Source organism: Thunnus maccoyii, chromosome 1 (genome assembly GCF_910596095.1).
Source record: "Thunnus maccoyii chromosome 1, fThuMac1.1, whole genome shotgun sequence".
NCBI lineage: Eukaryota > Metazoa > Chordata > Actinopteri > Scombriformes > Scombridae > Thunnus > Thunnus maccoyii.
Window position 1 is genome coordinate 5,244,375 of NC_056533.1, and position 71,422 is coordinate 5,315,796.

The following is a 71,422-nucleotide window of genomic DNA, read 5'->3' on the forward strand; positions in this document are numbered from 1 at the left end:
ACTACAAGTTGTGACTTTCTGTTGAGTGTGGTGATGACAACACTCTAGGAAGTCACCGCACCCCGCCAAGAGATAGTTCTGCATATAACACTTTGTAAAACCATTTTTTTGTACGGATTAGACAAATGAGATATAATGTGTTCCCTAAGTCGTGATCTTTAGAGCTGCTGGAAGGCTTTTTTTTCTTCATCTTTGGACAGAATCAATCTATTTTTTTCCAGTTTTTTTGCTAAGCTAAGCTAATCGACTCCTGGCAGGAGATTCATATGAAATGGACAGATATGAGAGTGGTATCGATCTTCTCATCTAACTCTCAGCAAGAAAACAAATAAGAAAATGTCTCAAAGTGACAAACTTTTCTTAAGAGCTTTTGTTCAGCAATAGTAATCGCAATAAATAAGAATATAAGAACAAATGTAAGTGAATACTAAAAGAATACATCTGTAAATGGTGTTAAAGTGGTTGGCCGACTCATGAGCTCATCAAGTATCTTAAAGTGGAGCTGAGAAGCTTTACTCTGAGGTCTCATTTTACTAAGTTGATACCATCTTTTAAAAATGGTTATAGGCCTTCACTATGCCCATAACGATTTCTCCTTATATATGGGCTCATATCTTGTTGGATATGAGGTTTCACATCATTTAAATGCAGTGGACTCAGACTTTTGGGTGTCTTAAGGTTTATCTATTTACTGTCATCAGGCATGTGAAATCCCAGCAATGATACAGAAGAGCAACCAGCCCAGAGTCACTGAGTCCCTTCTGTTGTTCAGCAGCTTATTGTCAAGATCACAAATGGGATGGAGGTGTGGTGCAGGATTTGGAAGCACTGATCTTCTTACTAATCTGTATTGTATACAGGACCATGGAGACACTGAAACAGGGTGATACTGTAGGTGCCAGCTGGGATTAGTTTAAAACTCTAATCAATATTTTATTTTAGTGAAGGATCAAAGGTGTAATGTGAAGGTGTTGCTCATAGTGATGAACCCACAGAGCATTACCATCTAATAGTTTCCCTCAGTGCTACGGGGCTTTTTAGTGTCTTTCAGCTTGTTGTCTTGGTTTTACGCCTGGAACTGTTTTGATTGAGTCTCACTGCTCTCATCAGTGTCCAGATGCAGCCATGCAAAAATACTGTACAATACCTGTTGCTAGCTAACTAGCTTTTTTTTGGCATTTCATATAGTATCTTTTGGACATTTTTATACCTTTATTACAGAGCGAACAGTAGAAAGATGGGGAATGATATAAAACAAAGCCCCTAAACAGATTTGGACCAGATGAATTGCAATTCATGGTTAGCGCCTCAACTTGTAAGCCACCAAGGTACTAGCTGGTGAACATAGTGAAGTATTTAGCAGCTAAAGAGCCAGACATTTCCTTCAGGAGTTGGTGGCGACCATAACAGAGCTCAAAGGTCACTAGGTCAGAGATAGGACTATGAATGATAATATTGCTCTATTTTCTATGTGTGTAAGCAATTGTTAACTGCTAAAAGTTCACCATATCAACTTCATGATAATATGTCAGTGTTGTGTTTACAGCTTGTTTCTGATGTCCCCAGTTGGCCGTAAGATCTCTTGGTCTGGTTCTTGGAACCTAGTTCTTGTTTTTATCCAGTACACTTACAGTATAGTTTGGCATTATGTTGCACTAATGTTACAGAAAACACACGGCAAGTATGCTCAGTGGGACCACAAGTTTGCACCAGAATCTAAATGGGGCCACAGAAAAACAAGCTTTCATTGGCTTTGAAACAAGTCCAGGCTAAGCCAACTATCAGACTCATTGGTTCAGTTTTAACTTAATCTACAAATAACTGTTTGATAGTTACAAAGACTAACTACTGAAACTCATTCCTGTGGGCTCATTGGATTCTGATTTAACAGTGTCCATGCTAGATACAATGTTATGCTAAACTAAACTGTAGATATTTTGGCCAAAACTGACATTAAGACCCAGTTTACATCCATGGTACAATATCCACTATACTCAACACTAACTTCAACTTTAGACTTTGTCATAGTGCTGTTGTTATTGTGCCTTCTAACAAGACAAGTGCTCCGTCTCCCTCCTCTGTGACACAGGGTTATGCTGCATTATTAGAAAAAATATAAAAGGCTGGATATGTTGTTGCTAAGTAAATGTAATGTCATTTAAACATCCATATCCCAAAAAATGTTTTTATGAATAAAAAAAATCTGCCAGACATTGCTTGGTTTGTGACAGAAAAAGACGCATAATCATACATTATGATCATACAATATGCTCAATAAACTCACATCACATAATCCCCTCATTCTACTTCAAAACTGGTTTACAGTTGACTGCTGGTATCTCTAATATAAGTCTTTCTGCTCGCTGGCTTGAAACTGTGAAACTGTTCCAGATCTGTTTTTTTTTTTTGCTTTTTCGGCTGCTGAGTCTAAGATAGTCCTACCAATCTGTTTCCGTTTCTAGAGTTTCACCAGGTGTGTTTTAGAGAAGCTACACCACAGAGAGAGTGAGTGGTGGCAGCTGACATTTTAGTCACAACTTCACAGTTTGAAGTCTATTTTAGTGTTTAAAACTGAAGCAACAAATCTGTTTTGAGCAAACTGAGATGTTTTGGCTTTCTTACTTGTGTGGGGAAAAACTAGTATTTTTAATTACTTTCCTATTGTGGAGTACTATTCAGTTCTCACCAAGGCTTCATAAGCGCTTATGTCACCAAGCAAAGTGTTAACTGACAAAAATACAGGTTCTACCACTTGTACTTACAGAAATGAAACTGTTTTATGTCCATATGTGTATGTGGATACAGTTCCTCAGATAGACACTGGACCAGTTTGTCCTGCCCCACTACTGCAGTAGCCTCCATCCCACAGTGTCATTTTACATGTTTCATCTCTCTCTGAGAGGCTGAAACAATATGTTAGGGCTTTTCATCCTCACAGCTAAATGGACATCCACTGCTAGATTAATGAAATCTGATCTTTTATGCAGAATTCATACTGGTCTGTACATTCCTGTGCATTGTGCATCGATTAGTAACTAGTCTGTTAGTCTGTCACAGATATAAATTTATTTAGTTAATGAACTGAAATAATAAAGGCTTTAGAACTACATTTTAGCTCCTGGCCCTTCCAGATTATGTAATAATGTAGGTGTCACATTAAGGTCCTTGTCATCTCATCTTATATTTATGCACAAAGAATTAAAAAACAATTGACCAATATAATCAACAGTGAACCCAGAGACTTCAGGCCTCCTGAGGTTTAGTAGTCCAATTATTACCACACAAATGTCAGGTTGAAGTTTAGAAAACCTGATTCTACATTTGTCATTCTTTTATTCTTGTATGTTCAAATATTTGGAAGCACAGTCAGATACGCTGGACAGCCTCCCTCACTGAAAACAGGCTCCAGAGAGCATGGATACACCTGAAGTTCATTTAATTAGCATTCAATAAATACAGCTGGCATCAGGATTTGACAGTGCTGCAGTCAAAACACTCATTGTAGCAGCAGGTGTACGTAACTGAATACTAAATAAAGCTGTAATTGTTAAAATAATACTTCATGGTTTGATGACTTGTACATCACTGAACAAGAGACGTAACACAGAGAGAGAGAGATGTGGTTGGACCAGTAATTATAGGTTATATGTTGTTAACAGGACCAAATTCAGCCCTGATTACTGCAGAAATCAGTCATCTTCATCAAGTAAATAATCTTAGTGAAATGTTGAGTAAAGATTTCAGATAACTGTCTAGTTGTTTATCAGGTTTAACAGAGCAGTTTATGTTAGTTATGTTAGTTCATTTTCTTTTCAATTCAAATTTTTCTTTTTTAATACCTGTGATTATTTTGATTCCGTTTCTCTTGAAAGTCAAACCAGCCTCTGAAAAGGAGCTTTAATTTTGCCCATAACATCGTCGACGATCTAGTTGACATCTCCATATCCTTTTAATTCTGTCTCGCTCATCTCATGAAAAATGGATGAACAATGTGCACATTAAACAACAGCAGATCTAGTAAATTTTACATAGAGTGGCAAGAGGCTTTGGCGAGGTTACTGCCTCCATATTGAGACAACAATAAAAAAAATCTGTGGTAAATTGAGAACAGTATGGAAGCTCATTTTTGCAATGAAAAGAAAAAAAATGTACACAAGTCAACATTACACAACGATATTATGAGTGACTGTGTCATAATTTTTGACTCATTAAGCCAACTTAAGATATGAAGTCAACATTCTGAGATGAGTCAAAAGTTTGACTCACTAAATCAAAATTATAAGGTAAAAAAATCAAGTTTATTAGATCCTAAATTGAAATGATAAAATATCAGATTTTCAGAGTCAAAATGTTCTTATTGTCTTAGTTTTGATTAGGCATGAGTATTTTTTATTTTAATCATGCATAACTTTTCATGTATTTTTTCCCGGCCATAATAGGCTTCCATAAAATGGACAACAGAATATTTGAATAAAAGTCCCTGCATAACAGTTTTACTACAAGGACTTAAGAAAACCTAATATGATATCACATATTCATGTCATTTGAACTGAAAAGGCCAAATAGATGTCATTATTCAAATCATTATTCATCTCTGAGAACAGAATGTGTAATCTATGCTCAAAAACTAGTGAGTCAACCTCTGAGCTTAGATTATTTTGTTACGTAATGAATATACAGATTCATGATAATTTGCCTATATTATACAGCCCTACGTGAAACGTTGAATCTTCTCCAACTCTTGCTACAAATTTGTGAGCATTAAGCCACAGATATATTCCTGAGCAGACGCGTACACAGACCACCACCATGGATGCATAGTAGCTCTGTTTATACTACTTTCTGAAGTCGGCTTGGAGGATGTGTTCCACATATGCACAGTAGATCAGCATCTACAAGAAGACAGCGTAGTGACCACATGGACAGTCACAACAAATTGAAGGTACCCGGATATCCACACAGAGCCTACGTGTACACCCTCTGATGACATAATTTACATCATGCGGACCTTCACATACTCGCAGAGGTGGAGAGTATAATTTTGGCTTTGGTCAAAATGTGCCCTTACAGTCCTGAGAACTTTAAATAATTAAATAATCAGTCAGAAGCTGAGCAGTGTCAAATGTTTTATTTGATCTGTCATTCCTAAACAGAGGTATACCAAAACCACCCTGATACAGAGTGCGGAAATAAGGAGACTCTACTCTTGTCCAGAATAGATGACTCCCCAGGCACCATAAGTTACATAGTTAAAAAAAAACATAGAAAAATTGATGTTGACATCCATCTGATGTACAAAACATTATTTGTGCGATGGTCACAATCCATTCATTATTGGGTAATGCAGGTAAATTCCTACAGTGACTGTCAGTGATTGGTTTCTTTTAAGTGATGATAGCAAACAGCTTATTGTGATAAAGTCATGACATCATCTGTAATCTAACACCTATTATTCATAGTTTTTCCAATTAAATACAAAAATAAACCTTCACATTGTAAAGGAGTCCTGTGGTGTTTGTCAGGCTGGACTCCTGAATTATGTGTCACCATAATTCAGTCTTGATAACGCACCTCTGCTTTCAGTTCCTTTGTGACAAAGTTAAGCAGTGTGGCAACGACCTGCTGCTGGAGACTGGCGTTGCCCATCACCAGGGCAATGAGCTGGGCTGCATCCATCCAGTTCAGGTTGCCTAGGACAGCCATAATATCACTGCAGAGCTTCTGTTGCTCGGCAGGTGGCAGCTCCATCAGGATCTGAGGCAGAGGCCTGAACTGGCCGCTTGTCAGCCAGCTCCCCAAGAGACCACCTACCGCTCCACCTGGAGGAGATGCAAAGAGGGAGGGACAAAGGCTCAGTTAGAGGTTCGGTAGATATCAAATGGAAGCATGTACAAAAAAACTCAAATAATGCAGGATTTCACATGATAATAGTCTGGTGATCATCTATATTTTTCTTATTAGCAACAAATCCTGTGAAAATACCTAAAACAATGAAATGAATTACATACACTGTATGTTTTGATTGAATCCTATACACACGTCCTGCTGCTGAAGCATACATTTAACATCTAGCATTAGAGGTTACTCCTGTTTGAGTAATGTCTGCTAAAAACTACAGCGCCCAGCGGTTAAAGCTTAAAATGAAAGTGTGTGATATGTTTTTAAAATATTTTTCAGAGCTCATAAACCCCAACCAGCACAAGCCTAGTTTCCTATTTAAGACCATTGATCGATTAGTCAACCCTGGTTCTTCTGGTGTCCCTATCACTTCAAATGCAGACTGTAAAACCTTTTTCATAGATAAGATTGAGGACATTCGATTGAAGATTCACTCCTCCACTTCTGTGTCTGACTTCGCTTGTCCTCAGCTGGATATTTTGTGTTTTTAAGGAAAGCACTATCCAAGAATAAACTGAAACTATTGCACTGGACATAAAACCTAACAAAAATCTTATTAGAAGTTCTAGATATTGTAGCCCCATGCCTGCTTTCAATCATCAAGAGTACTCTATCTTCTGGATGTGTTCAGGATTATATTAAGACCACTAGTGCCCAGCCACATCTCAAAAAACTCAAACTGTTGGTGGCTTTGTTTCCTCTCAAGCATCGTCTATGTATGGGGTGCCACAGGGCTCCATTCTAAGACCAATTTTATTTTCTCTTTATTTACTTCCTTTGGGCCACATTATCAAACAGCATGATATTTCATTTCATTGCTATGCAGATGATACTCAGCTGTATTTGTCCTGCAAACTATCTGAATCAGCTAAGTTATCTTCCCTGCATAATTGTCTAGCTGCAGTTAAGGATTGGATGGCAGGAAATTTTCTTCAGCTTAATTGCTTCAAAACAGAAATCCTTATTATAGGCCCTAAGCACACTCATGGACATGTTCTACCTCCTCTTGGCTCTCTAGCTCAGCATGAGGTACCCACTGTTAAAAACTTTGGAGTTATTGTAGATCAGAACCTCACTCTCGAGTCCCATGTTAAAAGGTGAGCTCAGTCATGTTTTTTTCCATTTGATTTATTATTTACATTGGATTGAATTCATTCCAATCCCAAAAGGGCCTGTGTAGTAACATTTAATGCATCCTCCTGACACCCAGCAGTTTTACTTGTCAGGCTCAGTACTTCCTTCTGGCTTTCCTTGGAATAAGTCATCTGGTAATATGCAATACTACAGGTGTCTTTTTGTGGTTGGTAATCTTGGTCTTCCCATATGGAAGTTTTTATTAGACTTTAATAGTTGTAATCCACAGAGGACAATCCACAAGTGAGTGCCATGAGCCACAAATATTTCACTATCCACAAACATGTATTTTTTGAAAATGTGTGTTGTGTTCAGTCATATCCACAAAAATAAAGAGCAATTTGCAAATATGCATAACTTACTCTGTAAACATTTACGTATTTGTGGATCCATTTGTACATGTGAAACAGGTTTTACACTTTTGTTGATCACTTCCTGTCTGTCTGTAGGCAATGTGGCATTTGTCACACACACCCCTGAGTCCCGCTCTTTTTCTCCAGTTTCATCACAGGCTGATGTTTCCAGCGCGAGCCTCCCCATATTGTCCTCTGGCATCCATATCCACTGCACTTACATCAGATCCAGTGTTTGTCTCATATCCTGGATCTCCAACACCACCCAGAAATCCTATTTCAGTGCCTGTAATCCCTCCCATTCCTGTTGTGGCCAGCCAAAGACTAAACACCTTCAATTCGTACTGCAACTCTTTCAAACTTGATATCAATTTCCTGTCCAGCAAGAACTATAAACATGGCTCTGTTCAATGTTACATCTCTAGCAAACAAATCATTTTTAATTACTGATCTTATAGTTAATTATAAGCTTGATTTTATGCACCTAACTGAAACCTGACTGGACATGAATCACACTGCCACCCTGAGACATGTCCACCAGATAACAGCTTTTATCAGTCAGTGAGACAGGAAAAAAGAGGGGGTGGAATTGCTACATCTATTTAGCTGTACAAAGGTCGACCTGTGTAAGTTCTCCCTATCCTTTGAATGACTTGCCCTTGTCCTTAAAGCTGAAGCAGCTGTACTCATTACAATATACAGGCCCCTGAGACACATTTCTCCCAGAATTCTCCGAGCTGACTGCTCTTATCATCATCAAATATGATAATAAATAAATTATAATAATTTTGAGTGGTCATTCACATTAATAACAGTGCTGACTCCAAGGCTATAGAATTCATGAATCTACTTGAAAGCCTAGAACTTACTCAACATATAACTGAACCCACTCATCAACAGGGCAATGTCCTAGATCCCGTAGTGTCAAAAGGGTTAACCAGTGTCTCATATTCCTGTCTCTGGTCACTATTGTGTTTTTATGGTGCAAAAGCGGTTCTTAGATGCTGGTGATGCTGCAAGTGAGTTCCCTTTTTTGATCCATGTAGTGTGAGCTGCTTGCTTGACAAAATGGTTGCTGCCCTATACCAAGAAATTAAAAATGCCCTAAAGGTGGTACCACTCATGGTCAAAAGGAAGTCATGTGAAAAAACATCACTATCCGTGAGTTGAAGCCTCTGCCTCTGACCTTCTTACCCAAACCTCTTCCCCTAAGTGTGAGAAATTTGCAATTTTCTGAACAATAAAATCACAACCATCAGAGCTGAAATTGTTAGAACTCCTGGTGACCTCTGCAGACAACCTTGTGAAAGGCAGGCAACAGTGAGAAGATTCTCTAGCCTCTCAAACTCACAACTTTGCAGGATTGTAGCTACAAGCAAATCTTCCATTTGATGCTTTGACCCTGTTCCTTCTGCACTCATTAAGAAGGTCTTCAATACCATTTCAAACACGGTCATAAACTTTATTAATACATCCCTTAAAACAGGAGTTTTTCCTGAAACAGAAACCTAACTAAGATTGTGGAGTTCTAAGCAATTAATGACTGATATCAAACCTCCTGTTTCTAATCAAGATACTTGAAAAAGTTGGTTTTCAACCAAATAAACAACTTTCTAAATGAGAACAATCTTCTGGAGAAATTTCAGTTGGGTTTCAGAGCTAATCATAGCACAGAAACTGCTCTCACTAAGACAGTTAGTGATCTGAGACTTAGCACTGAAGCTAAAAAGGTACTGTATCTGTTCTGGTTCTTCTTGATTTAAGTGTAGCATTCGATACTATTGACCATGAAATCCTCATAAATCACTTCGAGAGCTGGGTTGGCCTCTCAGACTGTGTTCCGGACATACATTACAGGAAGGAAATTTTTCATTAGTCTTGGAGAACATGTGTCAGAGACACATTACATAAATTCTGGTGTTGCACAAGGGACCTCTGCTATTCTACTATATATGCTTCTGCTAGGTGAGTCATTAGTGAACATGATGATGATACATAATTGTACATATCATAGAATATTTACATATGCTTTAAACTCCCTGATGCCTGTCTGTCTGCAATCAATAGATGGATGAGTAATGTTTTAAAATCAAATGAGGAGAAGACAGAATTCTTATTAATTGGCCCCAAAGCAAAAAGGGATGAGCTCTTTAAAAGACTTGGCAACCTGATTGCCTTGACCATACTAGAGGTAAGAGGTTAAGAATCGATTTTAAAGTCATTCAACTTGTTTATAAAGCTCTCAATGGCTTATGGCTGACCTACATCACAGACTCCCTGTTACCCATAACCCTACCCAAAAGAAAATTGGAGATGCAGCTTTCTTCAATTGTGCTCCAAAATTATGGAACACCTTACGTAAAAGACATTAGAGAGGCATTAGAGACTCGGTTGAAACCTTTTAACAGGTGGTGGGGGGGGGGGGTTACTAACATTGTGGCTAACCCTCTTCACTTCTCCAGCATTTGTACATGTGAGACAGGTTTTGCACATTTGTGGATTGCTTCCTGTCAGTTTGTGGGCCATGTGACATTTGTGACCTCCCTCCTATTTGTTTGTGGATTTTCGTCCAATTCGTACCGGTGTCATGGCTTGGAACTTTACTGTTTTGACTCAAAATTTTTAGTGAAAAAGCTCTTGATAAACCAGCAGTACACTACGTGGCCAGAACCAAACTGCAGAAATCAAAGTTAGCAACTAGCTAGTGAAAATAGTGGATAATTAAGCAGCTAAAGAGCCAGATATTTCCCTCAGGAGTTGATGGAGACCAAAACAGAGCTAAAAGGAGAGGGAATATTGAACTTACATTTGTCAAGTAGACAGAGACACAACTCCAAATGAATGCCAGTGTTATTCTGTGTCTGCTGGATGTGTGAATAGGCAACTGTTAGCTTTGTTTGTTTTTCGAGCACTTATTCTTACCAACAGCGATTCCTGGAGGTCCACCGAGCAGCCCTCCTAGAAAGGCAGTTCCTCCTGCCACCATCGCTCCTTTGGTGGAGTTTTTCACCGCGACTTTGATCTGATCATGAGCTGATAATTCACAGCACAGTCGCATGATATCATCAATCCGTGGAGCCATCTCTGCGTTAAGGCACTGGTGAGAGACAGACATGTCGTGATTAGTATGAGACAGAATACAAAGTACAGTTTCAGTACATTGGTTTGACTTTAGATTCTTTGTGTCATCAGGTTTTGCAGATAAAGTTGTTATTTTAGTAGTAGTAGCAGTAATGTATCCCAATGTGACTTTAGTATTGACTACAGTGAAAAAGGCGGTTCACCTGCTCTTACATAGATGGTTTAGAGTCCACGCTCTACATGTTTTATTCCATTCTGACCTCAGGAAACATCTCTGGAGGACACTGAATACTGGCAGCATTTGCATATATTTAGCAACTTTGCTTATGGAGTAGCTTACTTATATTTTGATGATTGATTGATGTACTATTGTGGAGCAAATTCCCAAACAAATTTGTAACTACAACTAATTATTAAACTGACCCGGGTACTTTGGGGTCCCATGGGTAATTTTTTATAATAATAATAATAATAATAATAATAATAATAATAAATTTTATTTATATAGGCCTAGCACTTTTCTTAACAATGTTACAAAGTGTTTTACAAAGGAAAATAAAACCAACAAGGCAGATAAAATAAGCAAAGAGGAACAAAGAGGTAAAGGCAGAAGTACATAGTAACAGTAGAAGATGCACAATAATAGTAATAATAGGACAATAGAATGCACAGGAGTAAAATAATGATAAAAAATAAGATAAAATAACATCAATTAATAGGTGTAAAAACAGTAATTAAAACATATCAAACATTTCCAAAAGCTTTCACAAAGAAAAAAGTTTTAAGACGAGTTTTAAAAGAAGCTAGAGACTTAGTGTGTCTGAGTTCAGTGGGTAAGAGGTCCTAGAGAGTGGGGGCTCTGACAGCAAAAGCCTACTGTAAGAGAAATATTGTGGAATGTTCAAACATTTCAGACAGAACCATGTCCCTCAGGTACAATTCACTTTTAGATGAATATTGACAGCAAAAACGTACAGTGTCCTGCAAATGCTATTGCTCAAAGTCAGCACAGACACTTCTACAGTTAATAAATCAATGTGTCAATGAGGTGAAACACCTCATTTAAAGAATGTGGGAAGGTGGCAAAGCAGAGCAAACAACACACCTTGTGAAACATAACTGTCAGAAGCGTTTGGTTTCACTTTTACTTCTACTTTAAAGTTCAACACAGCAAACAGCTGTCTGAAAATATAAATAAACCGATTAAATATATCTGCCCCCGATCTATCTTCATGTTTTCCTCCAAATCAAACATGTGAACAAGTGTTTGATTTGAATACAAACTACTGGACTGCTGTGCTCCATAAACTGAGTAGGAATAAGAGCTACGATGAGTTTGTAGTGTTTTTTCGGTACGAGTTGACACTGGAAACGATATATTTAATCAGCGATGAGGAGGTCAAAATTTACACCATGCTACGATTCGTTTCTATTTTAATACTGAACAAAATATGACTCCAGCTAAGTTGCAGAACACCCCAGGAGTTAGTTCCCTCGTCTCTTTAAGCTTAAACTAGTGATGAGAGACAGATGGCAGCAGCCTTTCCTCCGCCATTATTACGAGGTTAATAAGAGTCAAATAAGTAAAATATTCTTACCCGCAGTCCTGTCCTCAATGTACGGGATGATAGTTTCTGTTCTGATCATGCACCCGGCTTTCCTCAAACTTATGATCTTCGCACTGTATGATGGGATTTTCAGTCGACTTCCTGCTCTAGAAACTATATCAGAGAGTACATAACAGATGACCAAGACAAGATAAGTCCCCTCTACAACATAGAGCACATTAGATAAACGGTTCCCAACGGAAGAGGATTAGGGCCACATGTGAAAAAATTATTTGAGTTCTGAGTTTAAAGTCAGAATCCTGACACTATTCTCAGAACTCAAATATATTTTTCACGTGGTCCTAATGCTCGTCTGTAGTTCCGACCATTTTGGCACGTGACATCTTAAAATAAAGCAGTCTGCCTTGTTATTTACACATCCAGTCCAGCTTAGACCCCTCATCACGTTACGTTGTCTACCAGTTAAGTTACCGATTATTGTCTTGATTCATCGGTTAATCATTTTGTCCATAATATATCAGAAAATAGTGACAAATATCTGTTAAAGTTCCCCACAGTCGAAGGTTTTGTCTGACTAACAGCCCAAAACCCAAAGATATTCAGTTTATCATCATGTTCAATCAAATCACAATTTTGTGGTATGTGCTATCATCTCGCGACCCTTTGATTAATCCAGCGACCCCCAGGTTGGGAAACACTGAATTAGATCAATGTTATAAAGCTATTATAATTCATACAAAACAATTAATCATAAAATATAAATTTTGAGTTTTTTCACAATATTGTACTTTCTTCTTTATTGAAGGGAAAATCCTCCCTAACTTACTGTGAACAGTAATATAAACAAAAGACGACTGTTTCCATGGGCCAGAATTAGGAGAAAAGTCATCAGTCAATCAGTTGAGATGGTCACTGTGAACTAGTGAGTAACCATGGGTTCATATATTTTGAGATAGTAAATGAAAATCAAAGCCAAAATGAGAGATAAAAACAGGTACGGGTGCTGGCATAGTTTCCTATATCAGCAGCACAGACTGTCTTTCTGTTGGTTAATGTAAAGAGAGTTTTATTTTCAAGGTGGTATTTCCCTTTGACAAACTATTAAGCTGTTAAGCTGTCAAAGTGGCCTAAGCTAAGTTAATACACGATGATCATAGTTGACCGTTTGGGACAAGTCAAAGTTAACGGCTGGTGTTTGGAGTAGGAGGTGAATTATCTTAAACTGAAGAACTCTTCGATAAAAAAAAATATCAAAAACTCAAAAGTATGGTTATATAGCGTGTCCGCACTTTATCCTGTTTCTATGTGCTTATTCATTTAGATTAGTATAAAATAAGAAGTTCGTTTTTTTAATGTGTAAACTAGTTTGTTCATGCACTCTGTTCCTTCCCCTCATGTGAGCATTTGTTGTCTGGCTATTGGGCGGTGCCGTACATTATTGGTCATTTTTACAGCGGTGAGGCTTAGAAAGTTTAAGGTTAAGTTAAGTTTAAGTAAATCCACACTGAAGAAGTAACTTTTTGTACATTAAATGGTTTGTAAACGAGTCATGACTTGAGAAGAGTCCGTCATGTTCCAATTAATGTGGACAAATATGGAAAACAACCCCCGATATTTCACATCAACATGTTGAATACTTCCAGGGGTTGTTGACGTATGTCGTAGTCAGTGACGCATATAGATGGGGGGCAATTAAGTCCCGCCCACTCCGGAGGGGAAAACAATTCATCCCTCTCCATTAACTTTGGTTTGCCTGAAAGTGCCTCCTTGTCACTTCTGTCTGCTAGCAAACTACAGAAAAATGCATAAAGGATGCTATGTGTTGGGATGCGCTACTAACAGGGTGAAGAACCCAGAACTAAGTTTTTATAAGCTGCCGAACTGAACAGTTGATGCTTTATGAAGACAAGGTGGATAACATTACAAGGCTGCACGGACAGCCTGCAGCTCAACAACCTCCGTAAAAATGACACATATACCTGCTCACGCTGCTAGTCACAGAGAATACACATTTAAGTAAAAACAGAACAGCTGTTTAATTGAAATGTATGCGGTGTTTGTAATAAACGTTTAAATCACAGAATAGCTAACCTGCATTCGGCTGAAAAGCCCGCAGGGAAAACGATTGCATGTCTCTGTGTGTAATTTCCTGCCTATGTTTACAAACTGTAGTCGCCATATCAGCTGTGAAAAGTGTAATGCCAGCCTGTTATCTTCAGCATATGCTATTAACTACCTTTTCCTCTGTGGTAGACAGGGTACTAAAATAATCCTTTGACATGCTGAAATCTAATGTTATGGCGCCGGTTGTTTTTACCTCAGGTGGGCGTGGTTTCACCTTATGACGCGTTGCGCACAGTGGGTGGAGTTTGATGACGTTCCAGGACACAAGGAGGACTCTCGCAGATAAACAACTTTGAGATCAAAACAATCTCTGAAGAACAGCAACATAGCAGGATCCTTTCCACACAACGGCCACACCCGAAGAAAAAACATATCTTTATTTTGTCAGGTGAGTCAATGTCTAAATCTCTGCATCAATGAACAATAATCACCGTCTATAAGCCTTGAATTCCTTTTGTCTTTTGTTCTCTTACTACCATCCTCTTGGCTATGTGATGTCTGATCATCGAGTTTCCTTTTGCTCGACTGTTATTTGAACAGAATATTAACTTTGCAGCTGTGATTATAAGAAATAACGCATAACGCAATAATCGCTCAGCACACAGTCAGCTGTTGTTGTTTTCCAAGTATCATGTGATAATAGGCCGTTGATGTTATGATATGCTATCCTCGGGGTTTCTTGCATTAAGGCAATGTCCTGCAGTATGTGTGATTGCAGGGAGGGGCTGCTGACATTAGATTCCGGCCAGACACTGACAAGTGGGCAAGAAGGCATCCAGACACTGGGGAAAAACATGGGTCTATTTATGGATGTATTTTTGTCTTGAACTACAACAGAAATGTAATAATATACAGTATGTAATAATGTAGTAACTATTACTACTACTAATAATTATCTTGGAATATATTTGCAATGGTCTTACTGTATTTTGGGGTAGATATATTGCAGAGCTAAGAGAAAAATAGGCATGTTTATCATGAATACCATAAAAAAATGTTATGATAACATAAGGATTTGAAAGCCTGAGTAAACATTATACTTGTGTTAAATCTCCACATAAAAAAGTCTTCAGGAAAAAGCGTAAGTCTTACGCTTACTTAAGTGTAAGTACAGAAATATTACCAGCAAAGTGTAAAGTATCAAAGGTGAAAGTATTTGTTATGCAGACAAACAGCCACTGTGATTGTTATATTGTTAAATATCATATTATTAGATTGTTGTTGATGACGCATTAAGCTGGAGATGATTTTAACCACATTAAACTTAAGTCTGATAAATGTAACCGTGGAAAAAGGATAAGTACTCCTTACGTTAACCAAAAAGTACATTCCAACACAGATGTGTTACAGTGAGATTAGTGTCTCATGTCTACTTTCACTTACTTTGACAGTAAGATTTAGTGTTAGTTGTACACTGAAATAATGTATTAAAATAGTAAGTAAGAGAGTTAAATATATTTACCCAAGAAAAGGATAGAAACCTGCACCACAGACTAAGAAAAACAAACAAGCAGTGATGGTATAAATTGAAATTAATACCAAGAGTAAAGACTACAGGGTCGTCAGCTTTGGACAAAAGGTCAGTCAGCTGTTAGTCTGGGGCAACACATCAGACTGACTTTCCTCTTTCATGGAAGGAATCTCAACCAGTATCAGGGATGATATGATACTGCTGCAATCAGTGTAATTTCAGCCTCTTGTATCATTGTGTTCCCTAAGCGGTGTCTGTTCTAAACTTACCACGTCACTGTGACATAACAACTCGGCCTGCTTGGGTTTCTGAGATGGCGTAATGGAAGCAGTTGTTGATACAGATAAGGCATCAGGTCTTGTAGGGTGTTTACTGGGATGGCCTCAAGGTGGAGCCATTTGTACTGTTTTAAAACACAAGTGCTATAAAAACTCAAGCACACTCAGGTGACACATAATTTCTCTTTTAAATATGGAATCATGGACGCAAAACTTCCCAACTACCTCAATGTGTTTTTGTGCATTCTTTCAATTCACCTGCTTGTTGTTATTATTTTACAGACGGCAATAGAGGCATAAAGATGATCGGGAAGATTCTTTCTCATCTGCTTGGGAATGCCAGCGACGACTTTGAGGTGGCAGAAGATACTTTTGAGGAGCTGATGGAGTTCGAGGAGGGAGAATGGGTCATTGTTAATCTCCCAGGTTAGAGATAAACCTCGTTCACATCTGTGTGGTCTAAAGGTCCTCGCCTCAGTGAGGGTGCAGCTGATACATGGTTGTTCTTCTTGCAGAGAACGGGCCACTGTCGGCCCCTGAGGTGGACCCCCTTGAGAACCTGCTGATCGAGCACCCCAGTATGTCTGTCTACCAGATCAGACGCAGAATGAGTGGAGAAGAGGAAGGGGAGGAGGAGGAGGAGGAGGGCTCTGATGAAGATGAAGAGGACTCCTCCAGGTTGTTTTCCATTGCTCTGACCAGCCCACACACACACATTTGTCTCAAAAGCCCAAAATGAATATCCATGTCATCCTTTTCCAAAACAAGAGAGTTATATTGGCTACGTCCAGATTCCAAAAGTCCAATATTTACCTCATTACCTTTCTCTTGGTAATAACACAATAATTAACCCCTGCTAGCTACTGTTTCTCAGTCTGCTGGTACAGACTGTTGCTGAGTTTTATCAGCTCAGTGTTCAGTGTGACAACTGATGAGGTAGAATTGTTAACCTGATAGATCACCTGTTATCATCAGTCAACCCATACAGGGAAGACACAAATAAAGATAAACTTTATGAGACAATAAACCCACAAGCTCATCAATGCCATGATTTTATGTGAAGTGAGCTACATATAGTACATATGCAAGTGCCTGTAAACGAATTGTCAACATTCAACTGTTTATATTAATAATTAAGTTACACCTAAACAATTACTGGTAAATAATACTAATGTTAAAAATAATACAAAGTCTGTCGGTGATGAAGGTTACATGGCTTTCAGCTGCAGCATATCAATGTCTATCACAGAACCAGCTCCTTTTGTCTGCCAGAGGGCAAAAGGCCGCCTGGAACAACAACTTTTATAACGAGGGAGAGAGGAAAATATTTCATAACTCACCTCCTCCTGTAATGTTAATCATGTCAGAATGGGGCTTCAGATTGTATTTCTAAGTTGAAAAAGTCACAAATGCGAGCTGTTGTGTTTTCAAACATTTTGGAAATAGGGCTTGAAATTTTTATTGACTTATATTAGAAGCTAAGAAGTACAGAGAAGCGCTGGAAAAACACAGGACTTGAGTAACTCCAGCACTCAAGCTGTAATTACATTTCCAATAGCATCTGCTTTGTTCTGCAGGCTGACTGCACATAGTAGAACAAATACTGGTTGCCAATGCTGATAAAATGAACAGATGATGAGGTAATTATTTTTTATAAGATCAGTGTTATGTTACAAAATCAATGGCCCAAATGACTGTGTAAAGTAAAAGATGTGGCCTGTAGTGACAAACCCTCAACAAATTATCAGCTCTCTATGGAGCTTTTTAGCTCCTTTCAGCTTATTGTTTTGGTTTTATGGCCTGTGACTTTACAAACCTACTGTACACTAGCACTAAATAGCAGCCAGACAAAGCTAATAACTAGCTGGTGAACATACACTAGCACTAAATAGCAGCCAGACAAAGCTAATAACTAGCTGGTGAACATACACTAGCACTAAATAGCAGCCAGACAAAGCTAATAACTAGCTGGTGAACATACACTAGCACTAAATAGCAGCCAGACAAAGTTAACAACTAGCTGGTGAACATAGCCAGATATTTTTCTTGGGAGTTGTTGAGGAGCAAAGCAGAGCTGACATGAGAGTGCAGATTGGACTTGACTTCATCTGGTGGACAGAAACATGACTCCAGATTAATGCTAACATAGCTCTGTATCTGCTGGATGTGTAAATAAGCAAATCTTTGCTAACATGCCATATGAATTTAAAAATATGATAATACAGTATGTCAGTGTTGTATTTAGAGGCTGCCTTTGCTGCCCCCAAGAGGCCAAAATGAGTTAAAAGCAGGTCAGCCAGGGTTTCTAAGGTCAGGAATAAAGTTTCATGCTTAGCTAATGAAACAGTTTTGGGTCAGTTATTTTGAGTTATACTTGGAATGGCTTACATGTAGTTGAGCAATCAAAATAGATGGATGTGGACACACAAATATCAAGACTATTTTAATCCTAATACTGATATTAACTGTACTCTCAGGATTTATTCTAACCTCTTGAGAAATGAGAACTCTCAAAACCCTTGAAAAAATGCAATCACTTGTGTGCAGTAATACTGTCTCTCTCATATTGTATTTCTTCGTTCTAATATTTCATCAACACATATTATAACACTTCCTCTGTGTTTATTCAGGCCAGTGGCAGTGCGGCGACACATCTCCTGGCGCCTGGCTGCCTGGGGAATCCCTCTGCCCTGCAACATCCAGCTGCTGGCTGTCCAGAGGGCAAAGACCCAGGCTGAGCGTAAGAAGCTGAGCCGCAGCGCCCTCCACAGGCAGAACCTGGCTAAGATGCGATTCTCCCCGGCAGAGAGACGCTACGGCCACTTCAAGCAGCCCTGCCAGCGCCTTTACAACTACTGAGCAGGAGTGATGAACCTGCTAGTGAGGGTGCTTGTCAGGTTGCATCCACCACAGCTCAGTGTGCAGCACAGTGCCTTGACTCTGAATCACTCAGGTTTTCCAACATTTTTTCACCTCACACACGTAATTCTGCAAATGAGCAAACATCAGCCAAATGAACCATAGCAACACATGCTTTCATTAGGATACAGGCAACCTGCACTGCAACCCTCACGTGTGAAACCACTGATCTCCTGACATGATGAATGACAACGTGGCCCCTCAGGTTGGAAAGCACAGTTACTATCAAATAAAGCCTTTGTACATATATCAAATGAGAGCAGTTGAGTTGTTTGACTTGTTTAGCCTGATTAGATATAAGTAGGGGTAGGGCTTATAGAAAGTTGCAAGTGTGTGAAAGATATTGTAAAGGTGTTGTTACCGTTACAGTGTGTGACACTGATCCAAATTTGAGAACTAGAAAACGTCATACCTGTAGAATACTTTGTTCTAAATGATGATGCAGTTGGCACATTTTGATTGATTATTCCTTGTGTTCAGTATGTGATATATGACGTGCCTTAGCTTTAGATGTTCTTGTGAGAAGTGTATTGCAAGTTAAAAGCTGATTTCATATCATGTTGACCTGTACAGTACTCATGCCTTGTGAAAACATAACCATACTCTGTGAATTTCATAAGAAAAAATGTTGCTTCAAATGCACAGGGAATGATTACGAAACCACTGTTCATGTTTTGTATTGAGACTACTTTTCAGTGGATACTCACTTTTTTTTTTATGTTACACAAATTGTTCATGTTAGACTCATGAGTGTAAATACAGTTGATGAATATGTTTTTTTCTATTTGTTTGTATTTATAAAATGTACAAAAAAATTGCAAATAAATCTTGTTTTCTTAAGGTGGTGGCTGAATGTGTTTAATGTGTACAGTGAATAAAACATGTTTGTTTTTTTTTTCTTCAGGGTTCAGTCCCACAGGAAACGCCTTTAATTGATCTCATTTTCGAAGTTCACGCATCTTTGCCATGAACTTCTTCACTCGCTCGGGGTCGACTGCGTTGGCCCAGTGGCCTTCTTTCTTGAAATGAGACCCGATGATCATTCCATTTGCATCAAGGAAATGTTCAATGTTGTCGTGGGTCACTCCAGAGCCTATCAGCACTGGGATTTTCACAGATTGGGAAACATCTGCAAAGGCAAAGAAACAAAGTCCACCACAGGTTTTAAAAATACACACGGTATATGATATGACACAAATCTGTGTAAGACAAATTTGAACAAAATGAAACAATATCAAACTAATGTAAGTGGCTGAAACACAAGGTGTTTAAGGCAAATCTGGACCTGTTTATGAATAATCACCCATACTGTCTGTTGTAATGCTGAGAAGGTGACTAAACCAAGAGAGGCTGTGATACACCCAGTGAACTTTATAGAGGCTAACCTCCACACAGGCATGTGAGCTTTAACCAGTGCCTGCATGTTTGTGTCGACAAGAGTGCACGTGTGTGTGTGAGAGAGAAAGGGGTGTGAGAAAATGTGTGTGTGTTTGTTCACGTGTGCCAGGACCCTCGCGTGCATGGAACTAAGGCTGAGTGCCTGTTTAGCTCCAAGTGTTTACAGTCTTGTCTGTCGTGTTGGAGACTCGGCTTAAAATAGCAACCCGGTGTTGCTGTGAGCAGGATATGGTCCAGATTTCAGCCCCACTGACCCTCCGCAGAGACACGGACCTGGTGGTATTTTCTTCTCAAACCCTAGTGCCTTTCCTCACAGCCTCCATGGCCACTGACTTAGCAGAACATTTTCTTCTTTCTTTTTTACAAATTCCTAAGTAAAAGTAGTTATACCACACTGTAACATAAAAAACTCCATTACAAGCAGATGTTTTGGTAAAGTACAATACTGCTTGGTAGTTTATTCTATAACACTGCATCATATTTTTTAAGATGATCATGTTTACATTTCATTTAAAATCTGATTCTGCAAAATAACTAGTAACCATAGCTATCAAATCAATGTAGTGCAGTTAATTAAGTACAATATTTCCACTAAATGTACGGCGGTGGAAGAAGTACTCAGATATTTTACTTGATTAAATGTAGCAATACAACTATTTAAAAATAGTTGTAAAAAAAAATGTTTTGCATTAAAAACCTACACATAAAGTACCTATAGTGAAATTGCTCCTTTCAGTGTTATACACTATATTACTTTATTATTATTACTTATTCATTAACTATTTTAAAAACTGTTGAGTAGTTCATTTTAACAAAGCATCAAATTTTATAAGCTAAATCATATGTGTTGTATGTTAAATTGCAAAGTAACTGCAGTAGTAACTATAGCTGTCAAATATGTGTAGTTGAGTAAAAAGAATATTTCCCTCTGAAATGTAGTAAAGTGGGAGTTTAAAGTAGCGGTAAGTATATCATAATTGTACTTAAACTTCCATTAACTGATTTTTTGGTCACTTGACGGCAGCAAAAAAGAAGCTGTAAACAAAACACTGACGTATAGAGTTGATATGGCAAATGTGTTAGCAAACATTAGCTTATTTACACATCTAGCAGACACAGAGCAACATTAGCATTCATTTGGAAGTGTGGTTCCGTTCACTGGGTGAATGTATGTCCAATACTCACTCACTTTTTAGAGAAATATCTGGCTCTGTAGTGGCTAAATGCTCAGCTATGTTCACCAGTTAGTTTCTAACTGTCTATCTGCTGTGTAGAGGTGGGTAGGTGGTGTACAGTGGCTTTATCAGTGCTTTGTTTGGCTGAAAACAGCTGCCTACTGCTGCTGGAAATTAGGTCTGGAATGAGAGGGCTGAAACTGAAGCAAACATTAAAGTTACAGCCCCAAAAACACCAAAAACAATGAGCTGAAAGATGCTAAAATGCTCCGTGTGTACATGTATGCGTGTGTGTATGCTAGAATAACGAGAATAACTGTCCAGCACAATCCCCTGGAAATGAGCCTGAAACTTCCCTTCCCAGTGGAGCTCAGATAACACAACACTTAATGTCTGCTGATACTTGACTGTATATAGTGTGTATGAAAGAGAGACAGACAGAGTGCGTATCCAGCATTCCTAAACTGAGCCACAGTGTAGACAGGCTTCAGATGGCTGCCATATTGGGTGACTGTTGATCACTGGTTTGAATGTAAACTGTCCTGACCAATCAAGGACCACAGAGCACTGCTGACAGGAACTCACTACAGGTGAGAGTGTCCTCTGCTGGACAGACAGGGCACTGACTCAGAGTGATATGCACAGTAAATAAGACTGTGGTGAGTTACTTGCTTTTCTCTGTTTCATTTCATTGTTTATTCAATAACTTTATGTTTTTCGACATTTCATAGACTAAACAATTGATCAAAAAAGTGCATGATGAAGCTAGCATTCATTACAGCACCATAAGGCTGCTGGTTGTATGAAGTGTGGAGTTTTTGTGGCAGTACCTCTGAGCTCCTGCGGGTCAGCCTGCACTCCAGTAGCCGCTCCTGTGATGATGAGTCCATCTGAGAGGAAGAACTCGGCGGCTTGTGCCGTCTCCTCAATGCTCACGTCTGACGTCAGGGCATGGGAGCTAAAAAAAACACACATACGGTATACTACACAAACATACCCACAGACTGAATGACAATGAGATTTGGGCTGGGATTATATTGAAGACAGAACAACAGAAGAGTGACATCCATACCCACTTATACTGACCACGTTCTTTGGGACAAAATAGAGCACTCAATGATGACTGACAGATCATTGATTGATCAAGGTGATAGGTTGTTAGACATAGGTCACTAGACCGTTGGGAGACTGCTGGTCTGGACCCGCATTTGTCATACTTCTAAGAATTACACTTATAGTAAAAAAAAAAAAGAGTTAGAAAGTATTTCAATAAAATGAGAAAGAAGACACATTTAACAAATGTCTCACTCCTACTCACAGTAAAGTTTAAGAGTAAGCTTTAAGAGTAACTCTCAAGTGATGACATGATTATTGACATGTATAGCTAGAGAAATTAGGCAATCAGACAAGGATTTAACCTCATTCTGCCCAATTGTTCATTAGTTTTTTTTAAATTCATTTTATTTTTCTCAGTGGAATACTGTCTTAATTTTGTGTGAGTGTGTGTGTGAAGTCTTTAACATCTCTGTTAGCAATTAACACGTGAAATTACCAGAAGCAATTATATTTCTAATATATGGATGAAATAATAAGAAATTGGCTGAAATGGACATTAAAAGAAAAACAAACTGCATCAGGGAGGAAATTCTGCTGTTGATAAAGGAGGCACATTAGAGAAAATATAAAGCCTAATAAGGGAAATTTAGTACCACATTAACAAGTTCCAGGTTGTTTAGTCTGATACTAGAGTCAGTAGTGAGTCAGGCCAACGGTACTTATGTCAGTATAAGTAGACAGAAAAAAATATTGCTATAAGTGCACCACTACAGTTGTTGTATTCAGACATTAGTCAAATATGCTTTAAGGTCTTTTTTTGCATGCCAGTGGCCCATCAGGTTCTTCTAACTAATGAAACTATGCAAATAGTGATCTCACCTGTGCTTCTTTTTGATGTCGGTGAAGATCTGCACATGCTCAGCTCCAATCTGCTTGCGATATCTCAGTAAGTCCCCGGCACATGCATTTAAGAGGCCCTCGTCAGCCACGTGAGAGAAGACAAAACCCTCAGCCCTGATAAAATCCAGACCTGTGAGATGATAGAGCTATGGTTAAATGAGACAAATGCTAGCATATTTTGTCTACCAAAGCCTTTTAATTATGTGGTTGATCTTTGTTCATTCTAGACCAAACACACAGCAGCTTATTTCACTGATAAACACACCTTAAATCAGATAGGGTGACCAAACAGTGAAATCAGCGGCTGTAGAGTTTGGTTGGAACATAAGTTAGACATGATAAGACATGGTTCTCTGTTCTGATCTGCTCTAAAAGCTTTAGCTGCAGATGATTATAGCCTCATATGCAGCACTACAGTAATCATACTATAATATCAATACTGAACCTGAAGCCAGAGCTACAGCCAATGCATGCTGGTTAGCAGAGGATAGTATCTGCACTCCGAGCGGCAGAGACGGACAGAGGCCTCTCACAGCAGCACATACTGAAGTCATACAGGCAGACACCTCAGGGCCCACAGAGAACGAGTAGGGGATGTCGTGCATGTTCTCAATAATCACACCATCCTGACAGAAGCGTTTACAATGGTTACTAGATTGCCTGGAAAGACTTCAAATGTCTAAGGAATTCACACAATGTGCAACCACTTACAATCCCTGCATCACGGTAGATCGCTGCCTCCCTGCATGCCTCTTCAATGATCTGGGACATTTTCATACATCCTAGTGGGGTGCCTGGAATAGGTGAGAAACTTGGTTATATATATTATAAGATATCACATAGTACAGCTTCCAAATTTTCAGTGGTGGAATGTAAATAAGTTCATTTGCTTAAGTGCCATAGTTAAACTATTTTACTCCACTATGTTTATTTGACAGTTAAGATTTTTCACACAAAACATTTAATTGTCTTATCAAAACATAATTATTATAGATTAAACTACCCAACAGTAAAGTAGTTCAAATGATCTTCACCTAGACCAACCACAACAGCAAAATGCTACTTACACATTAATGCTGGAGCTAAAATCATCCCATAATTTAATTTATAATAGTATGACATTCCACTTTCACCTTTACTTTTGATACTTAAAGTACAATTTGCTAATAATACTTGTGTACTCTTATTTAAGTAACATTTTCAATACATAACTTTTACTTGCATTGCAGTACTTTTGTTTAAATGTGGTATTGCTGCATTTACTCAAGTTAGGGAACTGAATAAGTTACTTCTTCCACCACTGTAAATATCACACCAAAACACTGGAAAAAAAAGGTTAAGTGAAATCTTAGTTTACCTGGTAAGGCTTTAACATGAACCATTCCAATAACCACAGATTTTAGGCGCCCAAAAAGATCCAAAAATCTCATGTTTCCGATTTTGGGCAACAACTAGGGAGCAGTGAATAAATCTTGTTTTTGTCTTTCTAAGCACGGGGTCACATGACTGGGCAAGGGTCAATTTCCAAATTGTTTATGGATTGTAAAATATATCCTCAAAATCTATATCAAACTGGTGATACAGAAAGATACATCTTTTATCTTAATTTCGCCACCACCTGAGTTAAAAATGCATGTAGCAGTGCGACACGTTTGTGTTTGGAAAAGTATAACGTGGTTGCGTAAGGGGGACAGCAGCAAGTATGGCAACCCGGGCTGGAAATGGGCGCCCCAGTAGCATCGGCAGGCTAACATAGTCCAGTTTCTGCTAAATAATAGACGCGCCCACGGTGACAGCGACTGACAACACTCTCTGGAGTCTACAGAACGAATGGGCTCCATTATTTCACCATACTTTGGTCGTGTTATGCTTTATTTTATGCTTAAATCCAGACTACTTCGGCTTTGTTTACATCTGACAGACTAGCCACGCGGTGCCCGGGCACTTCCTCTTCGAGACCCGCCCCTGCAGCTGTCACTGCCGGCTGTCACGCCTCCCGCTCAGTGACTAAATTATAAACTCATTTTTCATTTTGTTTCGCGCAATATACCCCGTCTATATCGAGTATATTTGCTGTGTACACGCTATATGTGTGAAACCGTGATGAATGGAGCTGAAGTGAGACTATAAAGAGGCGGTGGAGTTGGTGTTTTAGCGCCAAGTTAAATCGCCTCCTCCCTGACGTTGATGCTTCAGGTCATCTGTTCCCTGCAAGGCGCCAGCTCGGAGCAACCAGCAGCCCGGCCTGCTCACTCTCTGTCTCACACACAGCACCTTCAGCCTCAACCACAGGCGGGGAACCTACACAATACTCATATTTAATCTGTAAACGAGGAGAAGAGTGAACTTCAAGGAGATAATCTTGAGGTGAGTGGATGAAACGAGACTATCTGGTTAGTTTAGCTAGTTTCAGCTGCAACTCTTGTGTATGAGCTGACTTAAATGCTAACTAAACCCGCAACAAGCTTGAAATGCGAACAATGACTTAAAAGTTTGTGGATGCTCAAACTTGAATGTCGTTTGTGTATAACTAGAGGATCGATGTTTTTGCTGTCACTGTTAAATAGTGAGTTGGAAATTGGCGTCTCAGCTGTGCCGGGCTCGGCCATTATCTGGCAAGCCAGCTGTCCAAAGTTAGTGGATGAAAATAACCAGTTTCCCCGCACAAATATGCAACATAACAACGGTGAGCAGATAATGTAATGTCTGCTGTCTGTCATGGACTCGTTTCATGATTATACCTGCATCATGTGGTACTTTTTGGCGACTTTTAACATTGCGTACTGTTTCCATTTCCCCGCGCAGGATGAGCCGGGCTTTGTCCAAAGGAGGGAGTTGAGAGTGGGGGTTGGGACTGTGTGTGAATGTGTTTGTTTAAACCCCAAAATATAACTTTTAAACAATTCTCATTTCACAGGTTTACTCCGAAACTGACACCACCCCTCTGAGTATAATGCTAGGAAGACGGTGAGTTTAATATTGAGCTGATTCATGTCTCAATCAATCTCGTCACTCAGAGTGTGTGACGACGAAAGAAAAGTTGAGTTGATGGAGCTTTAGCCATCCGGCTAGTTAGCTTGTCGCTATAGGACCTTGTTTTGTCCACATTGGCACATATAACCAAGCTTGCTGAAATGTTTGTGTCCACTCTAGAGACTTACAGCTACGTTTTTGTTCTGTGTTGTTCGTTTTAGGGAAGAGACAGAACCGAAATCTGTTGCTCCCGAGGCGCCCAAGGAAAATACAGTACGACCGAGAAAGAGGAAGGCAGATGTTGCCATTGTAAGTAGTCTGAAAGGCTTGCTAAACCCCATATTCAGCTGTAGCTAGCTCCCTAACGTAGGCCCTTTTTGAATGACCAAAATGTGAGAAATGGTGATGCATATATCCCTCGTTGCTGGCAGGTGATTGTGTCTTTTGCTTTCACATTAGCATTACTCACTGATGTAGCTGGTTTTGCATTGCATATGAGCACAGCTAGATTTATTGGTGTTTTTGATTAGAACTTACAATGCAAAACACACCCTAGGACAGGTTTCTACTGTTTTCACAAGCTCTCATGTGCTGTAAAAGTGATCTAACCAGCTTTGTGTTTGTGAGCTGCCACATCACACACACAATAACATCCTTTCCTTCTTTGATCCTCAGTATTTACAAGATCTGGATGAGGAGGTAGCAGAGATGACGAAGAAGAAGCAGCGTGACTGTGAGGTAGGTTTGGTTATCTCTCCACGTTTGACATCATATAACATGTGCCTCACCCCAGTCTTCACCCATGTCTCGGTTCTTTTAATGTATCTGCAGACCAGTTGCTGAGTCTCACCACTACGTCTGTATTGTATCAAAGGCAACACTGATAGTACTGTATCTAAGCTTGGCTGCTAAGTCAAGTACACAGTGGCTGAACAGTCGTCGCTGCCTAAAATTGTACTTCACACTTGTTTCCTAACTAGGTGGTGTGTCAGTAGTTCCCTTTTTCAGGCTGTTATGCCTTTTTTAGCATTTTGGAAAAGTTGCATCTCCCATGTTATTTCCTCTCCCTCACATTGTCTTCTCTCCTGTGAAGCTGGACTGGAGGCCTGATGCTGTTTACACCAGTCCACACAGGTGGATCCCCACACCTGATCAGGAAGAGGACCAACCAGTTACCCTGATAAATGCAGGCTTCCCCCACTATAACTTTAACAACATATTTACGACCCCCGTGCACTGCGCCCCGCTCCCTGCCCTGTGGTAAGTACTGTTGTTGACTATCACAGGCTAGGCTCATAATCCCCCTGCTTTCTTCTATCTGAGCACATACAGGCAACGTGATAAATTAAAGGCAAAAACCTGAATGAATGGAGAAACACAATACAGATGATTCCATACATGAGTCAGTGAATGGTTTGTTGAGAATGCAAATAATGTGAAGAGTGTGCTATGGCCTTCATAGTTACCAGATCTCAACCAAATTGAACACCTTTGGGTGATTTGAGCCACGTGTTAGAGTTCTCCACCACCACCATCATCTAAACCACAAATTACAGAAGTGAGATTTGATCTTTTTGTGGTGATGGTTCACATTCATGTTTGTAAGTGATATGTATGAACACCGTTGAGATCCCAAACTGCCACGCATCCACAGATTTATCTGAAATGTGAGCCCCATGTACAAGAATAACATCATTTGTACAACGGTCAAATCATTAACATGGATGACATGACTATTTGTTGTATAGAAGTTTATTCATAAATGTCCAACAAACTTGTCCCCGTTTTTCCATTGACCCCCACCTCCCATCTATTCTCCATGTTCATTTTTGCCGGGCTGTGAGCAACACTGAATGATGACGACAGGCGACACATGCATGTGCAGAGATGCGAGGCATAAAAAAAAAACCACATGAATTCCAATCTGACTGTTCTGACAGCAGTCGCATAACAAGAATTCGGATATGAATCAGATCTGGGACGTATGCAAGCGGCCTAGATCTGAATCTTACAGATTTGATATGTAAAGGTCAGATTTGGGTTGTTCACACGTCCACCAAAAAATCAGATCTGAGTCACTTGGAGGCATTAAAAATGTATTTGGGCCACTTCAGCATGTAATGTGGACATTGCAAATGGTGAGGAGCACAGAAGCTGTTCTGGAGGCTCATTGCGGCCCTCGATAATTAGCATGTATCTGTAGTTTTTATGGCGGCAGGCTTAACTTAAGCGTCTGTAAGCACAGTACTCCATGTTCTGTGTGTGGCAGCTGACTGTCCCCTTCACCATTTATCACTATCTACAACTTTGGCCAAAATAAAATCATTATCAGTAGCTATAAACTTAACTTTGTTTAAACATTTAAAACTATTGCCTTCACTACAGACAGAGAGAGGTGGCTGCATTAGAGCATAAGTAGCGCATGTCAGCCATCACAAAAAAAAAAGATTCCGATAATCATAAAAATGCTGAATATCAGATCCGATAATCAGTCGACCCCTAGTTTGTATAGCCCTGTAGAAACTACTGTAGGTTGAAAACAGTTTTGATGAATTTTTTTTTTTCTTGTAGTTTATGTATCCATCCAAATAAAATCTTCCTTAAACTGAACTGCATATCTTCACCTGGATTCAGTTCATTGTAAGAGTCATTATTGAGTGTTCAGACTCATGAGGAATCCTTGTTTTTTACCTTGTGTTGATGTCTGATTTTGTTATCAGCTGGGCCAGTAAGGATGTGGTGTGGAATAACATGTTGGAGAAGGATAAGACTTACACCAGAGACGTCAACATGATGGAGAAGCATCCTCATCTTCAGCCTAAGATGAGGGCGATTCTCCTGGACTGGCTCATGGAGGTGTGTAGCATGTCCTTGGTCTCATGACCTGTAACAGAAGGGATCCACGCATCCGTTCATAACCATCTACTGGCTCGCACTTGACGAATAAATCGGCCATGATGCTTTCTGTTAACAGCAGTTGTAGATGGCATAAGAGTTAGACTGCTCGAATTAGTTTTATGTGGGTTATTATCAGTAAACGTCCTGTGCCACAAACAGTTTAGTAACACTCAATGTTATCTTGTGGGGCAGTGGGGGGAAAAAAACACTTTGAGTTCTGAACATCATTGTACTGAAACTAAATAATGAGCTGCTATGACTAATGAGTTCGCCGGCCCCTGAAAGAGATCAACCGAATAGATTTGGCCTAATCACATTCAATAAAGACCCTATCTGCTTTAGCCTTTTGATTTTAGTTTCTCCTCATATCAAAGTATAAATTGCTATGAATAATGGTGATAAGGGCTGTGTGGAAGTAATGTGGGACCTCTTCAGGCAGATGTGAGATCTAAGGTTTCTTTCAAAAGAGCAAAACATTAACTTTGAGAGAGTTCTTTTGGTCCTGTTTGTTTTGTTAAATGTTGTAGGTTGAATATATCAGTTTAACCACTTCACGAGTCTTTGCTCTCGGTTACACAGGAAGCAAAGATACAAATGTGTGAATTGGACAGTAGCATTGCTCTCCTCCTTCATACACGAGACAAACTTGCCCTGATGAGTTAACAGTAATTACTTTTTTGTTCCATCATCAGTATGACCAGCTGCCTGATACAATTTCATGTCCATAGTTCACTCACATAAACAAGCCTACTAGTGGTTGTGTTTCCTGAACTTGCGGAAGGTCTCATCAGTGCAGTGATGTTTTGTTTGTTTGCATGTTTTAGGTGAGTGAGGTGTACAAACTGCACAGGGAGACGTACCACCTGGCTCAGGACTACTTTGATCGCTTCATGGCCACGCAAAGAAACGTCTTCAAATCCACGCTGCAGCTCATTGGCATCACTTGTCTCTTCATTGCTGCCAAAGTAGAGGTGAGAGGGGCATTAAAATCCTTTGTTTCTAAGTAGCGTTTAGTGCTTTCTTGTAGGTTTTGCTTTTGGTATATCATCTAAAGCCCCTTTCACACTGGACAAAAAAACCTGCTAACACTGACTAACATCTGGCTTTTGTCTGCAGTGGGAAAGGGTACGATGGGCATTCATTCCCAGGTCAAATGACTCTGCAGTAGACTTTTATTACAGAGAGACCTTACATATGTTCTCATCTGTATGTTTATGTAGTATAAGCATGCTAGGATAACAGTACATCGGCTTTGTGACTTTATATCCATGCTGTGACGTCTTTCAGAGTACATACACACCATAAACACACCTGTCACCTGCTGTGGGACCAGTAGCTTGGCTACCTAAATGGACAAGTGAACCAGCCAGGCTTCAGAAGCTAAAATATTGATTGTATTTCATATCCATCTTATCCCAACCCGCAGTTTGTTTTCCCACCACCAAAATGTAAGATTCTATCTGATTTTTAATATATACTGCCACATATTTTCTATTAAAGTAATGTTATATATAGTCAATGGCAGCCACACATTTCTCAGTTCTGTATTTCTCTGTTTAGCGTCGTCTAACTAGCTAACTTCAGGGCTAACCCCTTTCACTTTTCCAGCAGTTGGGGAAAGAACAGACGAGACTTTTCTTGGTATTGACAAGCTGCATGATTTATTAACTGACACACTGTAGTCTGTACTGTACATTTACTGCCAGGCTGACAATTTACTATTAACCTTTTCCTCTGCTCCGCTCACATTCACCGTCAATTTTCTGCCACTCGCTCTCTCACTTAACTGCTCGCTCACTTACGCACTGCCCTATTCCTTAAATGGAGCTACGCAACCAGGAGTTTCCTAGGCAACAACACAGACGTTGACCCACGTTTCAAAACAGCACTGTTCAGAGTCTATTGATTTCTGATGAATGGGTATTTGGCATTATTTTTGGCATTAAAAAAAATATTTTTTCTGGCCTGGTGTCCCACCAGGCCTGTACAATTATAGGGGAGACACTGGAATATATATTTGTTCTTTCGGGAACAACTAATACTACTTTACATGCTGGATAAGTTAGTTTATAGAATCTTTTTTAAGCAAGAAACATTGTGTTCAGAGTTATGATGATGATGATGATGAGTAGAACAATATAAATATAAACTCACAATAAAAGAAGCAAAACCTACATGAAGACAAAAAGTAGCGATATAAAAGGGAAGGAGTACGTTTCACAAGACTTGTCCAAGACTTTTAAAATCCTTACAAATTTAAAAATTGTCTTCCATCACATACATAAAAAGACTCTTACTGACTATTTGAATACAATATATTTATATACTATATAGATAAAACACAACCTTGGCTGATACCACTCCCACAAAGATCAATGCCACTCTGCCTATTAAATGTATCTATACCCGATTTTAACGATTGATTATTATAAAGCTCGTCTCCCTTTTTACATTGTTTCTCCCAGGAAATGTATCCTCCTAAAGTCCACCAGTTTGCCTATGTCACAGATGAAGCCTGCACTGAAGACGAGATTCTCAGTATGGAAATCATTATTATGAAGGTAAAGGACACACACGCTCTTTGTTAATCCATGACCCACCAATACGAACTTTTATTTGACTAAACATAAGTGATGAAGTAATAATTTAACTGAAACTAAATCACTGATGGTTGACATTTTTCTTCTTGAGTCTTTTTATTACACAATTTAGAAATGTGTACCTTGTCACAACCCTGTCTGACAAGACACTTTGGAACTACAGTATTACAACATCAGTCCACAATACCTCGAATAATTCGAGTTGTCAGTGGTCTTATTGCTGTTAGTGACGGTGTTACGTCTCTAACCGTGTAGCTTGTCTGCTCTCTTTTCTAACACAGGAGCTGAAGTGGAGTCTCAGCCCACAGACTCCCATCTCCTGGCTCAATGTTTACATGCAGGTGGCCTACCTGAAAGAGACGGACGAGCTGCTCATCCCCAGATATCCACAAGCTACTTTCACACAGATCGCAGAGGTACCACTTTGGGGTTTTTTTGTTTGTTTTTTCTTACTAGAGAGGTTGTGTAGTTTAGCTTTAATAAGCAAAAAACATACAATTAGTTCTGAAATCTAACATCCTTGGAAGAAGTTTGTAAGACATACTTTTTCTGAATTCCTTCAAGACATGCTCTGATGTGTAATTAAAGTTTCTTTTTATCTGATTTTCCCAGTTGTTGGACCTGTGTATGCTGGACATGCATTGCCTTGAGTTCTCCAACGGCGTCCTTGCTGCTTCAGCTCTGTTTCACTTCTCCTCCCTGGAGCTGGTGGAAAACGTTTCAGGTGAGAAACCAGCTCATGCTAAATGAACAGTTGTACTCTTCTGGAGCAAAATGTCATTTACTTCTTCCTGCTTGTGCTACCGCTGGTCATATCACCTTGACTCATGTCTTTGATCATCTTTGTGTCCATGTAGCCCTGAAGAGGGTGGAGGTAGAGGAGTGTGTGAGGTGGATGGTGCCGTTCGCGATGGCGCTGCGGGAGGTCGGCGGGTCACCCATGAAAACGTTTACAGGAGTCCCTGCTGATGACATGCACAACATCCAGCCCCATGCCTCCTACCTCACATGGCTTGTAAGTGGCTCTTGCTTCCCACATACAGTAGTGTGAAATTAGTACAATAAGAGAGACACAATGGATGATCACGTTTTAATCTGGAAAAAGTTTGGAGATGATCAGAACATCTTGAAAAACAACTTTTCTTTACTACCATTTTAAAATCAAATCTCAAATTTACAATTATCTTCAAAGTTGGAACAATAAACCTATAACGCATATCTAAAATTCTTTCAACCTCCAATTCAGCTGAGGACTTGCAAATAATTTTCAGGAATGATGACAAGGGTTACATCATCATAGAGGAATCACCTCCCTTCATCTGCTCTGTAGTGACATCACAATTAATCTTTTCCTGCTCTTTTGTGTGTGTGTGTGTACAGGACAAGGCCTCCTCTTACCAGGATGTGGAGTTGGAGCGTCATGGCAACTGTCCTGTCCCTTCAGGCGTCCTGACCCCACCCCTGAGCAGTGAGAAAACGGAAGAGTTGCTCCGAGAGGATGCGGCGGTGCCAAAAATCAGACCGAGGATGCGCACTCCATCCCCACAGCGCCACCTTCCTGAGTAGCCAAATAAATCTGAACGGATCTTTATATATTACAGCTGTAAGGGGAAGAAAGGAAGCTCAGGTGTGGTGACTCTGAACGGTGTCACCTCTGTGCTGTACCACATATGTACGATGGATTTTTCAAACATTAATGGACTTGTATTAAGGTCATTCTTATAACTTGGATCCAGATGCTTTTAAATGTCTGTGTAGTGGTTGCACACACTGATTTTGGCTAAATTGGGAAACACTGACACATAAGCTTGGATGGCCCCCCCACCCAGGAATCGTACCTACATTTAACCCCCCAGTTTGGATGAAAACACAAAGCAAAGGGTGCTTTGAGATGGGACCACCCAAGAGGAGTGTTTTTTTGTTGTTGTTGTTTTTTTAGCATTGCACCCAAATGCTTGCATTAATTACCAACCACACCTACATTTAGTGGTTGACTTTTTTTTTTTTTTTTATTTCCTATGCAGAGGCCAAATTGAAAGGACATTTTATAGAGTCTCTACTTGATCTTGCGCGTGTGTGTGTGTGTGTTTTAATTGTGATTGGTGTTTTTTTTTTTTGTTTTTTTTTTTTGTTTTTTTTTTTTTTTAAATCTATCGATGGCCTCATTTGCCCAAAAACTATTCCTAGGGTCATATTTGGCTCTATGTGCTGCTATAAAAGTGGGCTTTGCATAATAGAGGGGTGTGTGTGTGTGTGGTTGTGTATGTGCGTGAGTATGAAATGGTGTGCTTGTGTTTGTGGTTCGACTCTTGCCATTTTCTTGGACAAAACATGGCCATGTTTTGCTTTGGGACCAGTAGCTTGGCTACCTGAATGGACAAGTGAACCAGCCAGGCTTCAGAAGCTAAAATATTGATTGTATTTAACTTCTATTTTTATCTCAACTTGCAGTTTTGTTTTTTTTCCACCACCAAAATGTAAGATTTCTATCTGACTTTTTAAATAAAATGCTGCTACATATTTTCCATTAAAGATTATTTCTGAAGACTCTTGAATAATTTCACACTCTTTGTTGTGTTTATGGTTTTTCAGTGATGAGCCTTTGTGAAATTTCAGTACTCAAATCCATTCAATTTTTTTTTTTACATCTTTATTAAATGGTGACACTTGAGAGATGCAACAAAGGTTCCTGGAAGCACTGGAACCAGACGTTGTGGTTCATGGTGGGTGTCTGAACCAGTAAAGCTTCCCGCTTCTGACAGATGTTTTGATGAAAATCTTTGAAGTGTTAATATGCAACATAAGAGTGTGACACCCTCTTTGTACTGTCTTTGACTTCTAAGAAATCACAGAAATGCACACAAGCTTTTGTCCACTAGATGTCAGTGTGATGCTGTTAGTTTTGGCCCTGAGAACACTGGATGCACTGTTCATAAAGCAAACAGGAAAAATCCCATCACTAAAGAAACCAAGTGCACATTGTGTTGTGTATCTTAACGACAGAGCAGAAGTGTTAAGTCCTATGTGATATATTTTAAATATTTTCGGGGGCATTTTATACCCTTAGTGAGTGGAAGACAGTCAGGTGTCGCTGTTCATAACCCTCAGGCACTCCGTGTATTTATCAGTGTGATATCAGATTTGATTGACATTGCTCCCAATATAAGCAAACAACCCCACAGCTGTCCTCAGATTGGTTCAAATGTTGCTAAATTGATTTGTGCACAGAAATTCCTGATATCACCTTTTAAACAGTCTCGCTCACTACAAACCAATGAGAAGAGAAAGGACAAAAACACAAATACATCGATCACAGGTGAAAAAAAATCAAAGCTGGTCTAACTTTCTCAGAAAACAGTGTGTTTTTGTATGACTCCTTCACCCATATAAGAAGCTGGTTGATAAAAATAGATTTTCAGGGTTTTTGATTTTTTTTTTTTTTTTACATAATAGCAACCAAGTCGAGTTTATATAACCCCAATTGACAGATTTTTCTCGGAGGGTTTTACTTCACAAAAACCTCCAACCTCAGAGGAGACAGAATCAAAGTCCTTTTAATGCATAGGCCTGATAATTAACATTCACTGTCTTATTTTACATCAGAGATTTTATCAAGGCAGAAATTAAGATTTGTTTTTGTGTTTTTGTGTTGTGTTTTTGCAAGTCTTAAGTCTTCAGGGAGCCAAGTCTCAGCATGCATGTCTCAGGTCTTCATTTTTCTCACTTAAGTCCAACTTTCAAATCTGTGACAGAGTGTCTGAAAACATCTTGAAGTACTTACCCAGGAAGATAAATCATGAAGGTATCTCCCACTGTGATTTTTTTTTTTTTTTTTGGTACAGAAATACACACTCCTACCTGCATGACATTTTCTTCAGTGTCTAAGTGGTCATGTTACAAGTCATCTCATCAAAGCCACATGAGAACCAGCTCTGCAATCACTCGAGATGGTGAATAGCCACACAGAAACTAGACCAACAACCACGCCGAGGTTCTTGTTAGCCACCCACCATCATAGATGTGGACTTGTTTGTCTCCAGTGGTTAGTTTTCTTCTCTGTATGTTGACGCTGCTGACGCTGTTGTTTGCTCTCGCTGAGCAGAGTTAGAACCAGGCCAGACCTCCCTCAGGGCCTTGCCACCATCCCATGTAAACAAGTTGCTTCAGTGTATATTAGCAGATACTTTGATGTCATCAGCTGACTTAGTTTCTCTTCTCTTAAATATTTTAGTGACTTCGGCTAATTCACAACATCAGACTGATATCGACTATAACAACTGTTGTTTTTCAAGAAACTTAAAGGGATAACTTTATCCTAATCACAAACATGGCAGCAGCACATACTGTATGATTCACCTAAAGCATGGCAGGCAAATTCTGTATGATTTCCAGTTGATCAATTTGTGTTGCTGAATGGCTGGTTATTGTTTAGGGGCCGCCAGAAAACCCTGAAGTACCCTTAGTCTGTGTGAAACATGTCTGTGTTGAAATGCTCAGGGACTCTTAATGTACTGTACATGCCGGTCTGTCTGTCATGCTGTTTTAAATGTGTGTCTGCCTCCCTCTTGTGGCTACTCTAATTAAATACATGACCACTCGATGAACCACAGATTCCCTCACAGAGCCTCATCCTCACTCCACTGAGACAGAGAGGAAAGAAAATGTTGGTAGGATATGTGTGTCTCTAAGAGGGAAATGTGTGTCTTTTAACATTTAATCTCTCAAAAATGGACATAGGATTCCCTTTTTTTTTTTTTGCAGAAGTGATGTATTTAATTTCTTTGGATTTAGGCCGTTTATGCACAAAACTAGTAATTTTTCACACATGTTGGTTGATTTTATTTAACTTTCTGACAACCAGTTGTCTGCTTCCATATAGTTTGCCTCAGAGTTGAGGACAAAATCTGGAACGACAATTAAAAATTATGTGAATAATGTGATTACGTTCCACAAATTCACACATTTTATTTCAAATTTATCAATTAGCTTACATTTAGAGGTAAGAAAATAAAATAGTCATCCTGTGGTGTCCAAGTTAAGCTTTATTGTAGAAACACATGAAGTTTATGTACAGTTTCACTTCTTGTTGTGTATTAGTCTCTCTGCTATGTGGTTAATATGCTAAACACACAGTCATACACACGTGAGGGCTATGGGAAGTACTTAGCTTTACATTTAGTTACAGCTGAACAACAGTGGTGGTATTCAAATGACTGACTTGAGTAATACCACACTCAAAATACTCCATTATGAGTATTGTAAATGTACAGAAGTATTATGAACAAGATGTGCTTAGAGTAACCAAAATAGTCATTATGCAGAACAGCCAGAGTGTTGTTGTTACGTTATTTTATTACCGGATCATTATTGTTGATGCATCAACATATAGCAATGCTTAAACAATGTATTATGCATCATATTTTATAGAGGATGACAATGCCCCAATTCATAGGGCACGAGGGGTCACTGAATGGTCTGATGAGTATGAAAGTGATATGACTCATATGTTATGGCCTTCGCAGTCACCAGTTCTCAACCCAGTTGAACACCTATGAGAGATTTTGGACTGACGTGTTAGAAAACACCAAATGAGGGAAGAATGGTGTTCGTCAGCCTTGGCATTGATTCTACAAATCTCTGAAACTCTTCTGGAGGGATGAACACCATCCCTCAAAAAGATATTCCTTCATTTAGTGTTTTGGAATGATGATAGAAATGTTTCATCATAGGATAAAGATGATGACTCAGAACATCTTTGTATTGATTTGCAGTGACTCTTCCCTCTAAGGGGACAAGTGGACCCAAACCATGCCAGCGAAATGCCCCCCCACAGCATAACAGAGCCACCAGATCCCCTCACTGTAGGGGTCAAGCATTCAGACCTGGACCTGTTTTTCCTTTAATTTGTCTGTACCAGGCAAACCCTCAGGCTTTAAAGACACTGCCCCTCATCCTTGCAGTGAGATAACTTGAGGTATTTATTTTAGCTGCTTTGTTTCTTGTATTTGTATGCATTGGGGTCCTGTATGTGTCTTAGGGGACTGACTTATTTGTTTTTTTATGTTATAGGCCAGATTTTCCTTTAACTGCCCTGGTTGTTGGTGACTGACGATAAAGAGGTGAATGTCTGTTCCTGCTCTAAGTGAAAGCTGATTTAACTCATTTTGTGACTGTTAAGGTAAAACCTATAAAACTCTCCTTTAATATCCATTTAGTGGTTTTGGTCATTGTGTAATTGTTTTTTCTTTTGTTCTTTTCTTGCAATGCTGACTGCTGTTTTGCATAGGTTTTATCTTTGTGTATTTTATTTCTGTGCTGGTTTTTTTTTAGAGGGTTTTTCTTAATAGCAGTAAATGTGTCTATATTTCCCATCTGCTCAAACTAAAGCTTCTCTCTGTGTTCTAGGCTAGAACTCCAGGAAAGGGGTCATGGGCCTGTTCAAGCCGTGGCCTAGTACGCCAAGTAACCACTCCTTCTATAACATGGTTGAGTGTTGTTTGCTGTGTTTGCACCTTGCACTTTATCTTTAGTTTTGTGTGTTTGTGTGTGTGTGTAATTTCACCAACCTTCTGCATTGGTCTAGAGTCTAGAGTCTTCCCCTAAATTCTACCCGGCTTGGCAGACAGCGACCCTCCCCCCTGACTAGTCATTCTTACTTTAGTCAGTGCCCCTTTTATATTTTTGGCTGTAGTTCCTCCTGACATTGGTTTACATGGTTTTTACTGTCATCAACATAATTGTTCCCATACCTTGTTTTTTAGTAATGTTAGTGTTTAGGTCTTTTAATTGTACTTAATAAACATAATTGTTCTTGTCTCTATTTCCTTCATGTTGCATGGGTTAAAATAACTGTCTGAGATGGTTACATCCTCATCAACTGATCACACTTGCATTCTAGGAGAATTTTAACGCCAACAGCAGTTGCTGTCACGGCTCTCTCCACAATCTCCTCCTTATGCGGTATTTCTTACTGTTGTGGCATTTCTAACATTCATGTTCATGTATGTTATTGGCTCTCTCAGGCCCTAGTCACTGCTTGAATTTTTTGAGAGCTCCTTCACCGAAGAGCCTTTAATGCCAAATCTAACTGTATAATCATTGGCTATAAACAGTCAATTCCTTGTTGTGTCTGACTGAGCTGCTGAATAGATGCTCCACAATAAGAAAATGCAATAGGGGAGACAAGGGGCAATTGTAACATACTCAATTCCTCCAGTCAGAAACAAGCTAGAGTGATACTTACTCTGCACATGCTCAGTAGGATTCTCTCTCTGCTTGTGGAAAAGGAGCAGGATCATTTCACCTCAGCAGAAGTTTTCAACAAATAACTGATCTTGAGTGTGAAAGTAATGAAAGACCAAATGATTGGCTTATCATTTTAATACAGAATTGTGGAAGTCATTACTTTTTTGCTCTGTTACTGTGTGCATTTAGAAAGGAATTTTCTCTTGTTATTCTTGAGGAGGCCTACTTCTCTCCTTCTGTCATCCTGGCTCATGCCCAAATTAAGTGATGCTCTGGGTTGTATGTGTTGACATACTTTTCTGTTAGAAAATGAACATATTTCACTTAATTTAAATGTAAAATTACATTAAAAAAGGTGTATTAAAATTAATGTTTGTGCTAGTATAGCAGCTCATCAATAAACATACTATTTTTGTATAACATAATGTATATTTTATGTTATAAAACAACATGAGATATTGACAGAAAGTGTGAATATTATATATGTCTGCAAAAGCAACGTTCCTTTCATTGCCGGTTAATCTGTATAGTGGATTTAAAGTGGTTTGATTATATAAAACCCTGCAAAACCAAAGAGGAGGATTAGTTCACTTGTAAGAAGCACATATTTTATGAAGTTAGAACAAAGAACTTAGAGGTTTTTTCTTTACAGTATGCCTAGATTCAGGCCCAGGGAGATGGATAGGGGACTCCAGCCACAATCACTGTTTGAGAGTGCAGTCAGTGAAGTTGCACAGGGAAAGTCAGTGAGGGCAGCAGCAAAGTCACATAGAATCTGTCATGTGACTTTATATCGCTTTATTAAGAAGAAGGAAAGGTTGACAGTGAGTGAAGGCATGCCTACTGTGAGCACAGGATACCAGCCAGCCATTAAAGTGTTCACCACAGAGTAGGAGACCATATTGTCAGAGTACCTCCTCAGGGCTGCTGATTTATATTATGTTTGTGTTTTTATGTTTGTGTATGATGAACAGTTTATTTTAGTTTATGTTGACCTACTGTAGCCTATATATGTTTCATTTTTTAAATTTACACAAATGATTTCATACAGGTTTGCAAATTTGCCTATGAGCTGGCAATGGCTCATAACTGCAAGCACTCTGAGTCATGGGATGAGCATGGAGTGGTGGGCGTTGACTGGTTAGATGGTTTCCTGAAAAGGCACCCAAGCCTTTCCCTGAGACAGCTACAAGCCATGAGTTTCGCTAGGGCAACAAGCTTTAATAAAATAAACGTGTCCAAGTTTTTACCAATCTGGAAGAGATAATACAAAAACACCATTTCACTGTCAAGGATATCTGGAATATGGATGAGACGGGGGTCACCACTGTCCAGAATCCGGAGAAGGTTCTTGCCAGAAGAGGCCAAAAGCAAGTGGGGTCAGTAACGTCTGGAGAGTGTGGAACACTGGGGAGTGCAATCCCTCCACACTTTGTGTTCCCCAGGAAAAACTTCCACCCACATTTCATTAGGGATGCCCCCCTGGCTATATGGGAACAGCAAACAAATCAGGATAGATGCAGGATGAAGATTTTCTAGAGGTCTTGTGCCTCTTCCAAACCCATACAAGAGTCTCTCCAACACAGAAGGTCTTGCTGATCCAAAACAATCATCACTTCCATGTCCTTGCAAGGAATTTTGTCAGGCATCTGACATTATTCTCCTCTCCTAAGCCCTGCACTGTTCCCACAAGTTTCAGGAACTGGACCGCACTGTGTTGGGCCCTTTCAAAAAGAGTTATACCTTCTTTGACTGGACATACCAAACGACATACCAGCAATTGTAAGGGATTCTTTCTCAATGGCTGCTACACCATCAAATATAAAGGCTGGCTTCAGGTGCACAGGAATTTGGCCCTTAAACAGGGAAATTTTCACTGATGCTGATTTTGCACCATCCTGCATCACTGACTGTCCACACAATCCTGAGACATAAGTCACTGGTCCAGCATCATCTGTGTCCATCGTCTCCACTGTGCCTGCGGCTGGGCAATCCTCCATTATCTCCACCATCCCTGCCACTGCACCACCTCCCATCCCCTCCATCGTGCCTGCAGCTGGGCTGCCCCCCTTTACCTTCACTGCATCCATGTCTGGGACACCCTTCACTGCACCTACTGCTGTGCCTTCCTTCTTTGCCTCCACTGCATCTACTTCTAGGCCACCCTACATCACCTTAAATGTACCTACTGCTGGGCCTTCCTCCACCACTTCCACTGTGCCTGTCACTGGGCCACCTTCCATTGCCTCCACCGTGCCTGCTGCTGGAACATCCCTTGATCCTTGATGATTTTTCACCTGTCTTGTTGACATCATTCCCAAAAGTAGGGCCCCGAAAGACAAGTAAGACCAGGAGAAGAATTGGTGTGTCAGCAATTTTTACAGACACACCAGTCAAGAATTCCCTTGAGAAAGAGCAGGAGAAGGTATCCTTATCAGAAGTAAAATGAAAGGTCTTTGTAGAAAAGGGGAAAATGGTTAAGAAGAAAGGAAAGAAGTACACAAAAGAAAATGAGGATGAGGGTGTGGAGGAAGAATTGAATTCACCAGAGGAACAGAACAAACCATCTTCCTCCAAAGTAAAGTAACAGGTCTCTGTAGAAAAGGAAAAAAATGTAAAGAGGAAAAGAAAGAAATGCACAAAAGAAAATGAGGATGAAAGTGAGGAAGAGGAAGAATTCTCCATTGTCTGCCTGGAGAGCCATTCAAAACCAAAGGAGGTCTGGCTGTCCTGTGCGTCTTACCGGTCCTCGGCACACATGGCCTGCAGTGATATCGATATGTGCAACAACTGTGAATCAGACTAATAGAGTTTAACAGTTAATAAAGTTTCATTTTAAGATTATCTAATGAATTTAAGTATGGCAAATCATTATGTCATTGTTTCCGCAAATGATCAGTGTAAACATTTCAGAGGTCATCTTGCACAGTTTTAAACATTTTTGGTCATTAATATCATTATCTCAATTAATATCATTATATAATTCAAAGTGGTGATGTTACTCTTTCTTTGCTGCTAGATGTTTTACATGTATATTAGACATTTACATGTAATGAATATTATCTCCGTATGATCTCATTGTGTTATTCTGTTCATATGTCTATCTTGTACCATTTCATTAAAGTTTGGTTAAAGTCTGTTCTTGACTCACCAGCTGATCAATGTATTGGAGTAAAATAAACTTTTAAATCAATTCAAATAATTAAAGTCTAGTTACCACTAGAATAGTCGCAGAGTCTTCTGCAAAAATAGAAATAGACTTTTGCTTTGAATACATACGATGCCTGACATCTGACAAGAATTTGAACCATATAACTTTTTACTTAACATTAGATACTACAGTAATGTGATTACTTTGAGGTGTGCTTTTATATGAGATACAGTGGGTTAATATGACTTATCTTTTCATTGTTACTATTGCTCCCAACCACTGTTACAATTGCCCACTTTGTGGGGGCAAACACTCTGACTTGCATTAAATTTTATATCATAGTCCTTATATTGGCCATATTAGTAAAAACATATTCATTGTATTATTAATTAGTGCACATATATAGGTTTCTTATATCAAAAAGTGACTGGTGTATTTCAAGTAGTCTATGAGTTAAGAAGGAAAATATAAAAAATGCTACTATTGCCCCCGGTCTCCCCTATATTAAATTAATCATACCTCTCCTCAGCTTGATGGGTATGAGTATGATTCATGATGTGTCATTCTTGGTGTTGCTTCTGGCAACTTCTTTAGTGAGTATGGACAGCAGAGTGGATGGACAATTTGACTTGTCACAGTTGGAAAAGCACAGATGTAAACAATAAAATGAATGAGGTTCAGTATCTGGGTCCTGGTATTGTGCATGCTGGCTCACCGTCACACTGTCAGGACTTACTGGGAAGCTTTAATAGAACAGAGCAATTGTTAATGTTATTAGTAACACCTGTGCTTTTCCTGCCATGACAAGTCAAAATGTCTGCTCTGAAAAAGGACTATTTTGAGTCATTGTGTTGGATTAATAGTAAAAAAGAATATTTACAAAAGCTTTAAAGGTATAATATGTAACTTTTCCACATTAAAATGTCTAAAAACTACGAGACCAATGTTATATATTTTGTTGAGTTGTGTATGTACATTATCCCAAATGTTTCCAACAATTTTCAAACTCAGAGAAAATTGTAATTTTAATAAACGTTACAATCCGTTTCATTTGGTCACCTGTCAATGGTGTTATAGCCCCTTTGCACATGAGTAAGCATTGTGGTTGTCACCAGAAGCTGTCATAAATTGACTTTTTATCCAGTTTTAAGCCACAATGTTATAATACACTTTTTTTTAGATCTTGGTCATTTTTAACTATATCTTTTAACTGGGTGAAGGATTTTAGTCATTGGATCTTAAACTTGCATTACAGAACTTTTACATATAAATGAATGTCCATTACGTTCAAGCCCTTGCCAAATGAGTTCACACAATGCTGATTAAGCCTATCACCACCAGGTAAATCTCTCTGTAAATCACAGTATGCAGAGTTTTTATTCTGGTGTCGGGGATGACATTCTCGCTCTGGCTGGATCAATGCATACTGCTCTAATAATGCTTAATGCTCTATGGGTGGAGCATGTGCACTAAAGACTTCTGCCAGCCAAGCCTGCTTATTTCTGGTTAGCTCTCTGCTAACTTGAATGGGGATAAAATAATTTAATTGTGCAGGTCTTCTAGACTTTCCAAAGAAATCAGACCAAATGATTTCTGACCAAATGGATTAAGATCTGATAGTGAAACAAGTCATTCCGTGGGGGTTGTGTGACAATTTATCCACCATTTTACAGCCACAACAATAGTGACAAAGTAGGCTACAGCGAAGCCTATGACGTAAACATGTGTCGACAGTGTTTTTGTAATACTCTCACTGCCAGAAAGGGTGAGACAAAAGTCCTGCACTCAAGCTTGAAGTTATCAGAGAAACAAGCTAAGCAAACATTAGCAAACAGAGTGGGACTTTAAATATGAAACTGCCTTATTCAGTTACCATAATTTACTGGTTTTAATTAGCCCCTCTAGATGTCCTGTGTCCACCGAATGGCATTGAAGAAACACTGATTTTTAACGTGAAACTGCTTTATTCAATGTTTTTACCAGTTTTAATCACTGTGTCCATTTGTTTTAGAGAGGAGGAGACCTCTGCGGATAATTCGGCTCCCAGTAAAAACCTCCTGAACGATGAACCCTCTAGTCCCTCCTTATATTTGTATGGACACTTAATCTCCAGCATGCCAGTTCCACAGCAGCCACAGGAGAATATCCCATCTGGAGAAACAGCCAGGTACGGCTCATCTGCTTTCACTGTCAGACCCACTGCTTTTAAATTAAAGTCCATGTGTATCTTCTTCATTTCTGTTTGCTAACATTGGCATGCAGTATCTTCCATTTGTCTTCCCCATTTGACAGCAGGAACAGTGAGATCTTTAGATTCATACTGCATTAGCTGTTTAACAACATTTTCAATTGAGGAGTCCTTGCTTTTCCCAACCTTGTGAAAGCTACTGCTCATTATATGTCCCACTTTGTGTATGTTCCATGTTATGCACTTTGCCTGCTCTTTAGTCACATCCTGTATATGTTCCAGCCTGTTAGTTGTGCATTGCCTTCTCATTTTTCCATAGCTGGTTTGGCACTTGTCTTTAAGGTCAGCTGATAACAGGTCTCTAGCAGATGGGTCATACATAGCCATCAGGGGCTCAGGGAGTTCATATTCTGTTTCTGATGCTGTATCTGTGTCTGAGTCTGCAGCTGTGTTGACGGATGCAAACAGAGCAGCATCTGCACACATGTTTTCGAGAGCCTGGAGATCTTCAGTTGTAATTACTATGTGTAGGAGGAAATGTATATATAGTATGTAAGCAATATCACATGAGAGGGGGTCGTTTTACAATAACACTTTTATCAGTTAACTTATTAAAATGATTGCGACATTAAATGATATTGCGTTTAATTAGTGAAATTATTGCAGGTTGCTACGATGTATGAAATGGAATGTAAATAAAAGGGGGGATGATATATTCACAGGTAAAACTCCCACTGCATGTCAACATTCACAGATTGCTTCTCAGACAAAGTATTGTTTGATTGGAACAAACTTGTGAAATTATTTTATCTGCATAATTGAAAATTGGGATCGAAGGGATTAGCGTGAAATTACACTAGATGGCCCCTGATAAACTCTGACTAGAAATAGGCTAAATTGAAAACTACTCTAAAGTATGGCTAGTATGGCTGGTTCGCAATAATATTATCAATATTGTCTCTCAGTCAGGCTGATTGATAATCTGAGAAATTTATTTCTGGCTGCCATTGCGCCCACCATTGTGCGTGCTCACAACTGTAGCCTATTTCAGAGTTTCTCATTGATAATTAAGTGTCCGCACAAAACTAAATTAAGGGCACAATTAGGCCCTTATGTCATAATTCTGTGATAATGTTATGTACATGTCTTCAGAAGCTTCGGGCACTGCGGAAGGGTGTATGTAATGGTTCTCTAGTGGCTGAATAGCCTGTGTCTCTACCTGGTATATTTTGGAGTGTTGATGCATGATGGAATTGGGGCAACTCTGTGACATGTCTTTCTGGTCGGCTGAAGTTGATCTTCGGTTTTTGTGGCTCAACATTTTTCCCGGACATATCCTTCCACTGATTTGGTTTGGACGTGCAGGCAACCTCCTCCTTGGTGTGTCTCTGCCCTGCAGCTCAACCTGGCACATGATGGCTGCAGCATGACTGCAACAAGAAGCGAGGCTGGAGCAATTGATAGATCAGAGTCCTGCACTGGGTCGGGTACCCTACGGGTAACTTGCAAAAAAACTGTGTAATGGGTAAAAAATATAATTACATAAATTCAGTATGGGCACGAGTAAAAATGAACTAAATGCGAGCGGGTAGCAGGTGAGAATAAAACAAAGCGAAGTCAGAAATGAAAATGATTTGCACTATTTTAAACATTTAAATCAACTAATATTATCAAGTCTAATCAGCTGCCAGGTTTGTTATTGGGAAGTGAAGTGGAGCCTGTCAGTGGATTACTATGAAACTTCAGAGTATGTTCACACTGTTATAAGGCACACGAGTGAGCAGTCATTATAACATTAGTATGCAATTATTGTTAAGTGTGTGTGTGTGTGTGTGTGTGTGTGTGTGTTTGTGTGTTTGTGTTTGAGTGAGAAAGAAAAACTGCTGTGGTATCTGTGACTGTGTATCTGTGTGTGCGTACTGGCATATGTGAATGTCAGTGAATGTGCTGCACTGCCCTTCTTGCAGACACACAGATTATGACTGCGCAACAAGTAAAAATAAAGTACTTTAAAGTGACTGTGTAGCCTATGTTAATCACGGGTCGGGTCGTGGGTCCGGATTTGACATGGAGATAATTGTGGATAATGGGGCGATTACAGTGCTGAGCTTTATGGGTGCAGGTGGGTGCAGGTTTGCAAAATTGGACCCGTGCAGGACTCTGGGATAGATTATTGGCAAAAGTGTGAGAAATCTTGATCTCAGATTATCTGCCGTGTGATACTTACCTTTGCATGCATGTGCAGTTAGCTGTTAGGATGTACTCAAGTTCCTTATGCACAAAAGCGCAGGCATCATAAGGTTAAGTCTTTAAGCCTTGTCTTCAGGTAGGCAGGAAACCTCAAAATGCAAAACTCTGATCTGTGTCATAAAACTCTCTTGCACATGACCATAAAGCACATATTTACATGCATCTAAGGATTTGTATATCGGGCCATATGTTTGCTGGCCACTTCATCATATCCAAAATCCATTTGTGGTCTGGAATAGCGTAGGGATCGTAAACATTTTTACTTTGACTTAGTTAGCTTGACTGTAATATTACCACCATGCTCCTGATATTATCAAATAGGAAAGAGTAGTCAGGCTCCAACAAAACCAGGTAAGTTCAGCAAAATTCATAAGACATGTCAGCAAGCCATAAAGGTTTTTGTGATTTGGATAGCTCCTTTTAGCTACACATTTATTTGAATGGTAAACATAGTTGGGCAATTTCATTCAGAGACCTGATGACTATACTGATAGTCAACTATTGTTAGCTAACATTTTACATACTGTATGTTATATTAATATGCGAATGAAACAGATCCAACTCTGAATGGCATTTTATTATTAAGTCAACAAGAATTTACAAACAATGCAAAACCTACATTGATTGACAATGAACTACAATCTTGTGACCGGCTACAAAAGAGGTTTTGCCTCCTGAGTGCGCATGCACCCAGTAATGTTTGTAAGCAACAAACCTGTCTATGGTTGCAGACGTTAGCTCAGGGTGAAAACGGCTAATGTGGCTCCTCAAATTCGTTTTATAACCCGTATTTAATTTTTTGAGGCAGATTTTACACACAGCGTGCGTCTCGTTCAGTTCGTGCTTCCCAGTAAGTACATAAAATCTGAAATGTCCACTTTCAAAATACTGGATGCGTTTTTTTTATCACTTGCTGCTGATCTCTGCCTTCCTTCGCCTTATCTTCTGACATATAAAATTGACATTAGCCTAATGTTCGCCCACAATTCAATGCAAGATAGCAACGTTGCTTCTGGAGGGTAACTGTAACTTCACAACTTTATTGTCCAGCTGAGGCCGGAAAATCAACAGTCAACGTTAGCAGGCTATGATTTTGTTATTTTAATCACAATAAAATCTGTTTATTAGAAACTAATGGTTGGGTTGGGAATGTTTTTTTTTCATAGAGGCCTAATTATATTTCCAAACTCCTGATTATGTTCTGTCACTGCATCAATGCAGAATTGTCCATGTCTGCATCACGATGCATCTTACAATTGAGAAATCCACATTTAACGCACACACACGAGAGTGGTATCAATTTTCCCATCTAACTCTTGGAAAATATAAAATAAGCATATTTCCTAAAATGTTGAATTATTACTTGAACATGTGATCTGTCCAAATGTTTCACCATTTTCCTTCAGTAATCTGTACATTTATGCAATGTACATGTCACGTCCTGCCTGGACTTTATCTGTTATTTTTGGACTCTTTGTGTATTTTGTTCTCTTGAGTTTTCAGTGTTGCATTTATGTTGCCTGGTTTTGTTTTTTCTGAGTTTCCTTTGTGTATTCCTTTATTCCTCCTGTGTTTAAGTGCACCTCCTCTCACCTGCCCTGCATCACCCTTGTTAGCCCAGCCCTGCTCGTAGTGTCTTCCCCAGTTTATCTGCTCCCAGTCTGCCAATGTGTTGTGTCACCTGTTGTCCGTCTGTTGTCACCTGTTATTTTGAAATATTTTCTCCTTGTGTCTTGTCACCTTAACTTCCTGTTTTTGATTACCTCATGTGTTTCACCTGTGTCTCGTTTCCCTCACCTGTGTTTAGCCTGCAATCACACCCTGTGTATTTATAGTCTGAGTTTATTCTGTGTTTGTTCCTGTGGTTATGGTCAGTGTTCTACGTTCCTGTGTCTCAGTGTATCCTGTGACTTTTGAGTTCATTCATTAAATATTCTGCATCGTATCCTGCCTGCCTGCTGTCTCTCACATTTGGGTCCACCTGCTCCACTCACCCACCCTGACAGTACATAAATCTAATCCAATCTATAGCAGCAAACTTTGGCAATTAATCGACTGACAAAAAATTAATCAACTATTTTGATAATCGATTCATTGTTTTAGTCATTTTTCAAGTAAAAATGCCCAAAATCTGCTGGTTCCTGCTTCATAAATGTGGTGATTTAATGCTTTTCTTTGTCATACATGACAGAAAACTGAATATCTTTGAGTTTTGGACTGTTGAAGAAGAAGAAGTCACTCATTTTTGGTCAATTTTTACTATTTTCTGACATTCCATAGACCAAATGATTAATCAAGAAAATAATTGACAGATTCATTGATGATGAAAATAGTTCCAGCCCTAATCCAATCATCTACTCAGTAACTGTGATTTAAATTTTGATCACGGATTGTACTTTCTGTTCTCACAAGAATGTGTGTATCCACAGACACTCTGCCATGACATTACATGACATTACATGACATATTTCATGTCCATATACAGGGACATAACAGAACACGACTTGTGCTCAATTCAAATTTCTTTGAAATTCCTTAACAACAACTCAACAGACACCCACTGCAAGGAAAGTCATGCAAATGCTCTCATATGACAGTGTGTCTGGCGGGCTAATGGCACTAAATGTTTTGCTTTTCTCTAATATTCACCTAAGAGCCATTTGTGAATTTCATCTGGATTTGGAGGTGGATCTGGAGGTGGATTTGGGGCAGACCCAGAACTTCTAAAATCCTTGGCAAAGTGCTTAATTCTCATGTCATGCTTGATAAAAGAACAAAAAAAACAAAAAAACACTCTTATTACCATTCTCTCCCTGACAAACCAGCAGGATCTAATATTTGTCTGTCATTAATTCTGTTGTCCTTGCTTAATCAAACAAATACCTTATCAAATTGTATTTAGGGATTTGTTATTTGCTCAAGACATATTTGTTTTTGTTCTTCAGTGGGTGTCATGCTCCCAGACATTACTAAAGTATCTGTATCTCCCCCTATAATGTAGACTGAGGAGGACATATTTGGAGTAAATCTTGGAGCTGTACAGTACAATAGAGCATGTGTGGATTAGGCCTATTTAATAATGCGAACACAAAGGCACTCTGCTCTTTTAAGTCTTTATGGGATTTCATAATGTGTGTTTGCGTGTGCATGTGTGTGTGAATGTAAGTATATATGTGTGTGTGTGTGTGTGTGTGTGTCACACATGAGAGGCCGTTTCCTGTCGATACTACTCCACACATCCCCGGTTCCTTTTCCATTGTAATTCCTTTAATTAAAGTGATTTTATTCACAGGCACACAGCTGGCACCGGCTACTTTCCATTAGCCATCTGAGTGGACGCCTCGTTCAGTGGGAGGACCCGCACTGGGGCTGCTTCCTATGGAGTACACAATACTATTTTCATCTCCCAGCTGAGTTTGTTGTGTGTTTTGAATTTATTAATCATTGATTTTAATGTGCCGCCTCTTGACAGTGGCAGCTACCCACGCATTAATTAATTCCTGCTTCCCAGCCTTACAAAATGGCATTTAAAAAACAATGAGAGGTCGGCTGGTGTTTCCTCTGACCTATAAATGGAAGGCGTCAAAAAGCAAAATGTCAAAATTTGCTTTTATTTGTTCTTCTCTTGGCAGATTTTATTGCCTCCTTTTATTTGATAGAGCAAGATAGAAATGAGGTTATTTTAGGTCTATTGAAATGATGTGTAAATACAGTTGTGTCACCTTTAATATTCCGCTCCTCTTTTTGGGAGGTTGTGAAATGCAATAATGTCTCTTTTGTCGGGCATGTTTCCTTCCGTGCACCTGCTTTGCATACAGCATCTGCCAGGAGCACTCTCAAAGGAACTGTGGGTCTTAAGTTGAGGATAAAGGTGCATTGCCATCAACAATAGGTAGTCTGTGTTTATCCTTTGAGGTCTTAAACAACTATGTGTACAAAGATTTGCCTTCCCTGAATTGGTGGAAATAGAAAAAGGGAGATTAGATCTTAAATTAAGCATATGGTGCTGGAATTTGAATAGAGTTGGGATTTGAATGTATTTATGGAAGTATATTCTTTTTTTATTTATTGAGCAGACCTGAATTGTTCATCCATTTAAATGAGTGACTGGTCTGTGTGTTTGAAGAGATAAAAGCTCGCTCTCATAATCCTTATTGACACTCTGGGATGCGTAAAGACAGCTATTGCTAAGTCCCTGCAGTGCCCTGCCCCATGGAAAGGGCCTCATCCCCTATTCACACTGGGTTGTTTAAAGCTAAAGATTTCCTGACAGATTGCTTTCAGCAGATTGATTAGCACATGTTGTGAGAGAGACAACTTCCCAAACTGGGTTTGTGTATGTTTCGCATGTCTGCGCATGTGTTTGCGGGTGCACGGTGATGCTGCTGTGTGCGCACGCAACCCCAGAGTGAGAGGGGGGGGAGTCGTGGAGTGCTTATCGCACGCTTCAAAAAACATTCCTGCTAAAATTTAAAAAAAAAAAAAAAAGGCAAACAACCACAGTCGTAACCTGATGGCATTTAGTGGAAGCCCCGCGGAGCTTCTGCACAAAACAGTGCTGACAGCTGCAAAAGATAATACACTCGCTCCTCTCGCCTCACCTCTATCATACTCTAAACGGCTGTTATGTAGGAAGAGAAGAGGTAAATAGATACTGTATGCATACACACACTCACAAAAAGTGCTTATGCCTCACAAACCTACAGTACAGTGTGGCTGATTTGTTTGGAGTGCAACACAAAGACAGTCTGATACGCCCAGATTTGTGAGGTCATGCACCATTTTTAGAAACAGCTGTACAATAATCAGCCATATTGGTTTGATACGGAATCTGCGACTTCATTCAGGAGCGTTCGCTCATCTTCTCATCTGCTCTCTGCTCTGTGTGAGTGCTGAGCTGCTGCTCTTTGGTACAGATGCGAGGCCTTTGGCTCAGCCTCGCTACAAAGTAAAAATAATCATTCCCATGCAAATGCACTGATTGACACGTTCAATTAGACCCTTGTGAAGTAAAAAACGTTTGGCGCTTTGAAGAGAGACAGTTCCCACTGTTAGTGCACCTATGAAGCCCTAAAGCTGCTTGGCCTTTCCCCCCTCCTTCCTCTCTCTCCCTCTCGCTGTCCTCCCCGTTCCAGCCTCCCCTTCCTGTGCCTGGCCTCTGAAGAGGGGGAGAGACAGAGAGATCCATCGATCAGTGGCGATCGTTGAGCACCCGCCCCGCCTCCTGCCTCCTGCCTCGCATTGTTTTTATCTCATCTCTCAACCCTGTTGCCATGGCACTGAAGATAGCACTTCAACCCTTGTGCTTAATGATCTCTTGGATGATAGCCTACTTGTCAGGCATTCATGCCCTGTTCTGTTGAAATGCAAGACAGAGAGGAATGAGCTGCTACTGCTGGTGCTGGTGGAGGGGAGGGGTGGTTATTTGACATTTTCATTCTAAGCTTAACTGGTAGCGAGCATGGCGTTATGGGTTATTTACCAAATGAGCTGTCTTAAACAGCCGTTTGGTTTCCTCCTCCTGGCCGCCCTGACCGTGCGCTCAGAGATGGACATTCAGAAAGACGGAGAAGCCAATTTGCATTCATTTAGTGTCTCCTTTTTTGTTTCGCAGCATTACAGTACTTTAAAAGCCATCCCTCTCTTCTGGCAGTTCAGTGCTGGGTGAGGGATTACCGCTCATATAAATAGCTGCCATTGATTTGACTAAGAGAATACTTTGTGTCATTATGAAGGCAGAAAATCCTAATTTGGAAATCGGAACACACAAAAAAAAAAGGAGCTGAGCATTCAATTCATATCCATAATCCGCCATATTGCATGAAATCAGGGGTGTCGCGTTACAATGCTTGATTTTAGTCATCGCTGTGATGGAGACAAAGGTAGCGCCTGGAGCCATCATGGCGGTGCTACTCAGTGAGGGAATGTGTCATTTTATTATGTTTTATCTGGCAACCTCCCTCTGTGCTTCGCTGTGTGGAAGGCCTGTGCAGGGAGCGTGCAGGGGTTGTGATCCTGAAAGACCGGGGTTAAACACACTAGAAACTATTATAAGTCTCTGTCAAAAAGCCAATCATTAACAGCAAATGTATTCTTTTAACATATTGAAACGTGAACGCACGATTTATTTAATGCAGCCCCCTCCGTTCTTTATTTTTCTCCACCGGGTGTAGCAGTCGCGCCTAATCACATATGACTTGAGGGAGATGATGTGTGCAACAATGCCCCCAACACCCCCCCCCCCCCCCCCCCCTTGTTATTTAAATATGGATTCAGGCGTCTCACTCAGTCAGAGACATTAGTGACTGCTTATTGATTGAGATTCCTGGAAAAGAAGAGATTTGCCAGCTCTCCATCGCTGGAGATGGAGCTGTTCGATCACATCTGACCTATTATTCATATGTGACGGGTGAGAGTTGTTGCTTTTGTCTTGGAGCGATTCCCTCTACGTTTTTAGGGATTCACACACATAGAAGTGCTGTTTAACATGCCTATTACACGCCCTAAGATTAAGGAATGGAACTGAGGAGTTGTAGAACTTTTCATGTTTCCTCAGCAAAAACACTTTGATCCACTGAAGGAAAGGCCAGCTAACTTCTAAGTTTATTGTGTCGTCACTCAGAGCGTGAAGAGAAGTCAAATATAACCCTGCCCTGAGTTTAGGTAAACGCGTTAGCTTGTGTTTCGTCTCCTGAACACAGACAGGCAGCAATATGAAGCGACTTAATCCTCTCCTCCCTTACAGTACAGAACACAATGAAAAACACACTCCTCTTTTTATCTGCTTTTATCTCCCTTTGTGCCGAAGAGCTTTAAAGAATCAGCGTCTTTATCTCTCCCCCACTCCCCATAATGCAATAGGGCGAATGCTTCCTGTGTGTCATAAATAAGGTATTGAAAGGTCCAATTGAATTAAACTAAAAGAGATCTGGGAAGAAAATGGGAAGTACTCTCACTTTTTCCCTCTCATTTTTGACGGCGGGAATTGCTGTAAATTGACACTGAAATGGTCCGTCTCGCCTAAACCTCCTGCCCCCCCCCACTCCACCCCCCTCTCTGGCCGGCTCCATACGCCCCCTCAGCACAGTCGGATAACGTGCATATTAACGGGCTCTGGGCAAATTGTGTTGAAATGGGACAGAAATGCAGTAAATGAGATATCCATCGTCTAGCAGATAGCATTTCCCCTCATCAGAGCGGCTAGCTTGATTTCCTCCCCTACTGACGCCTGATGGGTTTATGACGTAGCCACCCCAAATTAACTGACCTTGGCCTCGTTGTCTCCACACACACACACACACACACACACACACACACACTGTGCCTCGGACCAAGAAAATATCTAAAATCTGTACAATCTAGCCGTTTGTCTCATTGTATATTTTTCTGACGAAGAACAAATGAACAAAAGGTTCAGTAAATCTCAAAAGTGACATTTGTTTTTCATGACAGGTGCTTAAGAAAGCTGCTTAAAGCTGCACTAATTCATTTTTTTAAATATTAGCAATTAATCAAATAACACATGTAACGTGCAAGGAGTCACTTGTAGTGACAACTCATGCAGGATCCCCTCAGTTTATAGAGTGTTTTAGCATCTTTCAGCTTGTTTTCATGGCCCGCAACTTTACAATTTTGGTTCACTCCCACCGCTCTCATCAGCTTAGTCTCCAGTTGCAACAGGCAGCTGTTTTCTGTGATAAAAGCTCTGATAAACCCACTGTACATCATGCGCCCAGCACCGAGTGGCAGGTAGACCAAGTTAGTGACTAACTGGTGGGCATTTACCAGCTAAAGAGCAGACTGACATTGGACATGACATGAAACATGACTCCAAATGAATGCTAATGTGGTTTTGTGCCTGCTTGATGTGTAACTGTTCACTAACAATCACCACAATCACTTCAAATGTTGGTAATGTCAATGTTGTGTTTTCAGTTTGTTGTGCTGCCCCCTCAAAATCAATTATTGCCGCTTTAAAGCGGCTTTAAAGCTAGAAGCTATCAAGATATGTTTTCAGGATGACGTGCGTGCTAATTTCCTGTGTCCTGAAGTCTGCTGTTATATTTGTATCAGTCTGACATGGTCTCTGAATGTGAAGAGCAGGTGGGACTCCAGTTTTTCCCACTGATACCTTTGAAATGTAGGTTAGATGTTTCGTGGAACTTGCATCAGTGTTTAGTGATTGTCATTTCTGCTTTAGCGCGGCATTATGGGGATTCTCTTCCTTCGAGTGGCAACTGTCAGGGAATATTTTGGTGCGTCTGAAAAAAGAGAGATGCCTTGAATACACATGCTATTAATAATTAACTGCGCGCTTTATTCCCCTTTGAAAGTTATTATGCAAAATTAATATTTCATATGGGTACAGGCCTTACATGACAACTGTGCTAAGACAAAGGATAGTAATGGCACAAAGTTTGACAAGTCTGTCTGGGCTTGCCCTAAAATCATTGGCCTTCATCTTATATTTAGCATTCAAGAGACGCCATGAGATGAATCTCTATTTTTGTTCACTTTCCTATTCATGAATTCTGTTTTCCCACCCTATGTGCAAAATATGAGAAGTGTTCCATTTTGAATGAAGATGCACAGTGGTAGGCTCCCCTTTTGGAGATGGTAACTGTCATTAGCCCATTAAGATCTGGTAGCTGCTCTTGTCATCCACATTAGTCCCTAACACTTGAACCCTGAAGCCACTTGGAGATCTCCAGAGATGATATGCATCAGGTTGATGGAGCCACCCCACCTTTCCTCCATTGCACTTGAGGAACGCTCTGCCAGCCCATCATATCTTGGGCTTTATATGTCTATTGTGCTTTAGCAGTGAGCGTCAGCATACTTTCAGCATATCTGACCGTAACTCTTTGATTTTTCTTTCTTTGCAGCTTTTTCTAATCTTTGATTATAAAGCCACACTTCAAGATAATACATAATAATAATTTCCATATTTTCTTCTTTCTAAAAATAAAACAGATACATAATGCACATATATAATGCGTGATGAGTCTGTTGCGTCTGTTGACTGCATTTGTTGTTTGCATTTGTTGTTGCCGATCTGCAACAAACAATTGCTTTGCTTAAGAGCAAATGGGTTTTGCATCAAAGATAGTTGCCTCCCAATAAATAAATCATGTCATTTGTATTGAAAAGATTCTATATCGTCCTTAGCTCTCCTTTAAGGAAACAAGACTAGGTCAAAATCTAGTATATGGCTGGACTGTGTATGAAATGTTTGAAGATATATGCTTAGATATGTTTGTTTAAAGGTAATATAAGATAGTAACTTCTTCCAGAATTTCATTTTATCAATGTAAAATTTTGTTCTTGTCATCATGTCATCAAATCATGTTCTTTAGGTAAAAATTTCAAAATATATTTTAAGATCCAACTGAAAATCAGCCCAAAACATTGTCACATGTACACACTGAATAGTTTCCACCATATAATTATAAAAAGAGCATTTGTCTTCTATATAAGAAATATATGTGATAAGCATATAATGCCAATTGACAGAGTGCATTAATTACAGCACTATCCTCACTTTGGGATACAGAACATTATTCTCTATAAAATCTTCAGGGCTTCCCCCGACCAAAAACTTTCCGAGTCGACTAGTAGTCGTTAGTTCAAGCCATTAGCTGACTAGTTGTTGCACGTTTATGATATTAATTTAATTAACATTGCTACTGTAAAGAGAAGTAAAATTCCTTCAGAGTGAGACGTCTGTCCTCCCTCGTCCTCTTTGCTGTAAACACACGTGATGTTAGCTGTTAGCGAGCAGCTGCTCTCATGTCTCCCTGGGTCTAGGTGCTTGTTTTCGGCACAAACTCTCCCGCTCTCTGACAGTCTGCTCTTGATGTGTCTCTCTCTGGATGGCAGGTGGGATGCTCCGGTTTTGGTTCGAAGTGGCTGTCATCCTCTGGCTCTTCCCCACGTATGTGTACGCCACAGCCCCGCTGTACGCAGAGGAGGACCCGCTGGTGACCCTGAGCAGCAGCAGCCTGAAGCCTGCCGTCACATTCACACCAAATCAGACATTGTGGCACCTTCCCACAGGGTTGTGCGGAGGTGTGTGGGTCTGTGGACATGTTTATTTGTGCTTTAAAATGTAATTGCCATGAAAGAATCAGAAAATAACTTTTTATTTCTCTCATTCACCAACTTTGTTCTTGCTACGCCGATCACTTTCTTCATTCACACTCTAGCTCACTAGACCACCGCTGCTCTCTCTCATCTTTTTTAAAAATGAGTCAGGAAGCTGACAGCAAAGCCTAACTTTATCAAACGAAGAGAATGTCCTCCCCTCATCCTAGTAACATCTTTGTACTCGCTCATGGCAGGGTCGTACAGCTCTGATCAGTCTTTTTTTTTGTCCTGCGACTAACTGACCAATGAAAACTTGGTCAACTAAGACTCTTCTCATGGACAACAGTTTGGTCGACTATAAGGGGACAGCCCTTAAAATCTTTATATGAATACAGAGGCCCTTCACATTTGAATAGCTGTTTTACAAGAAAAATGTTGTTATTGGCAATCTTGAAGATCTCCATTTCGTTCTCCTTGGTGGCAACATATGATGATAAGTGGTAATTGCTGGTGTATTGTTCTTTTGCACGGATAACTAATAAATTACTCTTATTGGCTTTTTACTCGCAAAGCTTTTATTGCACTCACAGTAATGTAACAAGCGTAGTTGGTGTCAACTCAAGTACTTCACCTGGTTCATTGTCCTTTGCTCTGCTGTGTACAGCACACACACACACAAGGAGCCCTCGCTGAAACACAAGAGAGCAATGGAGAGGAGAGGATATAGCACAACTATAAATGACAGCAAAACGCAGCAGAGACTGCTTATTTATGTTTTTTACCTCATTTATGTGCACTTGTTTCATTTCAGCTCAGTGTGAGAGTCTCAACTGCATTTTGCTGTCATTTATGGTCGCACTTTTGTCCCTGCTCCTCGGCTCTGAGGAGCACCAAGGGGCAGGGCTCAGCCCTCCGTCTGTGTGCTGCACACACAGCACAGCACGGGAGAGACAGTGACTGTATGTGCAATAAAAGCTTTGCAAATAAAAAGCCAATAAGTTTAGGCTTTTAAAAAAATAAGCTGCTTCACACACAAGCGAATGAAGAGCGAGTCTGTTGCGTCAGCTTTGCTGATTTGAATGCATGGTGGGAGAGTCGCAGCTGACGGTTCTTAATAATCATACTCTTTGATAATACTGCAAATGCGAGGGCTTTCATCACTGGGCCATAGGCTCAATCACCATTGTATTACCTCATTCAGCGATAGATAGTGACTTAACAGACATTTATTTAAATGAAAATCTTGGGAGATCTTCGAGATTGCCACTTTAAACCAATTTTCAAGAAATAATTATTTGTTTCTGTACATGATATTGACATTATTCAATAAAAAATGTGTGAGGAGAATAGTTGTGCTTATATAGAAGGGACCAACACATAAGAGCTTGCCTAGGAAAGTTGGAGAGTATAATAGGAGGTTTACCAACAGCATAAAGGCACATTAATAAAAAATTAAGACCACCTACTTTTTTTAAAAACAGAAAGTTTGGGATAATATTTCACATGCTAACTGGATCTTTTAGAGATCTTTTGATCTGTTCACGGCTATGCTACTAACTTCATACTCTCTGCTCTGGTTGTCAGCCTCCTTGTTGTTGTGCACTTTAATATGGCGCTGTTGGCACGCAAATGAGTACATACTTCCGCTTATGCAGAGAATGTCAGTTGAGTAGGTACTACAATGTGGCCCAGGACACATTCGGTACACACTGCTAAAAGGATGCGGCCCAGACCACCTCCAAATGTGGTCTGAGTGATTGGATCTCAATGTGTCCTCAGTATGTCTTGGGCACATTCACACCTGTACTTAGAGCTGTCCATGTGTGATCGGATCAACCAAGATGCATTTTAATGCCAGGTGTGAACAGGGTCTCTGTCTCAACATGTCACTCTCCCCCCCTCTCTCTCTGGTCCCTCTCTCTTTTCTTCTCTGACTCTCTTGTCTCATGATATGCCACAGAGAGACACAATTATCCACTTCATTTGAATCGTGGTGCTAATGGTTGAGCCTGGCCTCTTGGGAGTTGGGGGTGATAGGTAGCAGTAATTGTAAATGGTGTAATGAGTGTGGAATGGCCACAGTGCAGCGCTCTGCCATTACAGGTGACCCACTCCTGCCCCCCCTCCTCCCCTCAACATCACACCGACAACAAGTGAGCCCCCACCCCCTCTCCTTCAGGGTTCAGCAGAGACAGAGGAAATATTAGCCTCACAGACCATTACTCCCAAGTGGTTTGGCTGTCGCTCCTTCTTGCCTCGTTTCGCGGGTGGCCCCCTCACCTCCTGTTTCTCTTCTCGCCTAATCTGACATTTGTTTTTTGTCCTGACTTTTTTTTTGTCTTTGCCCTTACAGATCAAGTTAACCCTGTAGCACTAGGTTGGTTTCAGTAAGGACAACACACCACACGTTGTTCATACTAACAGGAATTCTTTTTCATCTTTATCATCTGACTATGTCCTACATCTGCTTAGCTTCTTATTTTGGGAAGGTGTGTGTTTTCCTCCTTCTTATTAACTCATTTGATTGGTTGATTGAACTATCTGCCTCTTGTGGTATCTATGCCTACAGTGTTGATTAAGAGAATCCGCATCAATATGCCTGGCCTAAGGGGGCTGCTCTGATTACAAGTAAAAAAAAAAAATTAAAAAAAAAAGCTAAAACAAAAAATAATACCATGATGGGAGTTCCTGCTCATGTCTTGCATTTTTTTAAAGGACAATTCTTGTTTATTGGATATTATTTTTGCTGTCACCAGGTTAATAGCAGACACACACGAGCAGTCAGATGATCAGACAGAGTTTAAACAAACTACCTAGCCTACAAGAGAAAACAAAGGGGAATGGTAAAATTATTTCCTAAACCTTCATCACAGACCAACTTGCTGGTTCAACTTTTTACCTGCTGTTACTTTTCATAGCTGCGCACACAGTTTTACCTCCAGATAATTCAGCTCTGTATCTCTAGGAATTATGGCCATATTGGACAATTCTACACCTCACAATTTATACCAGTGTCAATATTCAGTGCCAACCTGGGGAGTAGTTTGCTCTTTCTGTTGCAAGGTGGAATATAAGAGTGTGGAGGTCGGGGTGGTGGCTGGGTATGTGTCTGACTTTCATGCAGGAGAGAGGAGTTGTCTCCTGTCACAGACTGCAATAAGATGCCATGAGCAGATACTGGAGAAAGTAAAAATTTTGTATATGGCACACTCTGGAGCCTACAGGTTGAGATGAATGCCAAAAAACCATAACGTCCATGGTTCAATTCCAGGCAACAGACCTTTGCTGCATGTTCTTCCCAGTCTCTATCTTCCCTTGTTTCCTGTCATCTATTTACTATCACTATAATAAAAGCATAAACCCCCCAAAATATTTTTAAAAAAAAAAAGTAAATATGAGAATGAAGTTACTCTAAAAAGGGACATTCTGTGTGAATATGTGGTTCAGTGGTAGGGATCTTCCAGAAACCACAAGATCCTTTGATAAAGAGCAAAGTTACTTTAAAAAAAAAAATTAGAAAATAAAAGGCAATAAAAAGAACCCAAAACATTGCCAATGAACAAAATGGGTTTTGCAGAATCACCCAGTATTGATGTTTTTGGTGAGAAGGGTGAATGCTTTGGGTTTAATAACTGTTTGGCTTGTGTAGAACCTGTTGGAGTGTCTGATGTCATTGTAGTTACTTTGCTGAGTTCAACATTTTCATGACAGAAATGAAGACTAAAGCTTCAAAAATGACCAAGTTGAAAACGACTGAAATTATCCTTAATTACCGTTTCCCAGCGCTTTTATCACATGATCAGGTATTTATCTTTCTTTCATCTTACTTGTTTTGCAAAGTAAATATTCTGAAATAACCAGTGACTAGCAAGCAGCTAGAAGCTAAGTAAATATACCAAAAAATAACCAGGATCTAAATCTTAATTGAACACCAACTAATGCTTAATTTCAAAGTTGCATGATGGCTAAGCTATCAGTACAGTAGACGGAGCTAATGGTCATGTCGTTTCTATCTAAGTTTAAAGGGTTTGCACCTGTTGTGGTTCCTAGTATTTATGTTTTATTCCTCCCAGTTAAACTGCTGTTAACAAAAGTACTACATTTGACATTACTCTCTATAATGATTCCTTTTTTACGTTAGCTTAGGGAATGAGACTAAATTGTGTGGTTGCAATTCCAACCAGTCGCAGATAGAAGACGATAAAGATCCTACATTACAAAAGACATCTTTTTGAAGGAGCTTTTTTCAAGCATCTCTCTCAATCATAGAAACAGCAGCTGTTTGGGTGGTGAGAGGCAGCAGAGGTGGAGGAGGAGGAGGAAGAGGAAGAGGAGCTGTCCCTCTCCGGTAGGCGATGACATCCCAGCACCTGCACGGAGACAGGTGAGCGAGCGCGCTGACGTTCCCCAATTATCACAAGTGACACAGTGTCAGCGAATTACCTCCCCGCTCACCGACGCCTGGAGTGCCGGGGAGCAGCGGGAGGCCCGGCAAACCTCAGGCAACATTCATCGAAGAGAGCTGCCTGGCTGCCTGCGGAGGAGCAACACACACACACACACACACATTCGAACACACAGGTTTTCTGCTCCTTCTCATACTCTCACATGATCCTCACTCTCCACTATTCTTTTTTCTCTCTCTCTTTCACACACACACACACACACAAACACACACTCGTGGACATTACCTCTTTCACGTTCTGTCTGTCTCTCACACACACGCACACACCCCTCTCCTGGTGAAGTGTGTGTGATGAGCTGCTTATCGTGGATTCCTGCTGTTTCAGAGTATGTGAGAGAGATATGTGCTCACTTTAAAATTCCTCTATTAATTAACTGACCCCCCCTCCCCCTCCTCCCCGCCCTCACCCCTCCACTCCAGATCAACCTTTCTCTCAATCCTAAGTGGTGTCACTGTCTATGTGTCTTACAGTAAGTCCTGGAGGGCCCTACTGGCTCCTTTTGGTTTTGTACAACAGGCAAGTTGAGTAGTTTTGCTGAGTGATACTCTGCTAGCAGGAGGACCACCTGAAGTGTGGTCCAATTTAGCTCCTTGTGCTGGATGACTTATGACTCATCAAAACACTTGCGGCTGAATAGGCTCTCTGAAATATTATATAACTTATTTGATGCACCAAACGTTGCGATGTCTTTAAATGTCTAGTGTGAATAAGCTCCACTAACGTAGTGCCCTTAAAGAATGCCATCAGGCAGCTCACTATATGAATGGGGCAACTGTGTGCTTGGGGCTCTCTGCCTGTGAAACTGAGCCTATTATATAACTGCAAAAATACATGCTTGTCAATCAAAATATGAGGCAGCTCGGTGTCTATCTGGCAGCATCAACAAGTCTGTCTGAAAGGTGAAAGAAGAGTGCCAAGATCTAAGTCATAGAGTTACAAAAATAGGTTTGTGTTCACCCCTGTGACATTTTCTAATTTGTAAGTGTTACAAATGTTATGAAACGAAACCTATTTTTTAATGTAGAAAGAACAAAAAAACACCCGAAAAATCAGCTGCTTCTGTGAATTTCAGACCCTAACCTGATGAATATGAACCAAACTGCCCGTAACTCTGGGTATTTATATGCGAATTATAACTTGTAGAATACTTTAAGGCATTAAGCAAATCAAAGTAAAAATATATAATTAAGGTTTATGATTGCAACAGTGTTTTCTCTATAATTGTACAGGCCTGGTGGGCCACCGGGCCAACGAGAGGCCCAACCAGGCCAAAAAAATCTTTCTTTGAATGCCAAAATAACGTGAAATATCCATTCATTCGGAAATCAGTAACGTGAGTCAACCTGTGTCGTTTCCTGGGTAACTCTTGATGTGATGCAAATGCCACTGCTATCAGAGTCCCTTTAAATTACTGCAGAGTGAGAGCGAGAGTGTATGTGATGCAAGTTAGCTAACGTGAGCATGGCATCGCCTAAATAGAGAAAAAGCTCTAACGCGGGTGACGGACAAACAAATATATCAACGTTTTTCTCCAAAACTCTGGAGTCAAGCAAAAATACAGAAGTGGGAGAAGTGAGAGGGGCAGCGTTTTCAATAAATGCATGCAGCTTTTTAAGTCATTCTCTCCTTGTGACCATTTTGTTTTAAGTCTTGAATATACTGAGCAAACAAAAATTTGAATGCAAATATAAATTGCAGGTTTTTTCAGTGTGTACCACCAGGCCTGAAAGAAAGTCTACGGGAAACACTGATCCTATTTGCTCAAATGAAAGTTCACCTAGGCCTCCAGACTAAACGACCAAATATGTCATGTCTCTTTACCTTAAAAGTAAATTTATTGACTTAGTATGTCATGAGAGAAGTTGAGGCTTTTTGAATGGGTGTCTATTGGAGCCAGCATCTAGTGACCGTCGGTGGCATTGCACTTTGAGGGACTTCTGCATTGGCTTCAATTTCAAGTCATGGTTGTTGCTGCGTGGTCTGAAATGGGCAGTTTTAGCTCCTGTCTCTTTAAGGCCCCCCTCCTGATGAGCCCACTCTGTCCTGATTGGTTAGCTTCCGGAAGCTACGTCATGGCCGCTCGGGAGGCAACTACACTATAGTACTACTACTATAGTAGCAGGATTTCACTACTTTTACTCATTCTTTACTCGAAATGTCAACTTCTCAAATACTTCTGTACATATTGGAGCAGGAATCTGATCCGAAATACTGTATGAGAGTGGATGACACAAACAACACATGAATAAAACCTTAGCAACACTCTTAGCAACAAAGGCTGCAGAACAGACAGCCGTTTATGGATTTTAAATGGAAACTTGCTTTGTACATAGAAAGTGTTGAATAAGAACATGACAGCAAAATGTAAAAGCAACTGTTGTGAGGACCCCAGGAAACTCTTCTTACTCTAATAACAATAATTGTATTTGTTGAGCACTTTTCAAGCTAGGAGCACAAAGTGCTTTCCATGCACAGCATAAAAAACAATCACACACATAAAAAGTATAAAGTATAAAAATAAACTTAATATCAGCTGGTTGCCCAACCGAGCTGTATTATCTAAACAAATAAGATTAGCTGTCAGGCGAAAAGGCAAGTCTGTAAACATGTGTCTTAGTACAGGATTTAAAAGCAGAAACAGTGTCAGTAGATTGAATACTAACTGGAAGACTGTTCCAAAGGTGAGGTGCCAGCACAGCAAAAGCTTGATCATCCTTTGACCTTAACCTGGACTCTGGAACAGCTAGCAGACCTAACCCACAAGATCTAAGAGGTCTTCTTGGACAATAAGGAGTTAAGAGTTCACTGATGTACTCTGGCACCTGGCCATGTGAAGGCTTGTAAGTCATGAGTAACATTTCATAATGGGCTCTAAATGAAATTGGTAACCAGTGTAAGGAGGCTAAATGTGATGTGAGAAGAGTGTTTGGTCTGGCTGCAGAGTTCTGCACAGTCTGAAGTTGAGCTACAACTTAGGCACTGAGGCAAGTAAACAAGGTGCTACAATAGTCCAGGTGAGAGGAAATAAAAGCATGAATAATTTTCTCTATATTGCTAAAAGATAACATTGTTCTGATTTTGAAAATATTCCTGAGCTGGTAGAAACATAATTGTGCCAATTTTTCTGTGTTTTGTACCAAGCTTAGCTCACCGTCGAAGATAACAGCCAGGTTCTTAGCAGTGCCCTTAATATTTGGGATAAGGGGACCGAGCAGTGCCTGGACTCGATCACAGAGGTGCTCGGTACCGACGATTAGCATCAGTGTTTTGTCAGAGTTTTCTGCAAAAAGTTTTGTGACATCCAACCTCTCACATCAGCTAAGCAGCTCTGTAGTTTGGCCATCTTGTTGCATTCAGAGGGTTTAATGGATGTAGTTTATGCTAAAATACTTGAAACAGATAGTTGAGTGCAGCTACAGAATATACTGTGAAATGTCCTCCAGAGAATCATGAATTCTGCTCGTAAACTGCAGGATGAAAACCCAGCAGAGTATGTGTGTAGATGTGGCAGTGTTGTATGTGCTGGGGGTGGGGGCTTGGGTATCCACTGTGGGACCTGAAGTCCAGGGAGGCGAGAAGCTATGAGACGCTCTAGGAGATCTTTGACTCATGGTGGGACTCGGGGAGAGGATATTAAAGACTTCATTGCCAGAGAGACATCTGTGGCACAGCTGAGCCCTCCTCCCCATTAGCCTCCAGCATCTCCCCTCCCCTTTGTCCTACAAGTCCCAGTGGCCTTTGCTCTTCCAGTCCCCACTGAGGGAGGGGAGATGGGAGGGGCTGTGCTGACAGACATGGATCTTTACATTATCGTTGGCTGTATGTTAGAGTGCCAGTAGGATTTGGAAAAGAGAGACACTAGCAAAACCTCTGCCTGAAAAAATCTCATTTTATATTTATTTGGTATATGCAATGTACTCTGTAAGTATTTGGACAGGGACACATTTTTTGTTGCATTGGCTCTGTACTTAAGAACATTAAATCTGAAATGAAACAATGAAATTAAAGTGCTGCCTTTAAACTTTAATTTGAGGAGGTTTACACCCAGATTTGGTGAATAGAGATGGACTATAACCCTGTCATTTTGGGCTCTGTGTATTAAAAAAAGGTAACAAGTCCTATATTATTTATCCATCAAACATGTGGAGTAAAAAAAATGTGTCACTATCCAAACATGACAGAAATACACAGCATACTTCCATTCATAAATAGAGAAAAGTGCCTGTATTGGTTTAAGGATACAAAAGCTGTCAACTATCTAATACACCACCTTCCATACTTTTGTTTTGCCATAAAAAAATGTCTATTCTTTCATTTTTCCCCTTCTTGCAGCTTTTAGAAGTGGGATGTTTCTTTCTCTTTTAAACATTTGACAATAGTTTTGCATATATAGACATTACTTTTCCTCTGTATCTGTGTGCAAGTATTTTTTCAAACTCATCTCACATGTAAATAGCTTTCAGAAACACTCCTTATCGTTTATTCAATAAACATGCAGAGTTAATCTAATATTTTCTCTTTAGATTTAATTATTATACAGAAAGTCAATATTAAGCAAAAACCACATTTGAATAAAGAATTAGCATAAAAAGTGATGGGGGAGCATTAAGAAACAGCTTTACTTCTAAGTTTGGTCACCTGTGTGTAATTCATTGAACATACATACATTGAAAAGATGATAAATCTGTCACAAATACTTGCACTGTATTTATAAGTTGTGTAAATTCAGGGATAAATGACGATAGGTTCCAAGGTTTTATTCACAAGAAGGCAAAGTGAGTAACGGGCTCCTAAAAGCCCCGGATTTACTGCATGCTGATTGGTTTCATTTCTTTTTACAAATTTTGCATTAAAACACCACATCAGCTGAAATGCTAAGGATCTTAAGATGAGGCCTGTATCATTACCTCGTCCTGAAGTTTTGTCTTGCAGAGCGCCCTGAGTCTGATTTTTGCTTGTGTTTTTTATTTAAACTGTCACATTAAACCCGGGACAGGTACAGGTAGTACTAGTTGTTGTTCTATAGTACTAGTTCTGTAGGCAAAATATCATGTTGCCCTAAGTAGTCTGCAGTTTGGGTATTCTGAGGAAAGAAGGTACATACACAATGCACAGAAAGCAGGATAGACACGGTGTCAGCAGAGGCACAGCAACTTGTTTTTGCCTGAGGCCTCCATAGTGCGTTAAATCCAGCCATGTTAGGTTCACTTGCCTTGCTTTTCTGTTTTTTCTGGAAGCTAATGTACAGTACAGGAGGTGGCAAAATAACAGCACAGCTAAGGCAATTCAATACAGCAGCCCTGCAATTAAAGAAAAATATTTGTCAAGTTTGTAATGCTCATTTTTGAGAGGTGTAGTTTATCATGTTGTTTCATTGCATTGTAAGATGTTCATGTTATTTTGTCCACAGTTTGTACACATCTATGTTCATTTCCTGGGACAGAGCCCGAGCGGTAGCAGCTTGCCCCCAGCAGGGGGTGCTATTACCTCTTGTTTCTCAGCCGGGGCCTTTTGGGATAGACAGCTGAAATGCCAGCACTGCCTACAGAGACAGAAGGATGGAGGAGGGGTGGGGGGCAGAGAGAGAGAGAGGAGGGGGGGGGGGGGGGTCTAAACAACCCAGCAGTATCAGACATGTAGTCTTAACGGAGTCAGGAGAAGATGATTGTTATTCAAAGTTCTGTGTGTCAGGGTCGTTAACGAGTCGATGACAGGGATTTCTACTGCAGCCTGCCGCTCGATCCCACACCGTAGCAGGAGCTCGCATCTATCTCAATTCCCTCAACATATGTGTTTGAACGGGAAATAAATCATGGTTCATCATTGGTGTCTCAAAACACTGTCAGTCACTCCTGCTCATCATGCTTTTTCTGTTTTCTCCTGCTCTGCTCTGTTTTATTCTATTGTACTCAATTCTATTTTTAAAAGACGTGTCTCACATCATGTAGGCATTAAATCAGCCATCCCTAACATCACCTCCTTTATAGCCTAATTCAGATCTGGTCAAGTGAAAAAACCCCCGCTGCCATTGATCCACAGTTAAAGAAATATGCCCTTAGTAAAATACTGCAGCTTTTTCTTTTTTTAATTTTTTTTTTTTTTTTTTTTTTTTATTCCAGTGGATTTAAAGTCGGTCAGGCACATTATCAGGCTGGGCCCAGCCGAGCAGAAACATTCCATAACCCCAACCTTCCCGCTGACCCCTCCCTTGCTTTTAACAACTGCCGACATAGTTTGGCTCTGTTATGTGATCATGCTTGGATGAAATCTGTCAAACAGCTCCCTGAGTTATTAGGCTGTCTGCGCCTGACCTTTCCGCAATCAAAGATATATGACTTAAGGGCTCGGATTTGCCATGGCAACGGCTCCAATTTGCCGCCGTGAGAAAAGGTCTAATTGTTGCAGAAATTTAATGATCTAGCCCCGACATCAGGGGCTGTGAGATTTTATGAACTGTTTACGCTATAATTTTCTTTTGTTAATGCATTCCGCCTTAACCCCTTCCCCGCTGGCTGCCTGTAGGGAGGGGAGGGGAGTGTGTGAGAGTGTACGTATGTGTGTGTGTGTGTGGTGAAGTAGGGGGTGTGTGTGTGTGTAGTGGGTGAGGGAGGGTGACGATGAGGAGGAGGAGGTGGAGGAGGAGGAGGGTGATTTCTGCCCCCAACCTGTTAGCTTGTGTGTCTGGCGCCTCTTTAAAAAGGGCAGTTTTGTCTTTAAGAAAAGCAGCTGCCTGCCGCATTATCTGCTCTCAGCGATGTAGACATCAGTAATATATTCTACAAGGTCAAAGACAACTGAGATTAAAATGTCTAATCAGTTAATTTGTTTTATTGAGAAGGACTGCCGTGTGATTGGACACACAGAGAGATAGAGGGAGAGAGAGAAAGGGGGAGAAGGGAGGGGGGTGGTGGAGGAGAGGGAAGAATAGAGAGAGATGGAGAGATGGAGGGGAGGAGGCGCACAGATTTGCACATTGGTATTTTGACTGAGCTTGATGCTGGTAAATATGGCCGTGCCACTCAGTTATAGCATGTTGATGAAGCTCTGACACCCTTTGTTTTTCCTCCCTCGTCTCTCCTCTCTCTCTCTCTCTCTCTCTCTCTCTCTCCCTCCCTCTCTCTCCTCTTCCCTCTCGTCTCGCCCTCTCTCACCATTCATTTTCAATCTATGGCACATTCATACAAGACTGATTTTATTAGTTGCTGAAATAGACTTATATTTTATATCTCATTAAATATTCAAAATAAATTCAGCATATTTGAGCTGTTCATACATATTCAGTTTCTGTAACTAGGATCAGAATATTTTGATTGAGCCCGTACAGCAGAGACATTTTGAATTTCTTTTTGTGTGCAGATAATTCCATTCAGAGGAATGAGTTGAATCACAATTGATCTCATTGTTTTCTTTTTCCCTCCACTTACAATTAAACGTGGAGGAATATATTTCTATGGATAAAGTGGCTACAGACGGTGTTGGTTTGTGCAGGCCAACACATTTGACTGTCTGACTTCACCAGAGACTTTTGAAGAAAAACTGTCTCTGTTACTGTGTGCACACGCTATGTACGGGATATGTGGGCAACCTGACTTAACACATGATATCATAAGGATTACTGTAATGACCTTTAATGCCCCATAATGACCTATATCAGCATGTAGGTTAGGACTGTGATGGAGCACTTTCTAATTAACTGCATGAAATAAGATCTTCTAATTGGTTATATGTTACTGTAACGCACTGTGCCGCTTTACAAGTTGAGCTTTACTTCCATACAAAAGCATAGATTGCATTGTAATGTTTCTCCTGCACATCAAAGAGGATCATAAATGCAGCTATTGCAGATATGAGACCGTGAGGATACTTACCGGTCAATATGATCTGTAGGAAAAATATGAATAAAATATGAAATGTGGTAGTGGAATCATTGATCGTTAATTGACAGGAAAAAAAACTATTTTCATAATTGATTAATCGTTTAAGTCGTTTTTTCCCAGCAAAAATGCCAAACATTCATAGATTCCAGCTTCTCTGTTGTGAAGACATTCTTTTCTTTTCATTTCTTTTCAGTATTTTTTCAGGGTTGCTGGTCACACAAAACAAGCAATATGAAGACATTATTATATGGTTTTTTCACTATTTTCAGGCATTTTACAGACCAAATGATTAATTGAGAGAATAACGTGCAGATTAAGTGATAGCAAAATAAGAAATAATAATTGTTGCAGTCCTATTTAGAATGCTTTAAAGGAATTTGCGGAAGGACTGGTATTTCTGAAAGATGTTTATGCCAAAGCCACTAAATATGCCTCTGTGAACCAAAAAACCCTTCTGCAAGTATGAGCATACAGTACATGTGTTACATACATGTTTGCATGTGTTTGCATATATGAAGAATCACTATTTGCACGCTCACTTGCAGGTATACTCCATGACAACGGTAAACTGCATTAAAAGATTATGAAGAAGATGATAACAGTGTAGTTCACAGTATACAAATGTACGTTTTCACCTGACAAATCATCTAACATCAGTAGCAGCTGATTTAGTGCTGATAAGCGCTGATTTGTCTACATTGAAATGAGCATAAAAGTGTGTTTTTCGGTGCGTCGTAACATGCAAAGTGATTTTTCTCACAGCAAAATCATTAAAACTACTCCTCCTCAACTCTGCGCTTAGATGCAAAGGCATTGCGTTCAGTCAGGACAGCATATTTGTGTGTGTGTGTGTTTTTTTCTTCTACAGGCGTGCGGTTAAATGTGTCTCTGTGAATGTGACCTCCATTAGGAGCAGCTGAGGAGATCCATCCAGGAGCAGTTTGTTTTCCAGAGAGGAGCAGCAATGGCGGACGGCCCTTGATTTATTAGAACCATGAGCCAAGTGACCATGATGAAGTGCATTTCCATTTTAAAAGACTATACAGCTTCATCTGGTAGAGGGGACGAAGAAAGTTAAAGCGGAGAAACGCTACAAGAACGGGCTGATGACGGAGCGACTGCTGAGCTCCAATAATCGGAAAAGAAGTGGGGAATGGAAGAGAGGAATGAGATGCAGCAGAAAGTCAGTTTTAAGTTAATTAGATTTGAGATTTTTTTTTTAAACCGCTAAAATGACATTAATTATTTTACGTTGCTTAATCTAACATAAGGATGAGTATAGATCCTGGGGAAAAAGAAAGAAGGGGTAATTGTGATGCAGAAAGAGGGAAAGTAAACGATTTAGAGATGGTGAAAATATGTTTTTAGAAGGGACATTGATATTAGATATTTAATCCTGCGTGAAGTTATTAACATAGAGTAATGCCTCATACTTAAGCAGGAAAAACATTTTGGGTTAGCCTGTGCCAAACCTTGCAATCATGCAAGGGCCGTGTAATGAAAGTAGAGCTTTGCCAGTGCATGGGTGGCATGTCATCATGGACCCATGGGGATATTGCATTTTAAGAGTCGCTGCCATCATCAAACTCAATTCTTTGGACACGTAGCGTGCCTGTTGCGGGGCTCCATAGCTTGTGTGCATCCTTCAGACAGAGTGTAACAAACAGGCTCCCATCCGGAGAAGTGATGGAGTGTTTCTTAAATGAAAATACACCTGTCTTTAGGACAAATATGTGCCACTAATTACCTGTCTAACCTAAATCTCTGGGCGCCAGATGTTGCTAAAACACAGCGAGACAGAGACAAATTGCACCATGCTGTTGTAGCCCCGCACGTAAATATAGTAGAGGCTTAAATCATCTTTTCCTTGACCCTGTTAGAGAAGTTGTTCAATGTGATTTTGGAGTGTGACGTTCCAGTAGGAAACTAATTGTAAAGATAGGGTAAGGTATCACAGTATCACATAATCTCTCTCCCGCTCTCTCTCTCTCTCTCTCTCTCTCTCTCTCTCCTCGGCTTGACCGAGCCATAAGCAGGATTACATTTTGATCTGTATCCTTGCCTCTAATTCAGATTTCTATTTCAGTTATGTTGACTCCCCTCCTCCTCCTCCTCCTCCTCCTCCTCTTTTGCTCTTGTCTTAGCCAGATGAGGAGAAGTAGGAAAAACAGTTTGTCAGATGATTGGTACAAAGTGGTGAAGAATTTAGAAGCTAGATTTGCAGAGGACCTTGAAAAACTTTACAGGTCTAAGTTACAGTAAACTCCCCTCTTCCTCCTGCTCCTCACTACCCTGCCTCTCTTCTTCTCACCTCTCATCTTCACTCTCTCGGC

General features: G+C 40.0%; 4 protein-coding genes across 8 annotated transcripts; 2 read left to right on the forward strand and 2 right to left on the reverse strand.

Annotated features, from left to right (window-relative positions):
* Positions 1 to 5,109: 5,109 nt before the first annotated feature.
* Positions 5,110 to 14,408, reverse strand: LOC121894334 (protein C19orf12 homolog). Of its 2 annotated transcripts, none has more exons than XM_042406873.1 (4): positions 14,352 to 14,408; positions 12,065 to 12,187; positions 10,308 to 10,482; positions 5,110 to 5,819 (listed from the first exon to the last, which is right to left on the reverse strand). In XM_042406873.1, exons 3-4 carry the CDS (start codon positions 10,465 to 10,467, stop codon positions 5,554 to 5,556), a joined length of 426 nt encoding a protein of 141 aa, XP_042262807.1. In that variant the 5' UTR covers positions 10,468 to 10,482; positions 12,065 to 12,187; positions 14,352 to 14,408; the 3' UTR covers positions 5,110 to 5,553. The 2 variants fall into 2 exon arrangements, with proteins under 2 accessions (XP_042262807.1, XP_042262800.1); XM_042406866.1 differs by having other exon boundaries at positions 14,271 to 14,358.
* A 55-nt stretch (positions 14,409 to 14,463) lies between these two features.
* Positions 14,464 to 19,666, forward strand: si:ch211-260e23.9. Its single transcript, XM_042406855.1, has 4 exons — positions 14,464 to 14,546; positions 16,190 to 16,333; positions 16,423 to 16,585; positions 18,538 to 19,666. The coding sequence occupies exons 2-4, from the start codon at positions 16,210 to 16,212 to the stop codon at positions 18,764 to 18,766; spliced, it is 516 nt and encodes a 171-aa protein (XP_042262789.1). The 5' UTR covers positions 14,464 to 14,546; positions 16,190 to 16,209; the 3' UTR covers positions 18,767 to 19,666.
* Positions 19,474 to 26,248, reverse strand: zgc:162297 (uncharacterized protein LOC555865 homolog). Of its 2 annotated transcripts, none has more exons than XM_042406844.1 (6): positions 26,097 to 26,248; positions 24,067 to 24,149; positions 23,801 to 23,981; positions 23,335 to 23,485; positions 22,230 to 22,357; positions 19,474 to 19,955 (listed from the first exon to the last, which is right to left on the reverse strand). In XM_042406844.1, exons 1-6 carry the CDS (start codon positions 26,146 to 26,148, stop codon positions 19,765 to 19,767), a joined length of 786 nt encoding a protein of 261 aa, XP_042262778.1. In that variant the 5' UTR covers positions 26,149 to 26,248; the 3' UTR covers positions 19,474 to 19,764. The 2 variants fall into 2 exon arrangements, with proteins under 2 accessions (XP_042262778.1, XP_042262773.1); XM_042406839.1 differs by lacking the exon at positions 26,097 to 26,248 and adding an exon at positions 24,713 to 24,938.
* Positions 25,367 to 34,371, forward strand: ccne1 (cyclin E1). 3 transcript variants are annotated; one of them, XM_042406821.1, is made up of 12 exons: positions 25,367 to 25,722; positions 26,273 to 26,322; positions 26,550 to 26,637; positions 27,004 to 27,066; positions 27,422 to 27,588; positions 29,049 to 29,184; positions 30,051 to 30,197; positions 31,692 to 31,787; positions 32,108 to 32,242; positions 32,439 to 32,550; positions 32,684 to 32,841; positions 33,207 to 34,371. In XM_042406821.1, exons 2-12 carry the CDS (start codon positions 26,309 to 26,311, stop codon positions 33,390 to 33,392), a joined length of 1,302 nt encoding a protein of 433 aa, XP_042262755.1. In that variant the 5' UTR covers positions 25,367 to 25,722; positions 26,273 to 26,308; the 3' UTR covers positions 33,393 to 34,371. The 3 variants fall into 3 exon arrangements, with proteins under 3 accessions (XP_042262755.1, XP_042262761.1, XP_042262749.1); XM_042406815.1 differs by lacking the exon at positions 25,367 to 25,722 and adding an exon at positions 25,741 to 26,041; XM_042406827.1 differs by lacking the exon at positions 26,273 to 26,322.
* The last annotated feature ends 37,051 nt before the right edge of the window (positions 34,372 to 71,422 follow it).

Bases quoted from the DNA above. Each gene is read 5' to 3' on its own strand.
- LOC121894334 (XM_042406873.1), bottom strand. From the start codon at position 10,467: ATGGCTCCACGGATTGATGATATCATGCGACTGTGCTGTGAATTATCA. The intron at 5,820-10,307 runs GTAAGAATAAGT...CATCTCCTCCAG, and splicing joins ACCTCCAGGAATCGCTGTTG to GTGGAGCGGTAGGTGGTCTC.
- si:ch211-260e23.9 (XM_042406855.1), top strand. From the start codon at position 16,210: ATGATCGGGAAGATTCTTTCTCATCTGCTTGGGAATGCCAGCGACGAC. The intron at 16,334-16,422 runs GTTAGAGATAAA...TTCTTCTTGCAG, and splicing joins GGTCATTGTTAATCTCCCAG to AGAACGGGCCACTGTCGGCC. The intron at 16,586-18,537 runs GTTGTTTTCCAT...GTGTTTATTCAG, and splicing joins GATGAAGAGGACTCCTCCAG to GCCAGTGGCAGTGCGGCGAC.
- zgc:162297 (XM_042406839.1), bottom strand. From the start codon at position 24,785: ATGAGATTTTTGGATCTTTTTGGGCGCCTAAAATCTGTGGTTATTGGA. The intron at 24,150-24,712 runs GTAAACTAAGAT...CACCTATTCCAG, and splicing joins TCATGTTAAAGCCTTACCAG to GCACCCCACTAGGATGTATG. The intron at 23,486-23,800 runs GTTCAGTATTGA...ATCATCTCACAG, and splicing joins GGCTGTAGCTCTGGCTTCAG to GTCTGGATTTTATCAGGGCT.
- ccne1 (XM_042406815.1), top strand. From the start codon at position 25,997: ATGAAAATAACCAGTTTCCCCGCACAAATATGCAACATAACAACG. The intron at 26,042-26,272 runs GTGAGCAGATAA...CTCATTTCACAG, and splicing joins AAATATGCAACATAACAACG to GTTTACTCCGAAACTGACAC. The intron at 26,323-26,549 runs GTGAGTTTAATA...TGTTCGTTTTAG, and splicing joins AGTATAATGCTAGGAAGACG to GGAAGAGACAGAACCGAAAT.